The following is a 71,762-nucleotide window of genomic DNA, read 5'->3' on the forward strand; positions in this document are numbered from 1 at the left end:
AGGACTAGTCCTTTTCTATAAGGTTTCAAATAACTTCTGAGCCAACCAGAAATATTGCCACAGGCTGTTCAGCTTTTTTATAATGTTTTTCCTTGGGGGGGGGGGGGAGAGGCAGAACACCACTTGCACAGCCCACGTCCTCTTCCCTCGAGAATGCTCCTGTTCACATGTTCAGCCAGTCACGTCGAAGGGCTGCCTGCGACACACAAGGAGCAGGGGTCTTCTCGTGGTCCCCAGTCTTGTCACTCGACAGTCAGTCCGTTTCCATGAAAGGCCCACATGACAAGAATCTCGGACGGTCACTGAAGGGAGGAGTCATTCCCTGTTACAAAGATCATAGAGCGCCGTGTAGCTTTATGACCAGGTGAATGTAGGCATGGGACTTAACAGGGCAAGACTCTGCCGCTTCTCCAGCCTATTAGGCTCTGGCATGGCTGGCCTAGGGTAACCTGTTCTTGTTAGGTCTTGAAAGCTAAGCAGGGCCCGTCCTGGATAGCATTTGGATGGGAGACCACCAAGGAAGTGAGCAACGCCATAGCAGACTACCTCTTAAGATCTCTGGTCCTGACAACTCTGACAATGCTTTCCGCTACCCCCACAGGTCCATTGGAATAAAAGGGCTTAGACTGCGGTAACTGCATAGGAATAAATTCAAATGGGTAGCCGTGTTGGTCTGAAGTAGCACAATAAAATGAGAGTCCAGGAGCACCTTTAAGACCCACCAAGATTTATTTAAGGCGTGAGCTTTCGAGTGCAAGTCTGAGGAAGAGGGCTTGCTCTTGAAAGCTCACGCCTTGAATAAATCTTTGTTGGTCTTAAAGGTGCTCCAGGACTCTGATTTTATTCTGCATAGGAATGTACTCTTAAGTCTCCTCCAGACTCCCATTGTATTTGCTCAACATTCCCAAAAACTATTTGTCTTGTTGCAGACACCTATGTGTTCTGATGGGGTGCACATTTGCTCCACCAGTGGGCCAGATGGAGGCTCCTTTGGTAATTTTAAGGTAGAAAGTGCCATGGGATGGGGAGGTTTAAGTTATCCATGTTCCATGTGCCATGATCCAGTGTGATCTATGCTTGCCTGGGTTTTAGATTCCAATATGAAATGCCCAGACCATATATCATTTTTATCACTTAGGACTCTACACTCCAACAATTCTAACCAACTGGGGGTCCCTGACTCCGAGATGCATGCTTAACCTCAAACCAGGGCCAGAGCCTTTTTGGTCCTGGCCCCAGCCTGGTGGAATAAGCTCCCAGAAGATCCCCAGGCCCTTAGGAGCTTTCCCAATTCCAAAGGGAACCAGAGCTGCCAGCCACTTGGTTGGGTCCAATGATTCATGGAACAACATCAAACCGGCCTCCTCCCTTGAGAGTCCAAAAGAACCTTCTCCCTCGAATAAAATGAATAACAGGTATACAATGGAAGATCTGCAAGTATGGTTATACTTGCACTTTCAGAATCCTATGCACTTTTTAATTTCAGTGTCTTAACTGTTTAAACCAGGGGTAGTCAAACTGCGGCCCTCCAGATGTCTGTGGACTACAATTCCCAGGAGCCCCTGCCAGCATTCCCTGGCAGGGGCTCCTGGGAATTGTAGTCCACGGACATCTGGAGGGCCGCAGTTTGACTACCCCTGTTTTAAATTATTGATGTTTTCATGTAATTTATATGTTGGCAACTGCCCCAAGTCAGTATCCGGGAGGGGCGGCTATATAAACCCATGTATAAAGAGTTCACATGATGTCTTGCACTAGTCAACATAAACCAAGAGGTAGTACGCCTTTTGTGGCCATCCAGCGCGCTCTGCATCCACCACACTGGTATGGCCATTTTCAAGCGTTTCAGTCCACTCATTGACGACTCTATGAGAACTTTATCTTCATGCAGAGTTGGATTTGCACTCCCGACACACCTTCTGTCCACAAGTGTGTGAGAAAACATGGCTCCTCTTTGATGCAATTTATACGTTTTGCAGTCGCCTTCACCACAGCGTGACAACTCGTCTACCAAACTACAAGGCCCACTGACTGCATACTCATCACACAAAGCTGTCAGATATGACCAATTACTCCTCCTCCCACCCGCACCGGTTCCAACGGAAAATATAAAAGTGCAGAAACATTTTGAAGACCCCTTGTAGTTTATAGCCCCTTTCTTCAGACTTATGGTGTTTTTTTGTAGCTGTAACCCACTGTCAAGTCAGCAGAAGAAGGAAATTCCAAACATAATGACCGTATAAGATAAGGTAATCATGTTACATTTAAATAGTTTATTAAAAAACAATTATATTAAATACAGACTAACAGAATATTCATAATACAGTATATTTTACAGGAAAAAAATAGCTATGTAGAAACATGTTTCTTTTAAAAAGTTCTTTGAGCTTTTTGCAATAAAACATTTTTTTACCCGTGAAGATAAGTTTCCCGTCAGACCTGTATAAAAACAAAACAAAAGCTTAAAACTTTAAAACCTCGGCACAATCCGACTCAAGCAAACCATCTCCTCCGAAGGAAGTGGGAGAGGGACGAGTTCGTGCCGAACTCTCCTGCCAAAATCCACAGGCCGAAAAGAGCTTCGTTTGGGTTGGATTAACACCCAATGTGTTTAATACCTTTAACAAAGCTTAAGATCTATAAATTCTTTAAAATATATATATTTTTTTAAAAACAACACAGTTATCTTTCGGGATCAAATTGGTCACAGGCCATTATTTAAAATAAAAACGAAACAAACAAACAAAAAAAAACACAACACAAAAGTCAGTGGAGACTCCCTGAATCCATTCTGAAGTGCCTTTTTTTCCTCTTATTCTTTCTGGGGATCAATAGTGCAGATTTATTGGGGAATTCAGAGCTCCCTGGTGAATCTGTAGAAAGCTGGAAGTTTGACAGTGGCTGGGTGCAGCTGCAGCATCCACAGAGGTGGTGATTTCCCCGACAGAAGCAAGGGAGGCAGACTTGGAACGAACGCTCAAGTCCGACACACAGTCCACACTATATCCCAGTCACTCCGAGGCCGCCCGATGTCACTCGCAGATTCCTTGGAAGACGGCGCGCGCCCCTCATTTGCTTTCCAAATTGTAGCAGTGAACGTCTCCTTTCCCCTTTCCATCATAGGCAGGGAGAGGTTGCCCGTATTTATCCACGCACCAGCAGTAGCCTCTTTTCCGGCCTCTGGAGGGACGACACTGAGATGCAAGAGAGAAGGAACAGGGTTAGCATCTTGAGCGACTCTGAAAATCCGGGCACATGTTGCCCGCAATGCTTGCCTGAGAACATACACATGTATGCGCCTCTCTGCTGTCCAGTCACCTGTCTTAAGATATCTTATTTGTCTGGGCCCTAGCTCTTCCCACCGGGGGTGAGTCATTGTACCAATGAGTCACCAGCAGAAGCATACTTTTGAGAAAAAGAAACAGCCTTAAGGCAGCAATCCTATTCTATGCTGGTCAGAAAAGACCAGGCTGACAAAGAACAGGGGGACTAGCCACGATCAAGATGGACACTGGCCGGAACATTGTACAGCTGAGGGAGGGAGGATGGGTTGGGGCAGGGGTAGTCAAACTGCGGCCCTCCAGATGTCCATGGACTACAATTCCCAGGAGCCCTTGCCAGGATTCGCTGGCGAATGCTGGCAAGGGCTCCTGGGAATTGTAGTCCATGGACATCTGGAGGGCCGCAGTTTGACTACCCCTGGGCTGGGGGATCATGGCGACAGCTGTGACATGGGATCGCCAACAGCTGGACACGACTGAATGGCTGATAACAACAACTACTACTCAGAATTCCATTCAGGCATATGCAGCACGGCTTACCCCTAGGAAAATGTTCTCAGGACTGTGCTGTCATTTATTTATTGGATTGATGAAGAATTAATCCCTGCAGCCGATTTTGCTCATCTTAATTGGTAGGAAAAACAGAATGCGTATTGTAATTACAAGACTTTAACACCCTTCACATTGGTAGCGGCTGGAATGGCAACGGCATGGAATTAGGAAAATGCCCAAAATCTGACAATAGAAAATTGGTGGAAGCCACTGAAACAATTTATAATATAATATTAAAACTATTAGAGGGAATCGAAACAAGGAAGACTTTTACTTGACTTGGAAATCTGAACGATAAACTCTCCAAAAGCAATATATAGAAAAAGGTGATATAAATCTGCAATTGTATTAATGGATTCATGCTTGTATTTTTCCCCCTCTTCTCTTCTTTCTCTCCTCCCTGGTGCTGGGTTTAGTGCTCCTGTTGTTTGCAATGTGGTTTATGTGACGGTATTTGTCCTGTCTTAAAATAAGGAATAGAGCCTCTTGTGGCGCAGAGTGGTAAGGCAGCCGTCTGAAAGCTTTGCCCATGAGGCTGGGAGTTCAATCCCAGCAGCCGGCTCAAGGTTGACTCAGCCTTCCATCCTTCCGAGGTCGGTAAAATGAGTACCCAGCTTGCTGGGGGGTAAACGGTAATGACTGGGGAAGGCACTGGCAAACCACCCCGTATTGAGTCTGCCATGAAAACGCTGGAGGGCGTCACCCCAAGGGTCAGACATGACTCGGTGCTTGCACAGGGGATACCTTTACCTTTTAAAATAAGGAATAAAATAAAAAAAAAATTTAATTGGATTCATAAGCTGTCCCTCTCCTACAAGTCTCAGTCATGCACACCATCAGCAATTGTGTTTAAATCAAGGCAACTGAAATGTGCTTAACTTTGAGTTCCCTAATGGGTTTATTCTAGTCCAAGGGTCCTATGTCTTTATGCTGGATCCATACCAGGATAAACAGTACAAAAGCACTGAAGAGCAGCCTGCTGGACCCTGCATGCTCAAACCGAAAGTTTCTGGTCGCATCAGAACTCTTCCGTTCAATGTGCAAAACACTGAGGCTTGAACCTGTACATCTTTGTCTTATCAAAGGTGGGGGCAGTATTTTGCCATGTTGCCAGTTCTTGTGTGTTTTGTGTCCATTTTAAGGGTGTTTTTAAATGGGATTTTTATTGGACGTTTGTAACCCGCCACGGCCCGGTCGACGGGAGTGGGGGAATAACAACGACAATAAAAACTCTGCCAGGGTTGGGAGTAGGGCTGGGTGCTTTAGCGCCCGAAGCGGCTGGTCTCTCCTGGTGCAGCGAGTGCCACGCCACAGGCGGGGGGAGGCACAAGCGAGAGCGCACACCCAGGCGCACTGACGCCTGCGCCTCCCCTCCCCCGTCACAGCGCAGCGCTCGCTGTGCCGGGAGAGACCGCCCACTTTGGGCGCCAAAGCACCCAACCCTAGTTGGGAATGAGCAAATCCTGATGGGCCCCGATGAAGACCGTCAAGAGAGTTTACTTCCAGCGCCAAAGGGCTGTTAAGGTTCTACTGATGGCACCATAAAAGCTATTCTTAGAGAGCAACCCTATAAATCACTTTGGGTAACACTACACACTACAGCTGTCCGCCATCAGGAAGCTCCGCTGGGCTTTTACGGGGCCCGTGGTAATCTCACGGCAAGGGAATTGAAGCCTGGGCCCTTTATTTGGAGAAGAAAGGCAGTCAATTCTTGATAGGCCTCAAAGGCAGCATATGCCCGGCCAAGACACTTTTGGCAGAAGGAATAACTTCACTTACATCTGTTTGCCAGAGGAATTCTAGGCTTGTAGTTGACATTTATTAGCAGATACATAATCCGCTGCTACAGAGTTCTTCAACAACTGCTCAGGATATTAGTATATGGGGGGGAGAGAAGAGATCTACATGTCTCTTTCCGCATGCACAAGGTTGCTTAAATACACATCCTAGGTAATTCTGTGACAAGGCCATCAACTAGCATGGCCTTTCTCAACTTTTTTACTACTGAGAGATCCTTGAAACGTTCTTCAAGCTTTGAGAAACCCCAGAAATGGTGTGATCATGCAGAATATGGTTGGGAAGCATAGCAGTGGACATGCCCACCAGGGGTCCCTTCTTTTCCCATCCCTTCCAGGTCCATCATTAACCATTTTGTGAGGGAGGCAGGTCAACATGATGATATATGTCATATCACCAAATATGTCACACACACACTAGCAAGAAAGCCCATTACAACCAAGAATGCAATGGGTGCTAGGACCCAGGGGACACCGGCAGGCACAGATCTCTCTCTCTCTCTCTCAGCAGGAGCCATAGCAGGTAATCGGGGTCGTTTATGGTTTGGCAGGGCTCTGTGTGTCTCTCTCAGGCGCCTGAGAGCAAAGTGGCTAGCCTCCAGGGAAGGGGGGCGGGAGCTGTAGGGGCAGGGCCCATCAGGGTGCTTTGCTGATTGGCCCTATTCCATCTCGGACAGACAGGACACTCTCCATCCCCAGGGCTGTTTCACAAATATTAAGAGGAAAAATGGATAAGGATATGTGTCTGTGTGTGTATAAAAAATTCCCATTCAAGAAATCCTTCCATAACTGCCAAGAAACCGCAGGGTTTCCAGAAACCCTGATTGAGAAAGCCCTGGACTAGCATGATGACAATGGTCACTCTGAAAACATTTAATACAAATGTACATATTGAGAGAAGGGGGAAAGTTGCCCTTCATAACTGTTTCGCAAGCACTGCTGCATAGTCTGTAAGCCTGCACCTCCACAGTAAACAAAACAACAGCAGTGGTTATTTTCAGCCCATGCATGGTATTTATTTTCCTTAAATAATTTGCACCCCATTTTTTAAAAAAGCAATCCACAGTTTTTTTTCAATGGTCTATGGATGAACTAAAAACAAATACCCAATAACGTATTGTGTAGCACCAAAGCATATATGTTGAGCTGTCAAAGAGCAGGCATTCCCGACATCTTTGGTATGGTGTCCTACAAGTCCAAATTTACTTGGTATGGGGACCCATCCAGGGCTGGTCCAAGGTTTTTGGGTGTCCCAGGCAAACTGTGACCTTGGCACTCATCTTGTTCAATGTTTCATTTGCAACAATGGCTACCGAGATGTTTTTGAGAAATCAGCAAATGTCACATGCAGGGCACAGCTGTCCTTACTATGAACCCCAAGCAAGCACCATTCCGACATGTGCAGCCTTTGCATATGGTGGTTCCATTCCAGCCTCTGACCCCCCCCCCCCACTACACTCTCTGTGCCCCTACGATTCTAAGAAACTCAGTCTGGTAACCATCATGACACATTTCACATGATCAATACGTATCTGCACTGAGGGGGACAAAATGGCAACTAATATCTTGGTTTCCAAAATACAAAAGAGAGCAATGGAAAGGACAGAGTGACCCGCAGCCCACTGTTGGGTCCCCCTTTTGGGAAATACTGTTTCAGAGCATCTGCTTCATGGAGCTCTCTCTCTGCAACATTTTGTGGAATGTTGATTCGGCATTCCATGGTTAACCTCCTTCCCCCAGACTGTGGAACAAACCATCTGCATGTTAATTGCACTGATGACAGATTTTATGGGACAGGATTCAGGGAGCGCCCAACTACCTCCAGTAGGTTTTGTAGCACTCTGGCAAAGTCCATCTTCCTTCAAGAGCGGCGGGGTCATGTGGCTTCAATTTGACTGGTCCCGATCCAGCAGGGTGTGAGATTTTCGTGTTTTGTCGCTGGGGAAGGGAGATGATTTTGAGGTTGGGGAATTGCTTTATTATTTTATTGTGGGTTTTTTTTATTACTTGTAACTCACTAGGAATCAGCTTGCTGGGAGTGGTGAGCAAAAAGTCAAACAAAGAGACAAGGCCCTGCAGCATTAAGCCTTTCCTGGAAATGCTAACTGAAATGATGCCGAAAGCAAAACCTATAATATTAATCTATAAATATTTGGAATGGATGTATAAACATGACGCGCAGAGACAGATCAATGAAAATGGACCCTCTGTGTGACCCTACTACAGCTAAAAGTCCTTTAGCACAACAATGGAAAGGTAAGTATGCCCCTCCAGTGAATCAATGGATTGAGGACAGAAGTCTTATGAATATGAATGAATGGCACAAAAATAAACTGTGTATGGATTTATGTTTCGATATTCGGAAACCTTTTACAGAGACTTCTCCCCCAGCCCAATAAATCCAGTGATTGGTTGTTAGCTCCCTTCCCCCACTTGTTCTGCTTTTGTTTTGTTTTTTAAAGAGAGAGACAATTTTCAAAAAGAACAGTGCATCCAGGGAGGTTCCCACGATCAAAGGCCTAAACCAGGGGTAGTCAAACTGCGGCCCTCCAGATGTCCATGGACTACAATTCCCAGGAGCCCCTTGGCAGGGGCTTCTGGGAATTGTAGTCCATGGACATCTCGAGGGCCGTAGTTTGACTACCCATGGCCTAAACACATGGATCACACTGAGCACATTCATGTGATCCAGCAACCAGGGACATGAGTCAACATGGTGGCAACGTTATACTTGCTCTAGTGAAACTTGCTGAATCAAAAGCTTGCTTCTCAACCCTTCACACATCATGGCCTACTTTCAATATTAGACGGCATGTTGAGGGACGCATGCTGCTTTGAGAATGAGGGGCGTATCAAGTGTCATATATTTATAGGAGGTCATGTATTCCTATGCGAAAAAGGTCACTGTGCATGACTCAATCGTAGTGAGGGTGTCCATAGCTAAGAAGAACATGGATGCAGACATGTTTTCCCAAGGTATTTCACACCTATATCAATAAATCAATTTTCTGATGGAAGGGGCCATTCTCTGAAGAAATGAGAGCCAGTGTGGTGTGTAGTTATGGCTCTCGGAGACATAGGTTTGAATCCTGACTCTGCCATGGATGCTCACTGACTGACCTTGGGAAGGCCAGGTATAAATTAAGCAAACAAGTAAATAAATAGGAAGTTCAAGCGACATGTTGGTCTGAAGCAACAAGACGATGGTTGATCCTAAACTGGGAGGGGTAGCAAACACAACTGAAGACAGCAGCAGAATACAGGATGATCTTGATAGGCTCGAGAAGTGGGATAAACTGAATAAATGAAGTTCAATAGGGACAAATGTAAAGTTCTGCATTTAGGTAGGAAAAACCAAATACACCAATATAAGATGGGGGGAGACTTGTCTTGGCAGTAGCATGTGCAAAAAGGATCTGGGAGTCTTAGTAGACCGTACATTGAACATGAGTCAGCAGTGTGACTCAGTGGCTAAAAAGGCACTGGCCCCCAACTGGTGGAATGAGTTCCCGGAAGAGCTGCAGGCCGTGCGGGAGCTTTCGGAGTTCCGCAAGGCCTGTAAGATGGAGCTCTTCCGCCAGGTCTATGGTTGAGGCTGCTGTTTCTTTAGTTGGAAACGCCGTCCCCTCTGGCTACTGTCTACAGCCATGGAGCCAGTGTCACCCAAAGCCTGCCAGCCAGGGCTCGCGTTCCTCAAAAAGCTGGGTATTGTGCTAGGCACACTCCTGGCCCTCCAAAATGTTTGTTTTCTCCCTGTTTATATCATTACAGTATATGAATAAACGCTGCTTCCTCTAGCTGAAAAAGGAGGGCTCCCCTGCAGGCCCTCAAAGGCTGGACTCTTCTGCTCCACCCCACCCCCCCATGAAACAATCATTGAACACAGCAGTGTGAACACATGTTTAATAAGGGGCTTAGGGGCCAAAGAGTATTCCTGGCTGGACACAATTTGTTCATTAACTGCCCAGCTGAAACTTTCTGATTCATCGATTTTCAGTGCAATAATTTAAACGTGCTGAAAGCTTTCTAAATGGTACAGCCAAAGTAGAGACGGAGAATTTTTGTTCTTCTCTGATTTTACGCTAATGGTGGAGAAAAGTTCTGGCAAGTCGCAGAGAACTTGTTTATTACCATTACAGTACCAACCCAATATCATGTATTCCCACAACAAAGTGGATTTGCAGCTCCTAGCCAAACAGATTTCCCCCCCAAGATAGGAAGGTCAATGGAAAAAAACCTCAGGTAGTGAAACATAAGGCATGTTTTCCTGATGTTGCAAAAACTGGTTAGTGGAGTCACATGATATGGGTGACCCTTGTCGGCTGTGTGCCTTCTCTGTGAATGTTGAACAATTTCTTTAAAGTGGCACACGCTCTTTTCCCGCACTCTGGGGTTTGAAGTCAAGAGATGTTCATTGCATGCCTCTGGCTAGCGGCCCAATACTAATCAGAGCCGACCCTGCTTAGCTTCTGAGCATTGACAAGATTGGACCAGCAGCTGTTAGTCGATTTGATCACGATCCCACACTTAATAGGGCAATGCATGGTATACAAAGGAATAACGTTTCGCAACTTGCATGAAATTAGATTCTTTCTCTTGCCATAGGAGGCACTGAAGTTTTCCTTTTTCTGAATTAGTACCAATCTTACTAAGTAAAGGGGAGACAAGACCAGCTCCAGTTGGGATTATGTCCTTATGAAGGAAAGGATGAAGGCCTTGGCCTCTCTGCCCTGTTGTCCGTCCTCCAGAGGAATGTTTGGCCACTGTGTGAGACAGGATGCTGGGCTAGATGGACCCTCACTGGTCTGATCCAGCAGGCCTCTTATTTTTTATGTTTACCCACAAGCGCCGCTGCCTTGCCCCCCGATAATGCTTCAAAGCACCTTTCTTTTTTTGTGGGGGGGAAAGAGATTTGTTACACACATTTGCGTGTTGCATGCAATTGGGATCTTGGCAAAAAACGAGAGAAGACTGCGCATGGTGCAACATAGGCGATGACAAGGAGGGGGGGGGATAGCAGGCCTGTGTGAGAATGTGCTGCATCCTCACAGGAGAGCTCCCCAAGGGCACATTGGAAAGTGTCGACAATTCCAGGGGGCTGCCCGATGTCCCACTGCGAGCGCTCGGTCCTTCCTGAGTGCAGCTGCTGGGAACGCCAACGTGGAGACCGGCAGCAGCTGCTGCTGCATGGAGCCTCCGTCTGAAATTACTGCAAATGATAGCTGTGAGAATTGGCCAGTGCTGGTTTCAGGAGGCATTTCTTCCATCATTGTTCTCAGCTTTGCCCCGGACAGCGGTCCAAAGCGGCTGAAACCACCTCCGGGGTCCAGTCGTCTGATTTGAAACTGTTCTTAATTTACAGTGCCTTTGTGGATGCTGGCACTCTTCGTAAGAAATCTGTACTTAAGCAATGGAAAATGAAGAGGAGGGGGGGATCCAGCCGTGCTTTTGGGCAGAACTCCCCCCTTCCCCCGATTGATCCCAGCTTTCCCATGGTGCCTGAGAATAGGATCATCTGAAATCCAAACATTAATCCAGGCCATCGTTCCCACATCATTTCAAACATGGTGTCGGGAGAGAGTCTTACGGACACGGTGGCCTGGTGAAAAGACAATCAAGTGGGCTCTAGATTAGGCCAGGCTGAACTCTCCCGAGAACAGCCTTTCTCAACTGTGTTACCTTCGAGAAACCCCTGAGACATTCTTCAGGCTTTGGGGAACCCCAGAAGTGGTGCAATCGTGCAGAATAGGGTTGGGAAGCTGAGCTGCTTCCAGGCCCATCATCGGGGAGGGGAAGGGGGGTGGACATGACCATTTATATCTATGGGAAGGCTAGGTGCAAAATGCAAACCGAAATTACAAGGCTGGGTGCAAAATATGGACCAAGAGTCTGCATTTGATGGATCTGCCTTTAGCTCCCCTTCCCCTGCCGGCAAACTTCTTTCGATGTCACTCGGGGAGGAAGGCAATATAGTGAGCAATACACAGAGTGGCAGTTTTTTGAACAGGGAAGTTTGTGGACTCCTTGGGATCCACAGCAGGTTGGCTGGTCAGTCTCTGTTGACTTTCCTCATTTCCAACGCCCTTGCCACATCAAAGCGGAGCTAAAACACACAGAGAATGCTCTGCTAATAATATTTCCTAATGAAAGCCCTGCAGTCAGAGCGGCAGACCCCGAGCAAAATGGAAACTGGAAGCTGGGGGTGAGGCTGGAAGAACCATTCATGGGGAGACGGGGTGGGCCCCTGGCCAAGACTCTACTGGGGAAGACACGCAGACGGTGACGCGAAGGTGAGGGAGAAGGCCCAGCCCGAGGCATTTTGTTCAGTAACGGCAAAAAAGCTCAGCCTTGGGTGCTGCATTTCCCAAAGGCTGAGGTGCCACCGCTCCGGCCAGCACAGCATCAGGGATATGTGAATGAGAGAGACTCAGGGAAAGCCAGCATGGGGTTGTGGTTAAGAGTGGTAGTTTCTAATCCTCTGCATGCAGCCAGCTGGGGGAGCTTTGGGCTAATCAACATCTGCTTATTTATGTATTTCATTTTTTTATGTTGCCCTTCTGTGAGGGCTCAGGGTAGCTTAAAAGGTAAAGGCATCCCCTGTGCAAGCACCGGAGTGGATTCAGGAGTGGAGCCTGGAGAGGGTGAGCTTTGGGAAGTAAAGGTCACCCTGGAGATCCCTTCTAATTCTATAATTCTATGATTCTAAGAGGACAGAGATTTCTATAGCACATTCTGTCAGCGGGAAAAATTACAATGATCTAAGAGTTGGTAAAAGGTAAAGGTATCCCCTGTGCAAGCACCGAGTCATGTCTGACCCTTGGGGTGACGCCCTCCAGCGTTTTCATGGCAGACTCAATACGGGGTGGTTTGCCAGTGCCTTCCCCAGTCATTACCGTTTACCCCCCAGCAAGCTGGGTACTCATTTTACCGACCTCAGAAGGATGGAAGGCTGAGTCAGCCTTGAGCCGGCTGCTGGGATTGAACTCCCAGCCTCATGGGCAAAGCTGTCAGACGGCTGCCTTACCACTCTGCGCCACAAGAGGCTCTTCAGCTTTGCTTACCACACAGTGAATGAATCAAAGTAATCAAGAATACTATTTGTCAAAACCCTGTATTCACAAACTTTTGCCATGACCACTGTAACGCCATTATGTGTGTTAGCATTGGCTTAGGCTAGGCTTTCTCCACCAGGGCTTTGTGGAACCCTGGGTTATTTGATGGTTTCCCGAATGGGTGGCAGTTATGAATTGTTTACCTATTCTTTAAAATGTGTTAAACATTTATCGAGTGATATGACTGTGTATGGTCATGTTGACCTGCCACCTCCCCTCCCAAAAGGGCCAATGATGGGCCTGGAGAGGGTGGGAAGGGGGAGGGTCCCCAGGTGGGCGTGTCCACAGCTCTGCTTCCCTACCATATTTTGCACAATCGTGCCACATGTTGAGTTTCTTGAAGCCTGAAGAATATTTCAGGGGTTTCTCAAGGGTAAAAATATTGTGAGAGGCTGGCTTAGGCTGGGGGAGAATGAGTTTGCTGAGGGCTCAGGAGATGGGGACACAGGAATGGTGTCTGCTGTCCCTGCCATTCCATCAGTAGGCTCAGGGTGTAAATCTGGTGGGTGCTGGGTACATGTTATGCCCATAGCCTTGAAGCCCAGACTGAGCCCAGACCCATAGTTGAGATCAGAAGAAGCTGTGGAGGAGCTTGTTTAGAGGTCCCTTAGTCTTAGCAAGGAATTAAGAGATGTCCTGCTTCACTTTTTCCATAATAAAGCAGTTTTCTTCAATCACAGTAGCCACGCCACGAAGGATGCATGCTACGGCAGTTCAGCCTGCACACGTCCAAGGTTAGGTGATCTGCATTTGTCAAGGAAGGTCACAACCTCGCTGAGCTGACATTGATGGAAAACCCGGGGTGGCGGAAAGGCCATCTTACGAGGGAGTCAGTGCCGAACGTCCGTATCACTTTCACAACCATGTGACCTAGATTTTGAAAGCGATCCTCCGGAGCACATAAAGGACAGCTATATGGGGTTCCTCAGTTTGCTGTCTGTAACATGACCTGGCCCAGTCCTTCTAGGAACCCTCAGGCAACTATTTTGCAATTCAAAAGTGTTGATCCATTATGGTCATATGGTGGGTCGGCAACATGTTGCCCTCTCTCTCTCTCTCTCCCTCTCTCCCTTCAGAGAACTATTTCCTTTTTTAAACTGAAGGTCTCTAGGATTTGGGGGTCATTTCATCCGTGACTCCAGAATGAAGCTCCTAAGACCGAATCAGTTGTCAGGAACGACAGCAAATACCTGGTGTGCCATGTTGGAGCAAAGTCGTCAGGTGCCCCGAAACGGTTGCCAGATGAATATTCAATTAAAACGGCATGCAGTGGACACCAATTCCTCCTCCCCCACTAAAGGTTAAGGTGGAAACCACCTGCTTAATTCGGTAAAGACATGGAAATGCAACTCACTTGTTTTTTCTTGTAGAAGCCTTTCTTGTCGCAATTGGGAATGTGCAATCCCCGTGGGCTTAAGACGTTCAGGATCTTTAGATTGTTGAGTGTGTCTTCCATTTCTCGCCGGCAAGGGCCCTGTGTTAAAAATCAGCAATTAAATCATTATTTATTGGCTGGTTGGTTTTCTAGATGGCCCCTCCCGCACAAGACGGTTTGAGGCAATTTATAACATGCATCCCATACATAATACATTATAAAATCACAGTTAAAACTGTTACATCACGTTATTAAAACTTGAGAAACTCTAACCCAGGGGTAGTCAAACTGCGGCCCTCCAGATGTCCATGAACTACAATTCCCAGAAGCCCCTGCCAGCATTCGCTGGCAGGGGCTTCTGGGAATTGTAGTCCATGGACATCTGGAGGGCCGCAGTTTGACTACCCCTGCTCTAACCGGTAATACACTCAGTAACATAACATAAATTCAGAACAAAATAGAAGTCTAAGTTTCAACATTCTTTCTAAGATATCATGATTTTTTCCCCAGAATTTTTTACATGTCCACCACATATGATAAAAGGAACCAACCTTTTCCCTACATTTCCAGCATTTTATATCAAGGTTTCCAGAAATTAGTGTGCCTCGAAAAGCTGGTGATTTCTTAGTTCATGCAACAACGGCAGCACGACTGGTGGTAGCTAGGAGTTGGAAACAACACCACACACCTAAAGTTGCAGATTGGCTTGAGAAATTGGGAGGGTTGGCCAGGATGGCGAAGCTTACCAGTCTAATGAACAATCGCTCTGCAGATGAATTCCAGGAACTCTGGAGCTATTATATCAACTATTTAGGTAGTTAGATAAGGAATGTATTAGAAAGTGGCAAGACTTAATGGATTATATTCTGTTTTGTGTATTTTTTCTTATTTTCTATTCTCTCTGTTCTGTGTAAATGTCAATAAATGGTTTTACCAGCAACTTAAAAAAAAAAAACAACTCAATTTTTGTCCACTTCTTAGTTACGTCATTTCTTCCCATAATGTTCAACGAGGGAATGGCCTGAAAGTGAATGGAGGAAGGCCCCTAAATTTTATTGGCTGTGCTAGCTGGTGACTTGTTCTGGCCTCAATCAAATGCCTGGCGGAAGAAAGCTGCTTTGCAGGCCCTGCGGAACTTGGGTAGTTCCGCCAGGGCCCAGACCTTGTTTGCTCAATAGTATTTTACACTTTGGCCAAGGTGCTGGCATCAAAATGAAGGTGCAAATCTTACCAAAGGAACACCCAAACTAAAGAAAAGTGATTAACCAAAGGCCAATCTTTCAACTGAGATTTACTCCATGCACAAATAAGATACACACTGCGTAGCAAACTTCCCTTTCACCAGAAGGTCTGCTGAATTCTAGTTCTTGTATAGAGAACTTGATGATCTACATAACTTTTTAAAACTTGGGGTTGGAAATGGTTGGCTCCAAGCCAACTGCATTTGCCTCACACAGTCCTGACAAATAATCCACAATGGCCTCTAAACATATGTGCAGCAAGAAAAGAGAGGAATCCAACCACTATTTTCCCCAATAGATGATTGGCACAACGGCTGCTTGGTGGAGTGGTTCAGAGTGGCAGCTTCTAATATGGGGAGCCAGGTTTGATTCCCTGCTCCTCCTTATGCAGCTAGCTGGGTGACCTTGGGCTAGTCATAGTCATGTTAGAAGCTGTTCCCACAGAGCCGTCCTGTCAGAGCTGTCTTAGCCCTGCCTATCTCATAGGATGTCCATTGTGGGGGGAAGAAGGGAAGGAGATTGAAAGCTGTTTTGAGACTCCGTCGAGCAGTGAGAAGCACAGTATAAAACCCAACCCTTCTTGTATTTGACAAAGCTGGGCACGTGCAGCATAAGCTACTGGATCAGGAACTGCCCACATGGTGCTCCATTAGAATCACAGAGTTGGAAGGGACCTCATGGGTCATCCCAGGGGTAGTCAACCTGTGGCAAATGCTGGCAGGGGCTCATGGGAATTGTAGTCCATGGACATCTGGAGGACCACAGGTTGACTCCCCGTGCTCTATATGGCAGCCTTTTAACTAAATGTATAAGCCTTTTAAATGCATGTAGAAACCCACAACCTCCCTCCAGAAATTTGCATGGTTCCAGGGCTGTCTGAACTTCATTTGCCAATTTGCTTCCGGATCAGGTTCAAGGTTTTGCTCTTGACCTTTCAGGCTTTACGCGGTTTGGACCTTGCCTACCTACAGGACTGCCTGCCTCCTTATGTCCTCCGCAGAGCACTTTGCTCTGCAGGTACAAATCTGCTGAAGGTCCTGGGGCCTCGGGAGGCCTGCCTGGCCTCGACAAGGGCCAAGGCCTTTTTGGTCTTGGCCCCTGCTGTTGGAACGAGCTCCTAAGAGAGCTGCGGGCCTTTTCGGGACTCTCTGAGCTCCACAGGGCCTGCAAAACGGAGCTCTTTTGCCAGGCATTTGGTTGAGGCCGGATGGGAGCCCCGGGGTTTTGTGTCGGGTTCCCCTCCTCTTAAAGCCCTATTGAACGGCAGTGCTAGACAGTGGAGGGGCCTAATTTCATTCCATCTTATGTTTTTGCGTTAGCTAGTCTTTCATCTATATTGATCAGTGCCTGGAATAGGAGGGGAGGGGATAGCTATACTAGGTCGCAGCCATCTTCATCTTCATCATCATATGTGTAAATTGTTTTAATTGTTTTATGGGGGGTTTAATTGTATGGATGCTTTTATCATGTTAACTGCCATGAGCCAGTTATGGGAGCGGCGGTATAAAAATAAATAAATGAATGAATGAATGTATGAATGAATGAATGAATGAATGAATGAATGAATGAATGAATAATAGGCTTGTGGGCAAAGCACTGCATTGAGACCCTACATATACAATCACTCACAGGAATAAAACAGCAAATTCCCAATATAAATAAACTTGTATTTACCGGTACGCTCAACAAAACATTAACAACCATGCTGCTTAGCAAAGATTAAACAATGCAAACATTTGGACCAGGGGTAGTCAAACTGCGGCCCTCCAGATGTCCATGGACTACAATTCCCAGGAACCCCTGCCAGCGTTTGCTGGCAGGGGCTCCTGAGAATTGTAGTCCATGGACATCTGGAGGGCTGCAGTTTGACTACCCCTGGTTTGGACAATATGACAGTAGCCTTCAACTTGAAAAGGTAAAATGTCAATATATAAATGGTACTCAATTGGTAAATCATTTTCGCATCTTACAGAAACAGCTTGTCCATTCACCTATTGCAAACCATCAAGACATGTGGAGATTAGAATGGTACCCCTATGCTCCTGGGCAATTGCCCAGCATGCTCGGGGGTTACGGCAGGCTTACATGGGTTCTGCATCCAGGCCAGGAGTAGCCCAGTTTACAATCACAGCTGTATGACAGTGCACAAAGACTGCCTAGATTCAGGACTATATCTCTCTCCACGGTGATAGATGCTTCCTTTCCACTGGCATTCTAAGGATTATTACCAATTTGGCACTTGGTGCTTTTGTATTGTTAGATGCTGTTTTTATACTTGTTACGTATTGTTTGAAACATTTTGTACACGAGTGGTATGAAAACAAGGCAACAAAAATATGCTCGCAAGTTGCAGCACACTCCCCTGACAAGCCCTTCTAAGCTACACAGCCCTAAACATTTTTAACCGGTCCTCAGAAGGTAGCTACAATAGCCCCCTGCTCATTTGGGGTTTTTATTTTCTGCACCTTCACAAGCTCTATAGCCTCTTTCTCTGGTGCAGTGACCAGAACTCTACAAAATGTCCCAGACCGGGTCTCACTACAAGGGTAGTACGACATCAGCAGTTCTCTTCTCTGTTCCTGTGCAGGGAAGTTGCCTTATCAAGGAAGCCTCACTCCGGGGTCAATGTCTTCCTCAAGCTATTTACTCTCTCCCCAAGGTCTCTTTCTTGGCCTGTGGCTGCCAGCTCCGATCCCATCAGAGGATTTGAAAGGCTCAGATTATTTCCTGTTCTAGCCCTGACCAAAGGTAAATGGGCGTAGTGGTGAGACAGGTGTACTGCAGTGGTTAAGAGGGTGAGAGGTGAGCCAGAACGCCCCTTATTCAAATCTCAACTCCGCCTTGAACATGGGTGTAATGTGCACAGGAACAGCCAGTGCCACAGACTGATAGAGGGCTACCTCCTGAATGTTTCTCAAGGCTTTAACTTTTAAAACAAATGGATGTCTCTCTTTGTACAGACTTTGTAGCAGGCCAGAGGATTCTAGTAAGGACAACACTTCACATCATGGCAGTGTGGGATAGTGGTTATGGTGTCCAACTAAGCTCTGGGAGATCTGGATTCAGATTTCCAGTTTGCCACTGAAGTCGGTAGGGTGAAGAGAATGGTGTGAGCCACCTTGGGTTAAATGGAGTAAACAAAACAAATCATAAACCAGGGTGCACAGAGGGTCTCACTTGCCCCAGGGAGCCTGAACTTCCAACTACAGCCTCCTTGAACCCAGCTTTGGAATGCTAACTGCAGAACTACACTGACTGTCAGAAATATGGGGTTCCAAAAAAACACTCCGAATCCTATTTACTTATGCTTATATTTATATGCTTATATTTGCACTATGGCCTTACGTATGTAGAGATCACAACATGAACCCTATGAGCCAATGGCATCAATTTCATTAAGCATATGAATGTATAAATAGTGTAGGATTGTATACATAGCTATTATATTATAGCTATTAATATTAATAAAAGCAAAAAGAGAAGCCACACTGGATCAGGCCAGAGGCCCATCCAGTCCGGTACTCTGTATCCCAGAGTGGCCAAAGCACATGGCCATCAGGAGTTCCACCAGCAGGGCCAGAACTCCAGAAGCCCTCCCACCTTGCCCCAGTACCAAGGGTACAGAGCATCATTGCCCCACAGAAGAAGAAGAGTTGGTTCTTATGTGCCGCTTTTCTCTACTCGAAGGAGGCTCAAAGTGGCTTCCAGTCGCCTCCCCTTTCCTCTCCCCACAACAGACATCCTGTGAGGTGGGTGAGGCTGAGAGAGCCCCGATATCACTGCCCGATCAGAACAGCTTTCAGTGCCATGGCGAGCCCAAGGTCACCCAGCTGGCTGCATGTGGGGGAGTGCAGAATCAAACCTGGCATGCCAGATTAGAAGTCCGCACTCTTAACCAATACGCCAAACTGGCTCTACACCCTGTGGCTAATAGCCACTCAAGGACCTACGCTACATGTATTTATCACATCTCATCTTATCCATTTGGTGCCTCTTAATAACTGTGAAACAGCCTTGGGGGACGAACGGTCTGGCCTCTCCAGGGCCAATCAGGGTGCAGCCAGCAGCACTCTGATCAGCCCTGCCGCTACAGCTCCCGCCCTCCCTCACCAAGCCCTCACCCCTTGCCTCACAGACGTGCCTAGCTGTTAGAGCCAGGCACGTCTGTGACTCCACTGCTCCATGTCCAGGGCCCCAGGTGAGAGGCCACAGGGGGGAGCGGGGGCGTGTCCCAAAGGCCTGGGAAGCACACCCAGGGCCACACAAAGGCCCCGGGTGTGCTTGCCAGGCCCCCAGAAAGTCATCCAGCTACGGGGGTGGAGGAGAGGGAGTGCTTCCCGGGAGCCTGGAAAGCACACCCAGGGCCACGCAGAGGCACCAGGTCTGCTTGCCAGGCCCCCGGGAAGCGCTCCCTCTCCACCCCTCGCCCTGAGCACTTCCCGGCGGCCAGGAAAGCAACCGGGACGCTGCCGGGGAGGGCTCTGAAGCTAGTAAGAACATAGGAAAAGCAATACTGGATCAGGCCAACAGCCCACCCTGTCCAACACTCGGTGTCACACCATGACCCTATGCCAGGTGGCATCAGGAGGTCCACCAGCGGGGCCAGAACTCCAGAAGCCCTCCCACTGTGGCCCCCCAAGCTCCATAAATACAGCACATCCCTGCTCCAGACAGTGTTTTATACCTTGCGATTACTAGGCACTGATGAACCTCTACTCCATAGCATGTTTGTTCTTATGAAGCCCTGTTCACTGAAGCTTCACTGAAGCAGAAAGTCATCCAGCTACGGGGGTGGAGGAGAGGGAGTGCTTCCCGGGAGCCTGGAAAGCACACCCCGAAGCATAGAGACACATTTTTGTAAATGGATGTTTACAGCTTGAGATTCTAGTATGCAATCCTTCTCCAGACAGCTCTCATATTTTCACTCCCCACCCTGACTCACTGGCAGCCTCTTCAATAAACAAAGCAGTTCAGAAACAATGGCTGCAGGTTACAAGCCTTTACGTCTTTAAAAAGAGAAATAACTAAATTTAAGTACTGATAGAAGACTGGAAAGTTTCAGCGTTTTTGTTCTCTGCCGAAATCCCAGGGTAAATTCTAGACATGCCGTTGTTTTTCTCAGCTTCTTGTCTCAATGTTATTTTATCCCAAATGTTGAGAAGCAACGTTTGCTGAGATTAGCCGCCCTTAAAGGTAAAGGTATCCCCTGTGCAAGCACCAGGTCACGTCTGACCCTTCGGGTGACGCCCTCTAGCGTTTTCATGGCAGACTCAATACAGGGTGGTTTGCCAGTGCCTTCCCCAGTCATTACCGTTTACCCCCCAGCAGCAAGCTGGGTACTCATTTTACCGACCTCGGAAGGATGGAAGGCTGAGTCAACCTTGACCCGGCTGCTGGGATCGAACTCCCAGCCTCATGGGCAAAGCTTTCAGACTTTCAGCCTTACCACTCTGCGCCACGAGAGGCTCTTAGCCGCCCTTGGTGGGAACTTATTTTTATCACCACCACTGTCTCTTTGCAGCTTTCTTTTTCAAAGGACGATGCAACCGACCAAGTTGTGGCCGCACCACCTCAGGCTTCTCAAAGGCCCATGAGTTTCATTGGCAAAACTACGCCTCTAGCTATAGAGAAAAAAAAAAACAGCCCTAGAACTCGGTGAATGATTTATTTTGCAAGCTCAGGAAGATCAGGAGACTCGGGAGCAGAGGGGAGAGGCACCCCGGTCACCTCCACACTGGATTTAAGAGATCTGAAAATATTTATTTGCAGTTGGCTTCTATGCAGAGTTACTCAGAAATGGGTCCTACCAAATTCAGTGGGATTCTTTCCCCAGTAGGTACATACAAGAATGCTGGTAGTGTCATGTGCACAGCTGTGACATTTTTTTAAAAAAACATTTAAAAATCTACGAAAAGGAGCCATTTCGTCACCTTACCAATGCTGATCCTGACAGGCAGGCTTTTTCAATCATGAGCAGCATAATGCTAAGCAAAGGGAAGCCCAGTGAGTTTAATAGGCTTAGTAGGGTAGAACAAGGAATGGGCAGAAATTGCATTTTTGTGCTTGAGCCAAAAACCACTTCAGTTCGTGAATGTCTCTTTGTGAACCACAAACTACCCTGAATTTGTGACAAACCATCATTTCTGAGCTGGCTGGCGCATATCTGTAGGTCTAACTCAACTTCCGATTGTGCTGCCATTCCTTGGGCCCCTAGAGCTGGCTGCAGCCTCCCTTGCCAGAGGTCAATGCAGTGACCCCAGAGTTTTTCCTTCCCTGCCAGTACTTCACCATAAAAATAATAAACAAAAGTCTGCCTTCTTACACTTGTTGAGTTGCCAGCTCTGAGTTGAGAATTGCCAGGACTTTTTTTTTTTGGAGGGGGAAGGGTGACCTGCGGAGGGTGGGAGTTGAGGGGGCTGGACCTCAGAGGAGTGTGATGCCTTAAGAGTCCACTCTAGGGAAACTGGTCTCTGTAGTCTGGGAATCAACTGTAACAGAGGGAGATCTCCAGCTGTGTCCTGGAGGTTGGCATCCCCATGCACCTGGCAACCAGACAGATGAATAAAACAAAGTTACCTTGTACAGACTCTGATCCCCGTATTTGAGATTGGGAGTGGACCTGAGAGCAGCCTGCCTGCTTCCCTTTTGACACAGACCTCTGGTTTCCTCCTTGTGAAAGAGAAGCAAAAAGCCAGGCTCCCTTGGACTCCCGCTGGAACATCTCCCTGCCTTTCGCGACAGGCCAAGCAGTCAAGGACACATTGCACATTTATCAGACTTCCTCTGTGCACTTTCCACTTCTGGGGGGGGGGGAGAAGGGGTATGGTCGCTGTCTGCATTTCTTCCCACCCCCTTTTCCGACAACATAAGCGGGTGTCTGGGAACAGCAGGGTTTTTGACACCAGGCCAAGAAACAACCAGCAACATTTTGTGCTTTTGCTGGCACGGGGCATGGAGGCAAAGCTGCTCTCTTGCCAAGCGCTGTACATGAACAAGAGTATTCCTCACTCGTACTGCCTACAACCCGGCTGGGCCTGCGGACTTTGTGAGCCGCATGGAAGAGGATGAGGAACAGTGGCCATCTCATCTCCGCGTGTTAACTCTGCCCGGAGGCGTTTTCAGCATGGCAGAGAAGTTGCTAATGAAGGCCTGACTTGGCTGGATGCGCAGGGGGAGACTAGACAGCAGGCATGTGCAGCACTTGCTTGATAATTGGCCGCTCAGGGTACAGGCTCACTTTAGCTGCTCAAACCACACGGGCTCTGTGGGGGTGCAGAACCCCCTCGGAAAATTTACCTGTGTTTTGAAGCACCTGTTTCGCTCAAAATTCCTCAGGCATCTCCTGAGCAAACCACCCCCAACTTGCCTAGGAACTGCAGTTCAGTTGTAACTTGGTAGCGATTCTAATCCTGCAGCTGACTGATTTTTACATACTATATAATTTCCTTGCCAGTCCCACACTCCTATCCATGTACAGAGGCTGAGTAACGATGTTTATTTTGGCTCTGGGAACTCAAAGGCAGCTGACATCATTCTGCTCTCCTCTTTTCTATTCTCACAGCTATCTTGTGTGGTGTGTCAGGCTCAGGGTGTGTGACTGGGCCAAGCTCACTTGGCCAGCATCCATGGAGATTCGAACCTGGGTTACCCAGATCCTAATCCAATGCTTTAACACAGGGGTAGTCAAACTGCGGCCCTCCAGATGTCCATGGACTACAATTCCCAGAAGCCCCTGCCAGCATTTGCTGGCAGGGGCTTCTGGGAATTGTGGTCCATGGACATCTGGAGGGCCGCAGTTTGACTACCCCTGCTTTAACAACTACAAAGAGTCGGATTTTGTACTCCACTTTTCTCTACCCAAAAGTAGCTTATAATCTCAAAGTAGCTTATAATCTCCTACTCTTCCTCTCCCTACCACAGGCAACAGGTGAGGTAGTTAGGGCTCAGAGAACTCTGAGAAAACTATGACTGGGCTATGGTCACCCAGCAGGCCTCAGGCGTCTCAAAGCGATAACTATCGCCTTCCCTTCAGAGACACTCTTGAGACCGATTCTGAAGACGGCTGCCACGAGTTTGCGATGGGGCTGTTTGCCCCGTCATTTCCTGTGTCTCTATGGGGGACCATTTTTGGTGGCAGACCCCATCCGCCCCAGATTTTTACCTCCACATGAGGCGGCCAGGGGAGAAAGGTTCCGCCATGCAGGAGGGTGGGGGCTACAACGCAATCCCACCTTCATGAAAACACAAACATGCCCCATTCGGCTCTGTGGCATTTCGCAGCACCATGGAGCCAAAGGGGGCCTGTTTTGTATTTTCACAAAGGTGGGATCGCCGACTGAGGCATTTCTTGTCCCTTCTGGAATTCCTCACACGGGCCTGGCCCGACATGACCGTTGATGAGACCTGTTGCACGAAAAGGACCATGAAAGAATTGTTGTTCCCATGCTGCGGGAAAACCGGGGGTCAGATTTGGGCCAGCCCTCGGCCAGACATCAAGGGGACATGGGAATTAGTCCTGCTGCCAGACGAGCAGTAAGGTGGGGCTTATTCCCCATGCAGAATCGGTACGAGAGAATCAAACCACTTAACCATGCCACACTAGCTCTCCGGCAATAGTTGCAGCCCTGTTAATGTTTGAAGACCAGGCATATAAGGATGTTTTATTATGATTACATACATCACTGGGAGGGAAGGTGGAATGATACAGCCCAATTTCATCTGTTCTCAGAAGTTAAACAGGGTAGGTGGGGCTGAGAGAGTTTGGAGAGAACTGTGACTGGCCCAAGGTCACCCAGCAGGCTCCAAGTGAAGCATGAGTGGGGAATTGAACCCGGTTCTCGAGACTCCCACTCTTAACCGCTACAGCAGGCTGACTTTTTAGAATGTGCAGCCTCCTTGAAAAGCTGGCCTAATTAAAACTGCTTTAAATTCCCTGGCTGTTTCGCCTCAGCAGGAACATTCATCTCAACATTTCTCCTCAGGTGGTACTTCGGACACCTCAATTAAGTGAGATAATTTACTTGGACAATTCATTGGGGCTCCTTCCTACAGAAAGAGCATTCTTGGGACTGTAATCCGGCAACAAAATGCTTATTGTACACGGAGAGTCTGCACAACATACATTTCTTGAGGACAGCTATTTGCTGGGAATCTAGTCTTCTAATAATTCTGAGGGCTTCATAATGCAGGCAGTGGCTCATGGGAATTGTAGTCCATGGACGTGTGGAGAGTCACATGTGGAGAGTCACAGGAGTCATTATCCATTTACTGCAGAGTCCTCAAACTTTTGGGGCTTGTAAACATCATTACAATCTGACACAACAGGGTAGGCAGAGTCACTAAATGGCTACCACTGAAGGTGGAGATAGCCACAAAATGCCTGCCATATTTTCCTGTCATGCAGTGAAGGTCTTTGTGCTGCGGCAGCAAGCAACATTTTAAAAAATCTGCAAGCCAATTAAATCTTCAGTGGCTGATCAGAAGCCTTGCTGGAAAAAAGCTCTACCTGCCCCCACCCCCATTCTAAAGACACTTGGTGGCCACCAGGAAAGCTGCTTTCCGGTACCATTTGGGGGGCCTCTGATTTAAGGCAATCATTCATGGAGTATGTCGTCCCCCCCTCACCCAAGTTGAATGAAGGATCATACTTACATATTCTGTCTCCTGCTTGGATTCTGAAGAGAAATTCAGTGTGTCTGTGCTTTGTGAATCGTACTTGTAACGCTGGGTATTTTTGGTTTGCTCTTTCCTGATGATGTCTATTTTGGTGTAGTGAGCATGCGACTTGGAATCCGACAACCTGTGTGTGTTGGGGACAGACTGATTCTCTGTGCTGCTGAAGTTCTGGTCTTCTTCTGAATTGCTGGAATTGCCTTCAAAGGAAAACAAAGAGAGCAGTCAATAGAAGTCAGTTAGGCCAACAACTTGCTAAGAATAACTGACAACGGCCCACACACGTGCCCCCTCTGTTGCGGCTCCCACCTTTCAGAATGGCCTGCCCGAAATCACGAAGCTCCCCTTCTCTTGCCCTTCCGCAAACTACACAAAATTGAACTTCAAGCAAAGGTTGGATGCACACTTTTCTTGGATGCTTTAGGATGCTTAGGGCTGATCCTGCATTGAGCAGGGGGTTGGACTAGATGGCCTGTATGGCCCCTTCCAACTCTATGATTCTGTGATTCTATCAACTGTTTGAGAGGATCCTTTTCCGTTTCACAAACATGACTCGATAAAGCATTATAGGCTGTGGCCTGTTCGGGATGCACATGGCCCTAAAAGTTCCCGTTCGGTTCAGGAGTTATGGAAGCTCCAGAACTGAACCAAAAATGCCCAAACTGTGATTCAGGGCTCTAAAGGGGGGGGCAAGTTTGCACCAAATTTGGGCTTATGAACCAGTTTGTGCCTATCTCTAGGAATGATACTACTGATTATAAGTAGGATTCCATTTATGTAATTTCAGGACCGCTTAATGTGTCATGTGAATACTAATACTAGGCTCCAGTTCTTATGGGTGGTTCCATCTGTTAGGATTTTAAAAATCCTAACGCACTGGTTACAGAATATCCTATTTTGTTTGTACTGGCACACTACAGAAACGCTGCCTTGAGTCCTTGTGAGAAAGGCGAAATATAAAGCATGGAAATACATACAGATAAAATAAGCTTTTGCCTTTAAATAAAGATGACCGTAAAGCACACGTACACATACACACACTGATGGTACTCTACCAAGAAGAATTCCGACAGAGGGAAAGTATCAAGGGGAACAGGGCAGATGAAAAGGAATGAGAAAAGAAAGACGGAACGGCACAAACCTGGGCTAAATTCAGACCTATATATACCGTTCTTGGCTACCTTGGGCACAATGCCACTTATTCGGGAGTAGCCCACTGAAGCAAGCGTCGCTATTTTAGAAGAAGAGGTTTGCCAAAATCACCCTCAGTATCATATAGACAGCTGGATCTATTTCCTGAACAGAAAGCTTTTACTGTCTGCTCGGGTGAAGAGACCTAGTGACTTTTTCAACCTATCATTCCGCTGTTATTACTGGGTTCTGGGCGCTTGTGTATCTTGCGCTTATATTTAGACATTTGAAAACGCTCCTATAAGCTCTAAATTGATTTGTTTTCTCAGTCGTAATTTTTAAACCGCGGGCAGCTGGAGCGACTCGGCTTCCTTGGGATGGGAAGGCGCATTTCGGTTTCCCACCGGGAGAGGGCTCCGCGCACCCTCGTCGGGATGGCGTTTGAAAGTCCAAACCGAAATCAGTGGCCCAACTGGCAGTGCTGACAATGCAAACCCTACGCAGGAAACACAACCCGTTCGCTGTAAGCTGTTGCTGACTTTTATAATCGACTCCTTGCACAAGAAAAGGAACCGTTGTAGCGCTTGTATTTTAAAACGCATAATCAAAGAGGTGTTTTAAAATACGGGGCGAGCATGGTGACATGACTTTACCCTGCCTCCCTTTTCCAGCGTAACTGCGGCTGGCTGCCATGTTTTCCGAGATATTTGTACAAGTAGTATCTCTTTAGTCCAGGGGTAGTCAAACTGCGGCCCTCCAGATGTCCGTGGACTACAATTCCCATGAGCCCCTGCCAGCGAATGCTGGCAGGGGCTCATGGGAATTGTAGTCCATGGACATCTAGAGGGCCGCAGTTTGACCACCCCTGCTTTAGAGCATTTGAAAGCTTGCGTTTCAGCACTCTGGCTGAAGACCGTCTGTGGCATTAACCCGATAGATTTGCTGCTGTCCCCATAGGGATGGGCAGGAATTCACAACCTCAAATTCATCATGAATCTGGCTGGTCCCTGCTCCCCAGCTTCAGATGCAGCCCCCCTTGAACATTGCCAGGACCTTTTTCCAGGACGTTTAGTTTAGGGTTTGGACCATTTGAACCTTGCAGCTGAGCAGGGTGGTCTTCCCCTCGGCTGTTGGTTCTGACCGACTCTGAGATATTTCCAAGGGGGAGGAGCAAAACTAGCTGCTGAAATGGCTGCCAAGCCTGTCGTTTCAGGCTGACAGCAGATGGACGTCCACGCCCCACCGGAAGGCTGAAATTATTGCAAACTGTTTCAAGGATTGTGTTGGCTTCCACCAGCTTCCAGCTTGGTATAGTGGCTACGAGTGGGGGCCTCTTGTTTGGAAAGCTGGGTTTGATTCCCCACTCCTTCACATGCAGCCAGCTGGTGACTTTGGGCTAGTTTGGTGTAGTGGTTAGGAGTGCGGACTTCTAATCTGGCATGCCGGGTTCGATTCTGCGCTCCCCCACATGCATCCAGCTGGGTGACCTTGGGCTCGCCACGGCACTGATAAAATTGTTCTGACCGAGCAGTGATATCAGGGCTCTCTCAGCCTCACCCACCCCACAGGGTGTCTGTTGTGGGGAGAGGAATGTGAAGGCGACTGTAAGCCGCTTTGAGCCTCCTTCGGGTAGGGAAAAGCGGCATATAAGAACCAACTCTTCTTCTTCTTCTTCTTCTTCTTCTTATAGTCCTGTTTGAGCTGTTTTTGCGGAGCAGCGCTCTCAGAGCTCTCTCAACCCCTCCTACCTCACAGGGTGTCTGTTTTAGGAAGAGGAAGGGAAGGTGGTTGTAAGCCGCTTTGAGACTCCTTAGGGGTGGTGAAAACCAGGGTATAAAAATTGACTCTTCTTCTCCCAAGCTGGGGAAGGGGGGAAGGAAAATCAATGAGCAATCACTTTGGCCTTACAGAAGAGAGGTGTGTGGGCCCCACTGTCAGGCAGAACTGGCAGCAAGCCACTGGCAGGGGATGGAGGAGGGGGGATTGGGTTGCGAGATCCAGGTTGGGGAATTCCTGGAGATTTGGGAGCGTCATCTGAGGAGGACAGGGACCTCGGCTGGACAAAATGCCATTGAGTCCATCCTCCAGAGCAGGGTTAGTCAAACTGCGGCCCTCCAGATGTCCGTGGACTACAATTCCCATGAGCCCCTGCCAGCGAATGCTGGCAGGGGCTTCTGGGAATTGTAGTCCATGGACATCTGGAGGGCCGCAGTTTGACTACTCCTGCTCCAGAGCATCCATTTCCTGCAGGGAAACTGATCTTGGTAGTCCAGAGTTGAACTATAATTCTGCCACATCTCCAAGCCTTACTTGGGGGCTGGAACCCCTAATGCCAATGACCACTTACCTAACTTCAAATGTAAGTTGTTGTTTGAACGTGGGTAGGGCCAGCTTTCTAAGCCCCCCCCCCCCATACAAGGAGCTAGGGCTCAGTGTTAGACCATCTGCTGGGCATATAGAAGGTCCCGGGTTTAACCTCTGCCTGAAAACCCGGCTGAATGGCTGCCAGCCTGAGGGAATAGTAATGCTGATGAACCAAGGGTCCAATCCAGTATAGAGGAGTTTCACGTGAAGGGATGGAGAGCACCTTTTCTCAAGGTCACCGAGAAGAGGCCTTTCAATCCCTGTGATCGCTGTTTTTTTTGTTTTTGGGGAATCCAGAAACCATCCCCACTGTTTGGATCATCCAAGCTGATCCTGTGTTGAGCAGGGGGTTGGACTAGATGGCCTATATGGCCCCTTCCAACTCTATGATTCTATGATTCTATAAGCCCACTGGAAGAATGGCATCTCTATCATTCATGTAGGGTGCTGACCACATCTTTGGGCATTGCCATTATCCCATGAAGAGAGTGAGTACGAGGCTGAAGACACCAAATGTCCCTTCTGCCGCTGAACACTGAAGGGGGGAACTAAAAGAGGTGAGCAACCAGCCGTTCAAGGAACCTTTGTTTTTTCTGCAACTGAACTTCGAGGGAACCCTTTCCCAGAACACAACCAGAAACCCACATGTGCAACCCCCTGACCTGGTGGAACGAGCTGCCAATGGAGTTCCGCAGGGCCTGTAAAGTGGTGCTCTTCCGCCAGACCTACGGCTGAGGTCAGGGCACCCCAGAAATATTTGGGTCTCCTCTCCTCTATCCCCCCTGCTTTGGGTTCCTTCCTCTCTAGGATATTCCACTACTGTAACAACGTAAAATCCCCAACAGGACAGTGGCGGAATGGCAAAGCACTTATAGAGTTTTTACTGTGTTTTATCATGTTTTAATGTGCTGTGCTTTAAACTGTTTAATTTAGAGTTGTAAACTACGTCGAGCCTGCTTGTGGGGAGGGGCAGCCTAGACATCCTTATCCATGTTTCCTCTATATATTTGTGAAACAGCCTGGGGGGTGGAACATGTCCGGCTGTCCAAGTTGGAATAGGGTCAATCAGGGTGCAGCCAGCTTTGGCCCTGCCCCTGCAGCTCCCGCCCTCCCTCCCTGGACTTTACCCTTTTTGCTCTCAGATGTGCCTCAGCGCCTGGAGCCAGCAGCAGGTAAGGGGAGGGGGCCCTGGGCAAAGGGTTGTGGTGAAGGGCCTGCTAAAGAGGGCCTCCCGGCCTGCTAGACTGCGCCTGATAATGAGGGCCTCCCAGCCTGCTAGACAAGGCCTACTAAGGAGCTCTGTCCCGGGCCTGCTAACGAGCTGCCCAACCCCTGCCTACCCCACCTTAAGCTGCCTGGCCAAGGGCCAGGTGAGGGGACCCATTCAAGACCTATTCTTAGGAACGGGCTTTGAAGCTAGTTTAATTATAAATAATTAAACAAATGACCTCATCTAACCAGTGCTGGTTAGGACTTGGGTGGGAGACCACCAAGATGAGGGCTGCTCTGCGGAGGCAGGTGATAGCAACCCTCGCTCTGGCCAGCCTCGAAAACCCAGGGAAGGGGGCACTGTAAATTGGCAGTAACTTGGCGGCACTTCCTGTCACCGCTGTGATATGCAGCAAACCTGTGCTGGATCTCCTAATTTGCAAAAAACTAACAGGAATGGCTGAGGATTATCACCCCCCACCAGTGCTGCAGCCTCTGCTCCCTCAACGTAAGCTTTCCCACCCCACCTCAAACAGGCAGGAAAGGCTGAAGGAGCAGCTCCTGGTGGTTTGGATCATCTCACTCCCTTTGGCCCAAGCCCAACTTTTGCTTTCTCCTGGTACGCTCTATCGCCATCACCCCTCCGCTATGCCCCTGAGACCGATCTTGGTGCAGCTTCTCATCGAGCTTGAAGCCAGGGCTTAAGGTTCCCAACCAGTGCATTTGAAACTTGGCCTCAAAGAAAAACAAATACTTCCTTTCAAGTTGCTACAATGTAGGAGTCCTGCACTGGTAACAGGTAACATGTCAGGGAAGAAGAGGAGTGTGGCGGGATTGGTCCAGCACCTGGGAGAACTCGGGAACCTCACATTAGAAGAAGAAGAAGAAGAAGAAGAGTTGGTTCTTATATGCCGCTTTTCCCTACCCGAAGGAGGCTCAAAGCGGCTTACAGTCGCCTTCACATTCCTCTCCCCACAACAGACACCCTGTGGGGTGGGTGAGGCTGAGAGAGCCCTGATATCACTGCTCGGTCAGAACAATTTTATCAGTGCCGTGGCGAGCCCAAGGTCACCCAGCTGGCTGCACGTGGGGGAGTGCAGAATCGAACCCGGCTCGCCAGATTAGAAGTCCGCACTCCTAACCACTACACCAAACTGGCTCTTAGAGCAGCTCTTAGAGCAGTGTTCCCCAACCTTTTTATCATCAGGGACCGGTCAATGCTTGACAGTTTTACTGAGGCTCAGGGGGGTAGTCTTTTGCCCAGGGACATCGCCACCGACTCCTGAGCCCCTACTCTGTTTGCTTTCCTTCTGCTACTCCTGAGTTCCCACCTCCCACTGGGGAGCGCTGCCAGCAGGAGCTGCCCAGTGCCATGCCAAGGGGGAGCCCCAACCATGGCGGCTGCCAGAGAGCACCAAAGGTGAGCCGCAGCAGCTGGGGAGGAGGACGTAGATGAGCCGTAGCCCTGTACCGACTGATCTATGGACCGGTACCGGTCCCCAGACCGGGGGTTGGGGACCACTGCATTAGAGGATTCACTCTTACCCGGGACTTCTCCAACAGCTTGTCTTGCCCAAGGGGATTGGCGTTTAAGCTGAACAACCATGCCCCACTGAGAATCAAAGAATTGTAAAGGACCTCCAGGGTCATCGAATCCAAGGCCCTGCAGAATGCAGGACATTCTATAGTCGCAATTCTCAATTCCCTTTAAAGACAAGCTCAGTTTTAAAGCTGCTGCCACATCCGCTGGCGCATTTGCATGGAGCCAAGTATCACTCCCCCACACAGCAGAACAGCAATTCCACGGGCTCTCCCCTCCGTTTTGTGACATCCCTGCTTGCCTCCCACCACAGGACCCGGCCTCTATATAGTCCCACCCTGCTGTACTTTGGTCAGCCGTGTTCCAGAGCCCTCCAGCAGCCTTCTCCCGCCCTTTCCTCTCCCACTTTCTAGGAACTTCACAAACAAATCATCGTTTGGATATAATTTACGGAGCTGGCAAGGCCGTGTCTGCTGAGTCATTCATTCCTCGAGGAAAGCTCTGGACAACTGCAATATCCTCTCCTTGTCCCCATCTTTGGGGAAGAAAGGTTTTTTTTAATGAATCCTTCCATACCAGAGCTCTAAAAAGCTACATATTATCCAAAGTGTAAGTATGTGCATCCATAGCATTTCATAACAGATTACAAAGAGGCGTTTTTAACATAGGAGGAATTCATTCTTTTCTGATTCAACCCCAAGAGATGTCAAGCAAGCTTTTGCTAGAGCTATTTCACTTTCCCCACTCTAAACCAAGGGACATTTTACCCCCCAAATCTCTAACCCCCCTTTTTTATATTGGATTAAAGGAAAGCATTTTGGTAACATAAGCACACAACCTTCCCCCCTCCAAATCCCCCTCCCCCAAGTCTGGCCCAGGATGTTTTAGACATGAACTCAAACAAAACACCAGGCGAGATACTGCAGAGTAAACTTTACTACGCTCCGAACAGCAGGGGCTGGGATTGCACAGGAAGTCCCACGCACGCCTCCCTCATCAGCAAAGAGCGATGTATGCACGTGTGCAGGCACACAAACACATCACTGATAAGAACAAAGTCTTGAGTCCAGCGGCACTTTGAAGACCAACAAGTTTAAGGTTGAATCCAGAGGTCTTCAAGGTGCCGCTGGACTCAAGACTTTGTTCTGGTGATTCCGACTCACAGGGCGATCCATCTGATAAGAACAAGGTCAACTAACTCTGTTAAGGGCTGTTTTGCAGACCGGTGCATACATGCACCCACATGCGTGCCTCAAGAGCTGCTGCTGCCCAGGAATTACATGTACTCACATAAGGTTTAAAAGTGCACAGGGTATTACATGCCCAGGCCATGGTAAAGCTGAAACATTTTAGACTCATGCAAAGTTATTTTGACGCATCCTGCAACAAAATTTCTGCTAGGCATTTGGTTGAGGGTGACCAAACTAAAAGCCCCCCCCCCAGAGAACCCCTTCCCCCTGTACTGAATCCCAAACTGATCTAGCTATGGAACCACAGTTAGCAAGTTAATTGTCATGGAAATGCTCCAGGAAATGTTAGTGAAACTGTTATAATCTGTTATGGAAACTGTTATTGTTGTTTGCCCACAAGCAGCTGAGGTCTGCTTTCGCACATACCTACAGAGAGCACATGTCTGCCTGCCCCCCCCCCCTCACATGAACTCTGAGGCCTCATGCTTCAGAATGCACATGCACCCTGTGCACCCAAGATAAACTGAACACATGCCGCCACATATATATGTGGGATCTCGCTCACAAACGCATGCAATGTTTACACGCTTGGGCAATGCATGCATCCTGAAAGTGCATTAATGCTGCACAGGAGGTTCCTCACATACAGTGTGCAAAACACTTTCATCATACACATATGCCACACATCTTTGGACAGCTGCCCTCACATGCTGGCCAAGCACAGCGTCCTGGTCAACCTATCCGAGAGTCACAGATTTAACATTTATACCTTGCTTTCCTAGAGCCTCTTGTGGCGCAGAGTGGTAAGGCAGCCGCCTGAAAGCTTTGCCCATGAGGTTGGGAGTTCAATCCCAGCAGCCGGCTCAAGGTTGACTCAGCCTTCCATCCTTCTGAGGTCGGTAAAATGAGTACCCAGCTTGCTGGGGGGTAAACGGTAATGACTGGGGAAGGCACTGGCAAACCACCCCGTATTGAGTCTGCCATGAAAACGCTAGAGGGCGTCACCCCAAGGGTCAGACATGACTCGGTGCTTGCACAGGGGATACCTTTACCTTTACCTTTACCTTGCTTTCCTCTCCACTGAGCCCTTAAAGCAGTTCTCCCCTCCTCCTCCACTGTGACGGGCCCATGGTCACACGGCAGGCTTCCACTGCGCAGGGAGGATGCCCAAGTGGGGCTCCCAGAAGAGGTAGTCAAACTGCGGCCCTCCAGATGTCCATGGACTACAATTCCCAGGAGCCCCTGCCAGCATTCGCTGGCAGGGGTTCCTGGGGATTGTAGTCCATGGACATCTGGAGGGCCGCAGTTTGACTACCCCTGTACTACAGCACTGAACCAAGCACTGAACCAAGGTGACTGCGGACCACTCTCTCAGCCTCACCTACCTCGCAGGGTTGTTGTGGGGCCGCAAAGAGAGGCGGGGAGAAGGGCGAGCACGGTCCTAAGCGAATGAGGTGAGCAAGGACATATCCCCCCCTCCCCCGCGCCCTGTTGCAGTTTTGCTGGCCAGCGTCGGGTTGCCAGCCTCCACGTGGTGCCTGGAGACCCCCCCCCCCACATCACAACCGCTCTCCAGGGCCTATTCTGCACACAATAGATGTTGCACTTTCAATGCACCTTAGAAGTAGATTATCCTGTTCTGCACAGGGAAATCCAGCGGCCAAAGCACATTGAAAGTGCATTATCCTGTGTGTGCAGACTAGGCCCAGGTGACGGACATGGCCCGGCTAGAAACCGCACCTTCGGAGCTCCCTGCCGATTGGGACCCGCGCGACCAGGGCTGCGGGGGCCTCGTCCGCACCCGGCGGCGACGGAGCGGCGGGATGCCCGGTTCCCCGGAGCAGGCGGGAAGAGGGCGCGCGGGGAAAGGACAAAGCCCTCCCTCTCCTCGGGCGCCGCGAGCTTGGCCCCGATCCCCCCGCTGGAGAACATGGCTGCTCGGGAAGGCCTCCTCCTTCCGACCCCCCCGCCCAAGGCTCCGGGCTCCCGCTTACCTGTCCCGCGCAAGAGGAGGAGGTCGCGGAGCTTGCCGCCGCCCGCCGCCCCTCCTGCTCCGGCTCCTGCTCCCGCGGCGGCGGCGCTGACGTTGGTGCAGAGTCCCTTGCCGTCGAGGAGCGCCTGCAGGGGCTTGGGCTCGTGGCCGGGCGGGCGGCAGCTGAGTCCGGCGCCGCAGCGCTCGGTGTAGACGCCGCAGGGGCGGCCCTCGGCCAGGGCGCACGTCAGGCAGCAGCCGCAGCCGGGCTCCCGCACGGGCTCCGCGCACTCGGGCGCCAGCGGGCGGCACGCCTCCAGGGCGCGCGCGTCGCACGGCTCGCACCGCACCACCGGCCCCACCGCCAGCGCCAGCCGGCTCAGCAGCGCCGCCGCCGCCGCCGCCCACAGCGGCACGCACAGCAGCGCCCACGCCATCGCCCGCCCGCCCAGCGCCAGCGGCAGCGCACACCGCCGGGCCCGGGGCGCCGCGGGCGAGACTCGACGGGCAGCGAGCGGCGAGCGCGGAGAAGCGCGCAAAGGGGGCGCGCCGGCGGCGGCGGCGGCTGGGCAGGCGGGCGGGCGGACGGAGCCTCGCCTAGCGCCGCGGCGTCGCAGCCATAGCCCCGGCCGGCCGAGAGGGAGTCGCTGGGGAGAGCTGGCGACGCCGCCCGAGCGCCCTGGCCCCCTGCCCCGCCTCGCTTGGCCCTCGGAGGAGATTAAGGATGCATCTGGAGGCAGGCGGGAGAGGAGGAGAAAAGGCCTCCCAAAATACCCAGCGCTTGCAAAGTTGCGCAAAGTCTATTTTCTTTAAATAAATAATAAATAAAAAAAAGCCAATGCCGGTTTAGCAGAACTTCGAGAGGTTCGCTCCCCCACCGGGAAAAAAAAAAAAAAAGATGAGGCTTGCAGGAAAGAGGAGGGGGGGGGCTGCAGGAATGGCGCCAAAAGCAATTTCACCAAGATCAAAGCTCCCTTCGCTTGTGATTGTGAGTCTGAGAGTCTTATTATTTAAGGCGGCTCCTGGTCAGCTCCCTCGCCCGACCTTGCCTCCGTCTCGCCTCTCCTGCCGGCCGCACTTCTCGCCTATATAGGAGTCCGGCGCAGGACACGCCCCGGACCATGAATAATGAACCACTTTGGCGGTGGGGGGGGAGGGAGGGACGCCTGCCATCCAGGTTCCGGCGCGGGCCAGGCGGGGAAGGGGAGAGAGAAACAGCCCGGCGAGGTGCCGCCGAATGCACCTCCCCAGCTCGCGGCCAGGGGAGGGGGGGGGGGCGGAGGAGGAGGAGGAGGAGGAAAGGCCCCGACATGTGCTTTTGTTTCAAGGGGAAGGGCTCTTCTGATCCCCCCTCGGAAGACTCCGCCAAGACGAGTTGCCCGGCAGGCTGGAAGGAGGGGCCGGCGGGCCTCCTGCAGGACAGCTGGAAGCTCCTGGCGAAACTGCCGGGTCTGTGGGTGCGCGCGCGACCTCGGCCTCTCTTCGGAGTCTGGTTGCCGACCCCCCGGTGGGGGCTGGCGATCTCCCGGGATTTCTCGCCGATCTCCAGCCTGCATCGATCGAAAGCGCTTCTTCCACGTCTCTTGCGGGAAACGGCTGCTTTGGAAGGCTGCCCTGAGATGGGCCCCTAGACCCCATTCTCTTTGGCCCCGCCCTCCACGTGCCACCAACCTGAGAACCTTGGGCCCTATTAGAACTGTTCTCACAGAGCTGTTCTGTTAGAGCTCTCTCGGACCCCCCCCCCATCTCACGGGGTGTGGGTCGTGGGGAGAGGAAGAGAAGTGTGTTTGTAAGCTGCTTTGAGACTCCTGGTAGTGAAAAACGGGGCGGTTAAGGGGGGGGGGGTTAAGACCAACTCTTCTTCTTCAGGCCTCCAGGTATTTCCAAACCCAGAGTTCGCTCCCGTGGACACCGTTGTGTTCGTTCAGGGCAAACCAATCCAAAGGGCTTTCCATGAATCTTCCAGAGATTCTCGGGGTTTAAATACAGTAATTTAGATCAGGGACATCTTTTGTGCCTGCCATGGTGGCCGTAAGGCTGGTCAAACTATATTGAGCTACTGGTGTTAGCGCCAGACTCCTAAGACGTTCACGAGGGAGATGGGAAGACACACTCCTGCCAGATGAATGACAGTGAGGTGCCCCAGTTACAGCCCTGCGTCTTCCTCCAGCAAATCAGAAGGGGGGGGGCAGGATTCCCACGTTTAATTCATCCATATCTCAGCAGCTGCTAAATCCACAGGTCCCCCCCTCCCCACCAGCGCTACTGCCTGTAGTCTGTGTGCAAACATCTGCTCCTGAAAGCTAGCAAATTATAGGACCGCTTCTAGCAGGGGTAATCAAACTGCAGCCCTCCAGATGTCCATGGACTACAATTCCCATGAGCCCCTGCCAGCATTCACTGGCAGGGACTCATGGGAATTGTAGTCCATGGACATCTGGAGAGCCGCAGTTTGACTACCCCTGGCTTATAGGATCCAGTCGTCTCAGCTCAATATGCTGCAGTTCCGACCCTTCTAGATGTTGGATCCAGCAGGTTTTTTCATGGATTCTTGTCCCGGTTCCTGTTTCCAGACCCAGTTCCACCTTGCTTTTGGACATGGAGGTCAGCATGGCTGTTTTTTAGCGGTCTAAGGATATCCGGTGCCCAGTTAGACCGTCCAGATGGCTCTTAACATCCATTAAAAAAACGTCCTGGTTTCATTTGGTTGAAGGAGGTGTGGCTGTCAGGATTGGTGATTTAGAGGAAAGAAATGCCCTTCAAAATGGAGATGCACAATGAACTTCTCCCTGCTTTGGCCAGAAGGCAGGGTAGGCCAAGGGAGAAATGGCTTCTGTCTTCTCATCCCGCGAATTCACCGACAGAGGTCGCCACTTGCTCAGCATTGACTAGTGGGGGAATGAACAAACAAACTGAGTTGATTTACAAAAAGGATATTGATCACTTTGAATGAAGGACTATTGCAGGGAAGTGTTTTGTTTCGATGCAAAAAAATATTTAAGACAAACAAGTAAAGCAGAAAAAATCTCCTAGGCTTTGGAGTGTGAAAAGTTCTGTGTGTACGATGTCAGATACAGCATGTGCATGTGCATGAAAGCTTATATCTAAAATAAAACTTGGTTGGTCTTAAAGGAACCACTGCCCCCAAACCTTAGTCTTAGTGTATTTATCTGTGTGTGAGTGATGCATCGTTGGGGTTCCCGGTGGTGCCCCCACTGGCATCTTTCCCAGTGCCCATCAAATGTTTCAGATCAGGGGTAGTCAAACTGCGACCCTCCAGATGTCCATGGACTACCATTCCCAGAAGCCCCTGCCAGCATTTGCTGGCAGGGGCTTCTGGGAATGGTAGTCCATGGACATCTGGAGGGCCACAGTTTGACTACCCCTGTTTTAGATTGTAGGTGGGGCCAGATAAGACTTTTGCCCAGCAGGCCTTTTGATTGGCCATTGGAGATCTGACTGACTGTGCAGAACTTTCAACCCATTTCTTTGGCAGAAATCTCTGCTTTGGCACAGGGATTGTCACTGTGTGACAGACGGGAAGCCACGTCTTCGGGAAAAATATTTTAATTTGTTATTTTGTTTGAAAAGATATCTTTATAAGCAGAGCTTCTGCCTCAAATGTATGTTTGTTTGTTTGTTTCTTTATTAGACTTCTAGTCCACCTACCCCCTTAGACTTGAGCATTGCTTGAGTTACGTTGAAGTATTTCTATATAGAGTTCTATGTGATCATAACTCCCTGCCATTTTAGAACTGTTTTTTTTGCAACGAAAGATCATTTGACTTTTTTAAGACAAGGGAGAAAGAAGAAAAAAGGGGAGCGGGAGGGACACAGGCTCAGAAGGTCGAAATAAAAGGGATTTTTATTTTTAAAGATGAAGTTTCCACTTTTCTTTGTGACAAATACATGCAAAATTTCCAACTTATCATTTATTACGAAGGAAAGGCTCTTGTTTTTCCCTATTATCTCATAATTTGTTCTCCCTTAATCACCAAATCCGCAAATCCTCAATTCATTTCCTTCCCATCTCTTTTTCAGCAAAAAGTCTATAAGAGGTTTCCAGTCAGCAGTAAATGTTGTTATTGTCATTTCTTTCATCAAAGAATTAAGGATAACAATCTCTGCCCAGTTCTATCATCTTCGCCAACCATTCTTCTACAGTGGGTACTCTCAAACCTTCCAGTTTTGAGCCTTTCTGGAGACAGGATCCAAGAGGTGTCCCTAAAGCAACATTAAAATTAAATTATAAATAGCATGGCAATTATCATGTGGCAGAATTTATTGATGATGATGAGTAGTAGTGTTGTTGTTGTTGTTGTTAAGTGCGAAGTCGTGTCCGACCCATCGCGACCCCATGGACAATGATCCTCCAGGCCTTCCTGTCCTCTACCATTCCCCGGAGTCCATTTAAGTTTGCACCGACTGCTTCCGTGACTCCATCCAGCCACCTCATTCTCTGTCATCCCCTTCTTCTTTTGCCCTCGATCGCTCCCAGCATTAGGCTGTTCTCCAGGGAGTCCTTCCTTCTCATGAGGTGGCCAAAGTATTTGAGTTTCACCTTCAGGATCTGGACTTCTAAGGAGCAGTCCGGGCTGATCTCCTCTAGCATTGACCAGTTTGTTCGCCTTGCAGTCCAAGGGACTCGCAAGAGTCTTCTCCAGCACCAGAGTTCAAAAGCCTCAAATCTTTGATGCTCGGCCTTTCTTATGGTCCAACTTTCGCAGCCATACATTGCAACTGGGAATACCATAGCCTTGACTAAATGCACTTTTGTTGGCAGGGTGATGTTTCTGATTTTTAGGATGCTGTCTAGATTTGCCATAGCTTTCCTCCCCATGATCAAGCGTCTTTTAATTTCTTTGCTGCAGTCCCCATCTGCAGTGATCTTGGAGCCCAGGAAAATAAAATCTGTCACTTTCTCCATTTCTTCCCCATCTATTTGCCAGGAATTCAGAGGACCGGATGCCATGATTTTTGTTTTCTTGATGTTGAGTTTCAAGCCAACGTTTGCACTCTCCTCCTTCACCCGCATCAACAGGCTCTTTAGTTTCTCTTCACTTTCTGCCATTAGAGTGGTATCATCCGCATATCTGAGGTTGTTGATATTTCTCCCTGCAATCTTGATCCCAATTTGTGACTCCTCTAATCCTGCCTTTTTCATGATGTGCTCCGCATACAAGTTAAATAGGCAAGGCCTATTTATACAGCCTTGCCGAACTCCTTTCTCAATTTTGAACCAATCAGTGATTCCATGTTCGGTTGTTGATATTTCTCTCTTGATCCCAATTTGAGGAAGTTCAACAACAAGAAGTTCAGCTGAGGAAGTTCAATAACAAGAGCTGCTTGTACCTAGTCTTGGTTGTGTTTGAGGATTACAGTTAACAATATTGAAAATAACAATATTGCTTGGCTTAATGCTAACCTCCAGTTGACTGCTGAAGTGAATTCGTTGGAAACTTACAGGATTTCTTGAACCGCACTTTTCTTGTTTGCATGAGCCTTCAGGTGAAGCCTCGAGAACTCCTGTTCTATTCCACACACAGAGGATAATGCACTTTCAATCCACTTTGGAAGTAGATTTTCCTGTTCCGCACAGGAAAATCCAGCTGCCAAAGCACATTGAAAATGCATTATCCTATATGTGTCGAATGGGCCCTGATCGCCAGATGACAGAGATCACTTCCTTTGGAGAAAAGGACAGCCTCAGAAGGCACCCTCTACAGTGGGCTTTCTCAAACTAAACTTGTGATAATTAAGTAGGAGGGGAAAGGCTGCCCCCCCCCCAGAGCTCCCCCAGACCAACAGGTGTCCACAGACCCTGATTGGGAATCCCTGCCCTGAATGCACTGCCTCTGTGTACAGTCTTCTCTTGAAGCTTTTTTGCCAATTTGCAGAGCTCTCCTTGAGCTGAACAGCATGACAAAGAGCTCAAGGGTGTGGGAGAGGACTTCTTAAAGCATCTCAGCAGGATCTCAGATGATTCCTCCTTGGCTCAACTTCATCCGCACACTCCCTTCCGTTCCCGGCAACCGATAATCTGGCTATCGTGTAAGTGCTCGAGAAGCTATGGGAAATATCTGTCTTATAGCTGTGGTGGAGGATGCGCAAAAGTTCTTCAAGCTAGGGTTTGGGGTTGTAGACCAACATTGCCTCGAGTACAATGATGGAGAGTGTCTGCTTAACCAGCGCGATTCGAGCAGGAATCCCAGCAAAAGGCAGCTGGATTTGGCGGGGCTTAGACACAGCCCAGTCACAGACTCACTGCCCGGAAGGTTCTGTCTTCTTGCCATTTACGATCTGGGAGCCAGAGAAGGGAGTGACCTGCTGTGCAAAAAGCTGCCAGGGTGACAAGTGAGGAAAGCAAGGGGGGCTATCTGGGATAGTTAAGTTTTCTACACTTGTATCAGAACACTCCCAATGGCACCTTAATGAATTTTCTTAGCTGATAGAAAAAGAAGAGCAAAGGTTGGATACACACTTTTCTTGGATGCTTTAGGATGCTTTGGGCTGATCCTGCGTTGAGCAGGGGGTTGGACTAGATGGCCTGTATGGCCCCTTCCAACTCTATGATTCTATGATTCTATGATTCTAGATGGCCTGTATGGCCCCTTCCAACTCTATGATTCTATGATTCTAAGAGCTGTTTTTGTGCCCTGCTTTTCACTACCTGATGGAGTCTCAAAGCAGCTTGAGCAGCTCAAAGCAGATGGAGTCTCAAACCTACCCTTCCTCTGCCCACAACAGACCCTGTGAGGCAGGTGGGACTGAGAGAGCTCTGAGAGAACTGGGACTGAGCCAAAGACACACAGCAGGCCTCATGTGTCTCAAAGCATTCCATAATCACCTATCCTTCTCCCCACAACAGACACCCTGTGAGGTAGCTGAGGCTGAGAGAACTCTGACAGAGCCTGGGGGAGTATGGGTTTGAGACATAGCTCCCACACTTGCAGCATTGCTGTAGGAGCTTCTCCTCAAAAGATCCCCCAAGTTTCAAAAAGATTGGACCAGGGATTCCAATTCTAGTGGAACCCAAAGAGTGGAACCCATCCAATTACCATTGTTACTATGCTGACAAAATAGGACAAAAATAATCTATCATCTATCTATCTATCTATCTATCTATCTATCTATCTATCTATCTATCTATCTATCTATCTATCTATCTATCTATCTATCTATCTATCTATCTATCCATCTATCTATCCATCTATCCATCTATCCATCTATCCATCTATCCATCCATCCATCCATCCATCCATCCATCCACGTAGATATATAGATATATAGAAATAGCCAGCATGGTGCAGTGGTTAGGACGATGGACTCTAATCTGGAGAACTGGGCTTGATTCCCCACTCCTCTGCATGTAACCAGCTGAGTAACCTTGAGCCAGTCACAGTTGTCTGTGAGCTATTCTCGCAGAGTAGTTCCCTTTGAGCTCCCTCAGCCCCGCCTAGCCCTACCTATCTCGTAAGGTATCTGTTGCAGGGAAAGGAAGGGTAAGGTGTTTGGAAGCCATTTTGGGACACCTTCAGGTAGTGAAAAGCAGAGTATACAAAATCTTATCCTGCTCTCCCCATCCTCAAAGTAGCAGTTTGAACATCTGGAAAGGATTAAACACACATAACTGCTCTGAGATGATAAAAAACACCGAAAACAATAAAAAGAACCATTTGAACCCAGCCGTTTTCTGTGCTGTGTCTTGGGATCAGCACTCTGTGGCAAAAAAAAACAGAAGATTGTGCAAACACAGCATTCCTAGAAGAAATCTGGCATTTGGAATTAATTAGTTTAAATTATGAATTTGGCCTATGCTTAGACAATTAACTGATGCCCTCCAAAAGCACTAAAATCAGGGCCACAGTGGAGAGAGCAGCAGGCCCATGTGCTCTTCACGCCCTTTGTGACATTATAATGCCATACATGCTTGGTCTGAAACGAACACGTGAAACCGCCTTACATTGAGGTCCATTCCGCACAACTTAAATGTAGCCGAAGTCTTACCTTTTGTAAACGCTATTAATTTAACATTCTGCATGACGTAAACAAACCGCAAAGCTCACGCCAAACTCCAGCAACAATTGGAATTCCCCCTGAAACTCCTGCAACAGAAAAGTGGATTCCCCCCGAAAAAAACACTACACTTCTGAGCACAAGCTGCAACACATCAGCAAAAGACATGTGTGTTTTCAAAATAGCGGTAGAAAGAATGTCCCTCCCCAGCTCTTGCTCCCGAGCTTCTGGAAACGCGATCGCCATTTTCCCCCCATTAAACCGGCGAAAGCAACAAATAAGCGAGGATTCTTCGGCTGAAGTCCCTCCACAGAACTGCTTAACAGTAAAACAAAGCTCCCTTCTGCAATAGTCTTTAAAGTTTCCAAGCACAATACAGCCCCTTGTTCGACGCTGCCTGTAATTTCAGCCAGAAATTGCACCCATGGGAGGGGTATATATATATTTTTACTTTAAGAGCATGTGAACGGTTAAGCACCAGCTCCTAGACCAGTGAAAAAGGTCTTTCTGAGATTGAATGAACAAATATTCGTTGCTACTAGTGTTTTGGGTTTTTTTTTTAAATAACAGTTTTTAAAGGGAAAGGGGCTTTTCAGGTACACAAACACAACAGTTAATTGGCTGTTCTGTTTGATTGACGGCCAGGGGCAGGAAGAGGTGCAGAAAAATATTGCCTCCTTTGTTGCAATTCTGGCGAGACCGGAAACCTGTGGGAAATGACTACACCGCTACTGGGACTTCAGTATTTCACTAGAATTGAAGGTGAGCGGAATGATGAAATTCCAACATTAAATATAGCATTTCTGCATACTGCAAACATTTAGCAACACTGGTCGTTGTGCGGAATGGCCCTGAATCAGACCCTTGGTCCCTTGGAGTAAGTATTGTCTACTCAGCCTGGCAGCAGTTCTCCAGAGTCCGCCCAAGGGAGGAAAAGACTCTCCAAGCTCTGACTAACCCCTCCGTAAGAGTCTATTTTTTTAACATTTTAAAATGTTTTAATGATCAGATTGTATGATTGTTTTAAAGCTTGTTGGTGCCTGCCTGGAACCTACCAAGAAGAGCAGGATACAAGAATTATTATGATTACTAGAAATTACGCCCGCTGTAAAAAAAATACAGCGGCCACTAGTGGGCAGTGGGTGGGTGCAGGAGAGCCCCCCCTGGGAGGGAGGGAGGGAAGAGGAATGGATGGTTGGGAGGGAGAAAGGACATTAAGGGGTGGGTGGTTGGATAGAAGAAAGAAAGGAAGTTAGAAAGAAAGCCAGAAAGAGAAAGAGCAAGTGAGAGAGAGAGAGCAAGAGGCAGAGAGAGAGGCAAAAAGGAGATAGAGTAATGGAGGAAAGAAGGAAGGAAGGAAGGAAGGAAGGAAGGAAGGAAGGAAGGAAGGAAGGAAGGAAGGAAGGAAGGAAGGTGCCATGAAAGGGGATGGGGCAGAGGAGGAAGGAGGGGGGAAGGAGGGGGAAGGGTCCGCAGTGAGGGTGTGCGGTGGGGGGAGTTGCAAGGGCTTCACCCCCCGGGCCCCAGCGTTTTCAGATCGATATCTGAAAATCCAGATTGCAGTCCTTCAATTTATCCATCAGAACATCATGGGGAACCTTATCAAAAGCTTTACTAAAATCCAAGTAAACGATATCAACTGAATTTCCACGATCCAGCAAACCTGTCACTTGGTCAAAAAAGGAAACCAGGTTGGCCTGACAGGACCTGTTGGAGACAAATCCATGCTGACTTCCTTGGATCACCAAATTGTCCTGCAGATGTTTGCAGATCGCTCCCTTTAATATCTGCTCCTTTATCTTACCCACAACAGAGGTCAGACTCACTGGTCTGTAGTTTCCAGGGTCAGCCTTCCTCCCTTTTTTGAAGATCGGAATAACGTTTGCTCTCTTCCAGTCCTCTGGGACATCTCCAGTCCTTAAAGAGGTCCTGAAGATGATGGACAAGAGTTGTGCAAGTTCACTGGAAAGTTCTTTGAGCACTCTTGGGTGCATTTCATCCGGCCCAGGGGATTTGAACTCATCCAGTGCAGCTCAATGCCTCTCAACAACCTCTCTGTCCATGTCAACCTGCTACCCAGACACTATCTCTTGGCTACTGCCATCTCTCGATGTGCCTAAACCCTTTGATCTGTGGGAAAAAACAGATGTAAAATAGGCGCTGAGCCTTTCTGCTTTCTCTGCATCCTCTGTTAGAGTTTGTCTATCCGCATCCAACAGTGGGCCTATTGCCTCCTTTACTTTACGTTTGCTCCTCACATAACTGAAAAATCTTTTCTTGTTACACTGGGCTTCCCTGGCCAATCTTAGCTCACTCTCAGCTTTGGCCTTTCTAATGATTGGTCTACAGTGCCTAGTAACCTGTAAGTACTCTTCTTTAGAGCTCTGTCCTTCCCTCCATTTCCTGAACATTTCCCTTTTCTTTATTAGTTCCTCTTGAAGTTCTCTGTTCATCCAAATAGGCTTCTTAGAGCTCCTGCAGTGTTTTCGTCTTTCTGGGATAGTCATTGATTGAGCATGCAATAGCTCTTGTTTGAGTAGCGCCCACCCTTCACATGCTCCCTTCCCTTCCAGCATTCTCGTCCATGGTATGACACTCATCGTGTCTCTGAGTTTATTAAAGTTTGCCCTACGAAAATCCATCCGCATCTGGCTACAAGCTTCCTTGCCTTCGCATCTCAATAGGAAGTCTATGAGGACATGGTCACTTCCCCCTAGGGTGCCCACCTTCTTCACCTCATCCACCAACTCTTGCCTGTTGGTCAGTATTAAGTCCAGTATGGCTGAGCCTCTTGTGGGTTTATCTACCATTTGATAAATGAAATTGTCAGCCAGGCAGGTCAGAAAGTTGCATGACTGAGGAAGCTTTGCCGAGTTTGTTTCCCAGCACACGTCTGGAAAATTGAAGTCACCCATGATGACAAGGTCCTGCTGCTTGGATATTTTCTCAAGCTGGTCACAAAGTGCAGCATCCATATCCTCTCGTTGGTCAGGCGGTTGGTAGCAGACACCAGTCACCACACTGTTTGTTTTCTCCTCGCTTATTTTCACCCAAATGCTTTCCACTGTAGATATACTCTCCTTCACTAGGGTAAGCCCTTTCCTCACATACAGTGCCACTCCTCCACCTCTTCAATCTGTTCTGTTTTTTTCTGAACAGTTCATATCCATCCACTATTACATTCCAGTCATGAGAATCATTCCACCAAGTTTCTGTGATGCCTACTAGATCATACCTTTCCATCAGCATGAGAAGTTCCAGCTCTTCCTTCTTATTGCCCATGCTTTGGGCGTTAGTATAAAGGCATCTAAATCCTTTTACATTTGGTTCCCTATGAGCTGGCCTTCCTGGTTGGGCTGCCCCCGATCGGTCTCCTTCCTTACACTCCCTATGTTGAACGTCTCCTTCCCCTAGTGGCTTCAGCTTAAAGCTCTCCTGATGAATCTCCCCAGGTTCCTGCCAAACACATTCTTCCCCAGCTTCGATAAGTGTAGTCCATCAGGTGCTAGTAGGCCTTCCTCAAGAAAGCCTATCCCGTGGTCCCAGAAACCAAATCTCTCCTGCCGTCACCAACTACGCAGCCACTGATTCACCTCCATCATCTTCCTCTCCCAACGCATTCCTCTTCCTTTGACAGGCAAGATTGAGGAGAATACCACTTGTGCCCCCATTTGCTTGAGCTTCCTCCCTAGATCTTGATAGTCTGTTTTAATAGGAGTGATGCTATTCATGGACATGTCATTCGTTCCCACATGGACCATCACAAATGGACCATCACAAATCCCGCACATTGTTGGCTCCTGAGTGCAATTATGAGCAGATCGACAAGTAGGCCCTGGCCATCATGAAAAAATTCCATGATTTTTTGTTTGGCAGGCCGTTCCTTGTCTTTACAGACCATAAGCCGCACCTAGGGCTCTTCACCCCAGACAAGCAGACACCTCAAATCCTGTGGCCTAGGATGCTGAGGTGGTCTATCTTCTTGAATGGATACCAGTTCATTCTGCAGCACCGTCCATGGGCCATGCGGATGCCCTCAGTTGCCTGCCACTCCCAGAGATCGGTGTTGACCCCTCACCTGCGCATTGCATCCTACTGCTGGAGGAGCTACCTGATCCTCCCCTTCATGCCTCTGACATTGCTGCTGCATCGGTCCAGGACAAGATTGTCAGCCGTGTCTTGAACGGCTGGGCATGGAGGGGGTGGCCGAAGGACACGCCTTCGGCTGTTTTTGTCATATTTACCTCAAGGCAGCACAAACTGTCTGCCCACAAGGGCTGCCTACTGTGGGGGAATTGTGTAGTGGTGCCCCCTAAGCTGCAATCTTGGGTGCTGGCAGCTTTGCACGTCAGCCACCCTGGAATTGTCCACATGAAGGCTCTGGCATACAGCTATGTGTGGTGGCTGGGCATAGACAATAAAACTGGGTCAAGCGCTACTGCGCATGCCAGGGAAATTGCCCAGAGATTCTGCCATCTCCCATACAGGCATGGGAATGGAGTAGAACCCCATGGTCATGGGTTCACCTGGATTTTGCTGGCCCTTTCCAGGGTCAAACGTTACTGTTGGTCGTGGACTCATATTCAAAGTGGCTTGAAGTGGCACCAGTGCCACTTCGATGACTTCCAAGACTGTCATCAACGTCCTGAGGTCACTTTTTGCTAAACAGAGACTGCTGGACATACTGGTATTGGACAATAGGACACCGTTTTTCTCTGAGGAATTCTGTGCCTTCACCGCGAGCCTGCTCATCCAGCACGTTACTTCCTCTCCATTCCATCCATCCACCAATGGACAGACTGAACGGATGGTGCGATCAACCAAAGAAGCGCTCAAAAGGATAGTGCATGGAAGCTGGCATCAGAGGCTAGTGGAGTAGCTGTTCCACCAGCATAGCATCCCATTGTCGGCCACCAGCCAAAGCCCAGCAGAACTCTTAATGGGACGTCGTCTTACTTCTATCCTTGACCATTTGAACCTGGACCTCACCACGAACCGGCCTCCCGGGTGACAGGTCCATCAGACCCCACACTCCTTTGCAAGTGGAGCTGAGGTCTACGTCCACAACTACATGGGGGGGGGGTGTCCCTGCTGGATTCTGGCTACGATTTGATGGAAAACCGGACTGGTGTCATATGAACTACAGACCGAGGGTGGAAACCTGCTACATCGCCACATCGACCAGCTGCAGGACTGCCTTCCTGCCCTCAGCATGGCCTCATCTCAACTCACCAACGCTCTGGCCAAGCCTGATGACAGTGAGCTAGATGACAGCCCCATGGGGAGCAACCCAGAACCAGCACCAGAGGTGCAGACATCCCAGGAGATGCCAGAGACACCAGCCACGCCACCTCCAACATCACCACAAAAAGAGGCAGATCCGATGCCTTCCTCAGCTGCTCCTGAATTGAGGTGCTTCACCAGGCAAAGTACTACACCCAAATACCTGGGGGACTTTGTCTGTAACTTGGTGGATTCCTATCTTAGGGTAGAGGGGTGTTATATCTGTGGGCATTTGGCCACTGATGCAAATGAGGGCTTCTGCCAGCCAAGGAACTAACCAATCAAAAGAACCTTATCGCTCTGCTTAGGCCCAATCGGATTGCTCTGCTTAGAGCTAATCAGAGGCAGCAGCTGGCTTCCTGAAAGGTATAAAAGTGCTTGAGTTTACCTGTTTTTCCCTGTTCAGTAGTTGTCTGTTCCTGGAGTTGCTAAATAAAAAGAGTTTTTCTGAAGACTTTGAGACTGTGATCACTGAACCGCAGACTTAATAATTATTATGAAGTTGCTTTAAACCAGGAGCTCCCCAGATGCCCATGGACTACAGTTCCCATGAGTCCCTGGCACTCTCCATCTGGAAAGCCACAGCTTGGCCACCCCTGCCTTATGCTATGACAGCCCATTGGTCTGCCAAGGTCACTATTGTCTCTTCAGACTGGAACTGCAGGGCTCTCCAGGGTGTCAGGCAGAGATCTTTCACATCACCAACAGCCGGGTCCTTCTAACAGGAGTTCCTGGGACTGAACCTGGGACCTCCTGCGTGCCCAGCGGATCCTCTTCCACAAAGCCACGGCCCTTCCCCCAAACTGAGGCATTGGATTCCCCCTTAGAATCCTCCTTCCATGTAAGAGCCCCCTTTGGAAATTCAACTTCGGACCATGAATGCCCAGGCGATTTTCAGAGTGTGGGAGAACAACATAGTCCTGTTGGTGAAGGCAATGTGATGGCTCCCTCTTGCTCACTTTAATTCGCTAAAGAAGCAGCAGAGAGATTTGCACAAAGAAAAGACACAATTTTCTTTTTAATTGAGTGCAACCAGACCTTAAAAGAGCGATATATTATAAGTGCTACCTGCCCTCCCTTCCAGGAGCTTAGAGTAATGTACATGGTGTTCCAGTACAGGTACAGGCCTAGCCCTGCTAAGCTTTCAACATGGGAATGTATCAGGTCCACAGATAATCTGTAAATCTGGCTTTGCCTGAGGCCTGGAAGGGCACAAGCGGTGAGCCAATATCTATCGGGGCCTATCTTAAAGCAGCCGTTCTCAAATGTTATAGTCCTTGGAAGCATTTGGCTTCTTTTGTGGGATCACGACATTTTCATACATGGCTATTGAGGCATGAAAAGCTTCTCCTGAAGAAAATGGGACTTGCTTCTGAGCTCTGATGCTGGTGTGCAGAGGGAAATAGGGTTTCCATGTCTCCTTTGGCCAATGGTGAGGGATGGGGGGTAGGGATGCCACATTTGGGCTGAGAAAAACTTGGAGATTTAGGGATGGTGCCTGGGGACATCTGTGGAGGACAACACCATGAAGTCCACCCTCCAGGGAACAACATATTCCAGGATGGAAGGGAGTTTGAATCCAGTGGCACTTTTTATAGCAATGCAATTTTATTCAAGCTATTGCTGGGTAGGGGAGAGACACACCTGTTGCATGAAATATATATAAACACACTTGTAACTGGTAAAGGCCACAGCTTTTATTACACACACTAGCAAGAAAGCCCATTGCAACCAGGAATGCCATGTGCGCTAGGACCCAGGGGACACTGGCAGGCTCAGATCTCTCTCACAGCAAGAGCTATAGGAGGTAATCAGGGCTTGTTCTAGCAGGGAATCAAGGCTTGTTTGCAGTTTGGGGCTCGTTTGCAGTTTCTCTCTGTCTCTCTCTATGTCTCTGTCTCTGTCTCTCTCTTCCTCACAGCAGGAGCCATAGCAGGTAATCAGGGGTCATTTTCAGTTTGGCAGGGCTCTCTGTGTCTCTCTATGTCTCTCTCAGGCATCTGAGAACAAAGTGGCTAGCATCCAGGGAAGGAGGGCAGGAGCTGTAAAGGGCAGAGCTGTGGACACGCCCACCTGGGGCCCGGGGCCCGGGGCCCCTCCTTCCTACCTCTCCAGGCCCATCATTGGCCATTGCAGGGTCAACATGACCATATATGGTCATAAAAAGGGAAAGGGAAAGGTATCCCCTGTGCAAGCACCAAGTCATGTCTGACCCTTGGGGTGACGCCCTCCAGTGGACTCAATACGGGGTGGTTTGCCAGTGCCTTCCCCAGTCATTACCGTTTACCCCCCAGCAAGCTGGGTACTCATTTTACCGACCTTGGAAGGATGGAAGGCTGAGTCAAGCTTGAGCCGGCTGCTGGGATTGAACTCTCAGCCTCATGGACAGACAGCTTCAGCTAGCATTTCTGCTGCCTTACCACTCTGCGCCACAAGAGGCTCTAATATGGTCATATCACCCTACAAATGTCTGACAAATTAAAAACAAATATTAAAAAATTAATTAATTAACCCCCACTCATGCAGGAAACCACTCTGGGGCCATCAAGAAACCCCAGGTGAGAAAGCCTGGCACAGAAGGCCAATGGGCTTCGGAAGGTGTTCCACTGCTTTGATTTGCACTGTTAAGTCTTTGAATGGTTGTGTGGATTCATATTGACTGCAATGTGCATGCAAGTAAACACACACACACACGAAGATGCTGTGTGGTCCACAGTTCCAGTTTCACAGGCTGGCGAGACTCGTTTTTAATTATTAATAACAGATCTTGCGACAATTAAGTTTCTCTTGCAAGTTCAAACCACAAACACCATCCTGGTTTTTGAAACAGTGCAAGGAACTCTACGGCAGGGAGAAGGAATAATGAGCACAGCAGATGGAGTAGAGCCAGGATTCTTGATGGGCAGGGTGGCTGCTGGACCTTCCCCTGGGGCAATATAACCATCGTACAGGGCATTCAGAAGTTTGGGGGCAAAGTCAAGATTTCCCACAGCCCCTTCAATCCCCTTGCAGCCAAGACAGCTGTTTTATACGGTTTACCCTGTCCTGAAGAGCCTCTTGTGGTGCAGAGTGGTAAGGCAGCCGTCTGAAAGCTTTGCCCATGAGGCTGGGAGTTCAATCCCAGCAGCCGGCTCAAGGTCGACTCAGCCTTCCATCCTTCCAAGGTCGGTAAAATGAGTGTCCAGCTTGCTGGGGGGTAAACGGTAATGACTGGGGAAGGCACTGGCCAACCACTCCGTATTGAGTCTGCCATGAAAACATTGGAGGGCATCACCCCAAGGGTCAGACATGACTCGGTGCTTGCACAGGGGATACCTTTACCTTTACCTTACCCTGTCCTGAGAAGAGAATCCCTCATTTCCCTCCTTGAAAAACAATGGCACACAAGGGGAACGACTGGGAGCAATCTGATGACCATACAAAACATTTACGATAATCTCTTGCCAAGTATTATTTTTCCCCTTTATGCTGCAGGTACGTAACCTTGGAAATGGCCAGCTGTTCTTCGGAAGGAAAAGAAAATGTGACGGCCATTTGAACAGCTGTAACATCTTGCTGTGACTTGGGAGGAGCCAACCTATGAACCCAGTGTCATTCCACGACAGAGGTGGCAAGATGGGACTCTCTCCATGCCAAAATGTGGAGAATGTGAAGAGTTGTTGGGCATTTTATTTACTTCTCTCTCTCTTTCTGTGCGTGCAGTGCATCACATTCCTGTCTTATGGAGAACTAGGAGGTGCTTTTCCTGTGTCTGGGTGGAGTTCATTAGCAAGTCTATTAGGAAGTATTTTTTCCTGCGTCAGGGTGGAATTCATTAGAAAGTCCATTAGTCAAGGTCTTGCCCATCTTATCTGATGAACCCTTGTGAGCTGTTTTTAAAGACTTGTGGTTCCATGTCCTACCTCTGAAGCTACCAGCCATAGTTACTGGCAAAAATGTCAGGGACTAAAACTACCACAACATGGCCACACAGCGCAGGAAACCCACAACAACCTGTTGACTCCAGCTGTGAAGGCATTTGAGAATTTATAATTGGTTTGCTTATATATATAGAGAGAGGACAAGTTACACATTCAAAGAAATAAATAATTTTACAGTGCTTTCACACCCTCTAAATAATGCACGTTCAATCCGCTTTCCGTGCCCTTTGCAACTGTATTTTACTGTGCGGAATGGCAGCATTCACTTACAAACATTGGCCCCAAGTAACTGAATCGGAAATAAAAAAACGTATTTATCATTAACAGTAGGAAAATTTCCAGTGGAGGACATGATTCCCCCAGACTTGTATAAATCCTTTCCTGACTCGTGGGTTCCAGTATTAGATTCAGGCATTGTTCCAGCCAATTGCAAAATAAGCATTGTAGTTCCTATGCCCAAGAAGGGGGACAAAACAGACCCAAAGTACTATCGCCCTATAAGCTTGCTGAATATAATTGCTAAACTCTATAGTAAACATCTGTTACATAAATTAAAGGAGTGGGAATTGTCTAATTGTGCCATTTACCCCAATCAGGCAGGTTTTAGAAAAGGACAAAGAGCCAGTTTGGTGTCGTGGTTAGGAGTGCGGACTTCTAATCTGGCATGCCGGGTTTGAATCTCTACTCTCCCACATGCAGCCAGCCGGGTGACCTTGGGCTCACCACGACACTAGTAGAAAGATTTATTACGGTTTACACCAGGTATATAACAAGGGAATTTATACAATGCATCCCAGATAAAACATAATGTTAAAATACAAATATATATCTATTATTAAAATATCTTTTCTATTATTAAAAGCTACTTTAAAACTTGGTAGTAAAATGTATAGCGATTTTTAAAAACTAGAGCAGAAATAGCTTTGAGCCTGAAACAAAATCCTCATATTTCATTTTTCATAGCAGACCCTACCAGCTCTATGAACTCTACATACTATTGTACAAAATTTAGCAACAGGCTTGGTGATTTTAGGGGATTCGTCAGACAATAATCTTTTTTTTTTTTTTTTTTTTTATAGAAAGTTTTTATTTTATTTTCCAGAATTGAAGAGTTGAAGACAGTAAGATACATGCAATCTACATTGTTAATACAGAAAAGGAGAGCTATACTCTTCATTTGATACACTTGGTTCCCCATTTTTAATCCCTTTTGTAAATAGTTCAGGTAAGGGCCCCATTGTTCTTGAAAGACCTCTTAGTGTCAGTTTGACTATCTTGGTAAGATCAGCTAGTTTATTCACCCAGTCTTCTGTCGAGGGTAGTTCTTACGTTTTCCATTTCTTGGCCAATTCTAGTTTTTCTGCCGTCGTCGCATAGAAGAAGAAGCTCTGTATGTGGGTTAGGAAGCACTGTGGAAAAACATTTTGGTTCCCTGTTTCAATCTTAAAAACCCTCTTCTCTCCATTTAAGATTATAAACTGGCTACAATATTATGGACTTTTACCCAAAGCTTATAGACTTTTTATAGACTTTTTCACGTTTGCACCACATTTAAAAAGAGAAGTCTACCTTGTTACCATCATTTCAACATTTGTTTGCATAGTTTCTGATAGTTTTAACAATCATAAACAGTTTATACTTAACGTAGTCCTAGAGCCCTCCACATTTTCACTAGAAAAAGGGAAAAAGGAAAAAAAAGAATAAGCCTGCTTAATTGTAGAAACAAATATGTATAAGTATACATTGTTAATACCAGAAATAATAAAATGGAGTCTTCATTAATTAATAGAATAGATTTTTCGTTAGTTATATTTACACCTCCTCAGTTAAAAACCTTCTTTTAGTTATGCATTAAATTTAGGCTGAAAGTCACTACAGAGATATGCTAGATAATTCAAATTCAGCTATCATAGGAAATCTAAAACCCCACACTATAGGCAGTGCGAAATTAGGTTTAATAATACAGATTCAGCTTACTTAAAAGATCTTAGACCCCAGATTAACTTCTTAACTAGTTATATTGCCTATATGGCTACATACAGGAGGTAAAAGAGGAAAGGAATTTCGACCACTGTGTTGCATTTCCATTCCCCAAGCTTCTTAAGGAGGTCTCATTTCGAGGCTTATTACGTCTTGTAGCTCCCGTTGACTAATGTTCTGTCCTATTGGTCTTTGGCTGGGAAAGTACAGTTGTAGTCTTTCCCTCGAAGTATACATCGATAAATCTTGAAGCAGTTGTACCTCCTGGACTCCAATATCAGTACAGATGTTTTTCCATGAAGCTCCTTTCAATCGATTGCTTTCACCGCAGATCCATATGTCTTTCTTGTGTATTGTTGCTTTGGAGTGGCTATATATCTTCTCAGGTAGGGTGTCCTTATCTGAGCTGCAAGACTCTGACATCCCCTTTTCCATCTCCATAATTCCAGATTCCTCTTCTGCTGGTAATTTTCCATCTTGTTTAAAGCTATCATCAGCCACTACCATTGGTTCATCATTCCTGTTAGAGACTTCTTCCTTAATGCCTTTAAACTCCATGAGCATATTTTTAAGTGAACCATTTAGAGATTCTTTCAGGTCTTGTGTTTGTTTATCTAGAAGATATGCAAATTTTTTAAACGAAAACATGTTCCAGGTTTGGAATTTTGTTAATCAATTATGCATATGTTGTTTCCAAAATATATTTGCAATTTTGCAGATAGCCAGTAGAGGTCCTACAGAGTCCTAACGAAAGCAACAGTCTGTTTTGAATTAAAGGAATGTTTCTAGAGCTTAGTTCTCGCGAGATTCCACGGCTCTAATCTCTCTTATCTTCGAAGACCAAAAACAAATATAATACTTATTAGTTTGAGTTGATTTAAGTCCTTCTTCGCTTAGAAAAGAAAATTAGCCTGCCTCATGATGAGGTGGCATCAAGCAGAGCCAGAAACGGGGGGGAAAGTATAGACGGAGAAGCGGAAAAGCACTTGCATCTCTGCGTTGATTAATGACTCAATATCTTGGAATTTGGCTGCTTCACCCCCTCAGTGGTAATAAATCCTGTCACTCTGGCTTGTTTGGATTAGCGAGAGCAACTCTCCACGCCGAGAGTTCATTCCAGGGAAGAAGGTGCCGAGGGAAACCCCACTCACTGTTTGTAGGCTCGATCTGATGTCTGCCAGATGTTTTCGCTCCGGAGTTGTAGTGAGTTGAAGGTCTTGCTGGGAGGTGTCCAATTATCTTGGAAGATTAAAATAAGCTTTGTAGATTGCAGAGTTGAAAAAAGAAGAAAAGGAAAAAAGATTTTAAGATGGCGGACGGCGCTTGCTGGACCCTGTGCACACTGAGCTTACGTTCCAGTGGGAGATTAATTTCCCTGCGGAACAGAGAGGCCCCAGAGATTCACAAGGAATTCCTGAGAAGATTTATGGTTGGGTTAGCGTACCCAAAACCCGATTCTGTCAATCACAGCAGTGATTGACCCTCAGTGGAACAGGAGCTCGAAGTAATCGAGCTATCCAAGTGCCATGGCTCCGCCTCCCTCGTCAGACAATAATCTTAAACCGCTCCGCGAGAGCGGTATAAATAAAAAAGTAAGGGTCCTGGAGGAGGGCCCTGTCTGGGATGAGGAAGGGTAGCCATTGGCCCCTTCCCCCCGGAATGGCAAGTGGGTGGCTTGCCATTCCAGCCCCAAGGGGTAAATCAGCCCCTTGGCACTGAGCTTTGCGCCTCCCAACCCGCCCCCCCAAACCGCTGCCTTCCACACACGCCACCATTACCACGCTGACCGCTACTCCAGCCAGCCGCCCACCATGGGCAGCCTGCTGGAGGCGGCAGCAGGTGGAGGCAGCAACGGGAGAATTTTCACAGACTTAAAGGTATTTTGCGTAGAGTCCCCTGGTCAGAAAGACTTAAAGAGATGGGAGTCCAAGAGGGCTGGGAGTTCCTTAAAAGTGAAATACTGAAGGCTCAAACACAAATAATTCCCTTGAGAAGAAAAGGAGCCTAAGGAAGCCAAGTTGGCTCCATAAGCAGTTGTCAAAAGATTTGAGGAATAAAAAAGAGTCATTTAGGAAATGGAAGGAAGGCCTTATTACCAAGGATGAATATAAACAAATAGCCAATAATTGTAGGGGGAGTGTTAGAAAAGCTAAAGCTCAATATGAGCTTAGGCTAGCAAGAAATGCTAAACATTAAAAAAAAGGCTTCTTTAGTTATATTTCAAGCAAGAAAAAGAATAGGGACACCATAGGACCACTGCGAGGACAAGAAAGTGAAATTATAACAGATGATCAAGAGAGGGCTGAACTGCTTAACTCCTCAGTCTTCTCTTGTGTGGGAAATAGTGATCAATGTGGCAAAATGTAACACAACACGGGGGATGGGAATGGTGGCCTAGGATCACTGTTGGAGCAGTCCACAAACACCTAGTTTCTTTAAATGAAACAAAATTTTCTGGGCCAGATGAACTGCATCCAAGGGTACTAAAAGATCTTGGAGATGTCATCTCTAAACCTTTGTCCATTATTTTTGACACTTTTTGGAGAACGGGTGAAGTGCCAGACAATTGGAGGCTGGCAAATGTTGCCCCCATCTTCAAGAAAGGGAAAAAGGAGGATCCAGGTGATGATTGACCCGTCAGCTTAATATCTGTAGTGGCAAAATTTAGGAACAAATAATCAAACACTCAGTCCTTGAGCAGCTGGAACTGAGAGCTGTGATTTCTAAGACTCACCATGGTTTTTGCAAGAACAAGTCATGTCAGACCAACCTTATCTCTTTTTTTGAGAAAGTGACTACCTTGCTGGATCAGGGGAATGCCGTGGATATAGTTTATCTGGATTTCAGTTAAGCTTTTGATAAGGTTCCACGTGATATTCTTGTTCATAAATTGGTAAAATGCGGTATGGATCCTAATTCTGCCAGGTGGATCAATAACTGGTTGACAAATCGTACCCAGAGGGTACGTGTTAATGGTTCAGCATCTTCTTGGAAAAGAGTGACAAGTGGAGTACCCCAAGGATCTGTCCTGGGGCCTGTGTTGTTCAACATATTTATAATATTGCCCGAATTCCCTAAGCTTATCTAAACTGGACACATTTATTCCCCCAGAAAAATGGGTAGCTTTTTTCAGAAATATGTACAAAGACAACACATGGACCACTATGCCCCCCTACACTATAGAGCTTGACAAAGTGCCAAGCTGGCCCCCAGCCTCTCACACATCAGGCTACCCTGAACCATTCAATTCAGCACACAAACACAAAAGAAGCAAAGATCCAAATAAATAAATATTTTTTTTTTCTCTCTGGGCCTGTCTACCCCACAATCTATCCATGAGGCCAGCCTTCCTCAACTTTTTTACCATTGAGAAACCCCTGAAACATCCTTCAGGCTCCAAGAAATCACAAAAGTGAATCATAGAATCATAGAGTTGGAAGGGGCCACACAGGCCATCTAGTTCAACCCCCTGCTCAACGCAGGATCAGCCCAAAGCATCCTAAAGCATCCAAGAAAAGTGGCATGATTGTGCAAAATATGATTGGGAAGCAGAGCTGTGGAGGTGCCCACCCTGGGCCCCTCACTTTCCCACCCCATCATTGGCCATTTTGCGGGTCAATATGACCATATTTAGCCACATACCCAGATAAATATTTAACATTTTTTAAGTATATATATTTAATTAATTGTTGTTGTTAAGTGCGAAGTCGTGTCCGACCCATTGCGACCCCATGGACAATAATCCTCCAGGCCTTCCTGTCCTCTACCATGCCTCGGAGTACATTTAAGTTTGCACCTACTGCTTCAGTGACTCCATCCAGCCACCACATTCTCTGTTGTCCCCTTCTTCTTTTGCCCTTGATCGCTCCCAGCATTAGGCTGTTCTCCAGGGAGTCCTTCCTTCTCATGAGGTGGCCAAAGTATTTGAGTTTCATCTTCAGGATCTGGCCTTCTAAGGAGCAGACAGGGCTGATCTCCTCTAGGACTGACCAGTTTGTTTGCCTTGCAGTCCAAGGGACTCGCAAGAGTCTTCTCCAGCACCAGAGTTCAAAAGCCTCAAATCTTTGATGCTCGGCCTTCCTTATGGTCCAATTTTCACAGCCATACATTGCAACTGGGAATACCATAGCCTTGACTAAACGCACTTTTGTTGGCAGGGTGATGTTTCTGATTTTTAGGATGCTGTCTAGATTTGCCATAGCTTTCCTCCCCAGGAGCAAGCATCTTTTAATTTCTTTGTTGCAGTCCCCATCTGCAGTGATCTTGGAGCCCAGGAAAATAAAATCTGTCACTTTCTCCATTTCTTCCCCATCTATTTGCCAGGAATTGAGAGGGCCGGATGCCATGATCTTTGTTTTCTTGATGTTGAGTTTCAAGCCAACTTTTGCACTCTCCTCCTTCATCCGCATCAACAGGCTCTTTAGTTTCTCTTCACTTTCTGCCATTAGAGTGGTATCATCTGCATATCTGAGGTTGTTGATATTTCTCCCTGCAATCTTGATCCCAATTTGTGACTCCTCTAATCCTGCCTTTTTCATGATGTGCTCCGCATACAAGTTAAATAGGCAAGGCCTATTTATAAAGCCTTGCCGAACTCCTTTCTCAATTTTGAACCAATCAGTGATTCCATGTTCGGTTCTCACTGTTGCTTCTTGACCTGCATATAAGTTTCTCAAGAGACAAATAAGATGCTCTGGTATTCCCATCTCTTTAAGAACTTGCCACAATTTGTTGTGCTCCACACAATCAAAGCTTTAGCATAGTCAATGAAGCAGAAGTAGACATTCTTCTGGTACTCCCTAGCTTTCTCCATGATCCAGTGTATGTTGGCAATTTGATCTCTAGTTCTTCTGCCTCTTCGAAATCCTGCCTGTACTTCTGGACGTTCTCGGTCCACATATTGCTGAAGCCTAGCTTGTAGGATTTTGAGCATAACTTTACTATCATGAGAAATGCGTGCAATGGTGCGGTAGTTTGAACATTCTTTGGCATTGCCCTTCTTTGGGATTGGAATGTAAACTGACCTTTTCCAAATTGCTGGCATATTGAGTGTAGCACTTTTACTGCATCGTCTTTTAAGATTTGAATAGTTCAACTGATATCTGTCACCACCAGTAGCTTTATTGTTTCTCAGACTTCCTAAGGCCCATTTGACTTCACATTCCAGGATGTCTGGCTCCAGGTCAGTAACTACCCCATTGTGGTTATCAGGGATGTTAAGCTTGGTCTTGTATAGTTCTTCTGTATAATTTTGCCACCTTAATTTAATTAATTAACTCCCACCCATTCAGAAAACTGTTCCATGACCATCCAAAAACTGCAGGGTTTCATGAAAGCCTGCAATAGACAGAGGATCTCCGATCCCATAACCATCATCCATAGGGAGAGAGCAGCCTGCCCATTACCTTCTCTGTCATATTTTATCTTAATACCCACTAAATCCGGAAATTACAGCTGGTACAAAATGCGGCTGCGATGGTCCTGACCGGGACATCTTGGAGGGCCCATATCCAGCCGGTGCTTCGTCAACTGCACTGGTTACCTGTCTGTTTCCGGGTCAGGTTCAAGGTATTGGTATTAACCTTTAAGGCCATACGTGGTCTGGGTCCTGCCTACCTTCGGGACTGCTTGCTTGCTTATGCCCCCACACAGGCCCTTCGCTCTGCGGGTATGAATTTACTGGTTGTCCCGGGTCCCCGGGATGTACTCCTGGACTCGACCAGGGCCAGGGCCTTTTCGGTCCTGGCCCCAACCTGGTGGAATGAGCTCCCGGAAGAGCTAAGGGCCCTGCTGGAGTTACCAGCTTTCCGCAGGGCCTGCAAGACAGAGCTCTTCCGCCAGGCATACGGTTGAGGCTGAGGCAGAGTCCCGGGGAGGGGTTTTCCAACTGGTTCCCAAATTCATCTCATTACATTAGATTAGATCTAGTGCTTCATCCTGAACAAGGAGGGATTACTAGAGATTATGGCCACCATTGAGATTGTTATTTTAATGGGGATTTTATTGGGGTTTTATTGTTTTAGAATTCTTTGTGTAAACTGCCAGGAGGCTACCGCAAGTAGCGGTATAGAAATCGAATAACAAATACAATAAATAAATAAAGACTCTGCAAGATTTTTTAAATATTAAGACATGATTTTGTAGCTCAGCTCTCCAGAGATCTCTTGCCATGTTTCTCCTGGCGCTGTGAAGAATAGCATTATTCGGGGTGTGTCATCTGACAACTTCACCCAGAGCCAGAAAGACCTGCTAATGGGTGAGGAGAGGCAGAGTGAAGTAATAGCTCTCGAGCCCCTCCCTCTTTCACCTCTTATTTCTGTCCTGCAGTGCAAACAGCAAAACCCAGATCAGCAGGCTGGTAATTCTGGACCAGGACAACTGAAGTGGGCATATTTTTTTTCCTGCCTTGTCTGTGCAGCACTCAAAGATGGAACTTCCAAAATCTGTCTGACACAGCAAAGGGAGCTGTAGACTGGGGAGGGGGACATGTTTAGCCTCCTTCATTTGTTTGCAGTGTAAAATCTGATCCCAAATTAGCTTCTGATTTTTTTGTTATTTTAGCAGCCTGAAACATCCATAGTTCTGCCTCTCGAATTTGGCACTGGTTCATTCAGAAGAAGAGCTGTGGGGGGGGGGGGGGGGTTGTATCTCACTTTGAACTGTCCAAAGGAGTCTCAAAGCAGATTACAATTGTCTTCCCTCCCTCACCCCACAACAGACACCCTGTGAGGGAGGTGAGGCTAAGAGAACTGTGACTGGCCCAAGTGTCCAAGTGCCTCATGTGTCTCAAAGTGGCTCACAAGCACCTTCCCTTCCTCTCTCCACAACACTCAGCCACTGGGCATTCTGCATATCCACAAAAACTCATACCTTGACTAAAACTTTATTATTATTGTTGTTGTTGTTGTTATTGATAATAATGATAATAATGACAATAATGACGATAATAATGATAATAATGACAACAACAACAACAACAACAATAATAATAATGACTTCCAAGGAAGTCAGCATGGATTTTTCTCCAGCAAGGATTTGTCAGATCAACCTGGTTTCCTTTTTTGACCAAGTAACGGGTTTGCTGGATCGTGGAAATTCAGTTGATGTCGTTTACTTGGATTTTAGTAAAGCTTTTGACAAGGTTCCCCATGATGTTCTGATGGATAAGTTGAAGGACTGCAATCTGGATTTTCAGATAGTTAGGTGGATAGGGAATCGGTTAGAGAATCGCACTCAAAGAGTTGTTGTCAATGCTGTTTCATCAGACTGGAGGGAGGTGAGTAGGATGATTCTATGACTCTGATTCTATGATTCTAGTATTAAGGCTAATTCACATTTCTCTAATATCTTATAAATACAGTCCAGGGCTACTTAGGAAAGAAATTATCTATTTAAAAATGTATTAGCACTTAATTTTTTCCTAAAACTATTTATTGTACTGCCTATTTAAAGGGTCAGTCCTAATTGGGCACCCCAAAAAGAACGCCACAATCCCCCCAGGAAAAAAATCTCTAGAAAACCACCAAGCTGCCAGCTACCCAGGGCACTACCCCAAAGGTGGCACCTGGGCAAAACTAGCCATGCAAGACCTTACTAACAAATGCAAACAACTAACTAACTAGTACCAAAAATCAACCAGGACCCCCCCCCCCCCAAAACAGTAGCAACAGGAAACAAAGAACCACCACCCAGGGCACTATCCCAAAGGTGGCACCTGGGCAAAACTAGCCCTACCAGCAAAGGCAAACAACTAACTAGAACAAAGACCCCACCAAAACTCAGCCTACCCCCCCTCCCAAATACAAGCAACAGCAAACAAAGAAGCACCACCCAGGGCAATTCCCCAAAGGTGGCCAAAACAGGCTAAAAGAAAATAAAAACAATGAAATAACCCCCCCCCCCAAAAAAAAGACATCAGCAAACACCCCAAAACAGAACAACAGAACATGAACTTTTAAAAACAGTAACTTTTAAAACTATAACTTTTAAAACAAAACAACTACAACAAAACAGAACAACTACAAGAAAATATTTCCCCAACCCCCCCATACAAAGGTCCCCCACCCACAGAAACCCCAAGGCACCCAACTGTTTTTAAAAGAGGAAGGACACAGTTAGAAGAGGGAGAAGAGTGGGGGTGGCAAATAAGAGAAAAATAGAAAAGAGGACAGGAAAAAAAAACCCTAAATCAAACTCTTGATGTCTTCTCCAGCGATGATCCTCAGCCAGAAGTGCAGCAGGGCAGAAGGCAGGCAGCAAGGGTGGGAGGCAGGCAGCAGACCTATGGGTCACTGCAGCACTCTACCACAGCAGCCAGCCAGAGCTCAGCAGAGTGAGCTCCAGCAAGCAGAGACCCTGGCGTAAGTAGCCTCATGGGCAGAGGCTACACAAAGCCAGGGATTTAAAAATAAAAAAAGCTGCTGTGAGTGGCCAAGTGCCTGAGCTGAAAAGCTACAGGCATTCTGATTGGCCACTCACTCCTCCCACCTCGGGCACCATTTTAGGCACCAAAAATAAATAAACAAAAAAAGAAAAACCTAGAAGCAGCCAGGAGGCTGTAGCAGCCAGGAGGCTGCAGCAGCCAGGAGGCTGCTAATGGCTGCCAAATTCAGCTAAATCGATTTGATTCGGCCAAATCACGTCGATTTGGCCATTTAAAAATGGCGGACGGTCCGTTTCAGACCGTTTTTTTAAAAATATAATTTTATTTATTTCATTTTAAAGGGTAGGGGTGAAGGGTTTGATGTACAGTATACAGTGCAGGAAAGGACGGAGAGGGAAATAGGTCAATTTTCAAATAGTCTCATCTTAACATTATCTACTAGTTTGCTAATTACATTGATCCTGTGTTTTTATGGATAGTTATGTCTCTTGCTAATCCAGAAAGCATTTCCAATGGTTTTGAAATTTTTCTGGAGGTTCTTTGCGTCCCATGCTAGTCAGTCTTGCCATTGATATAAAGTGCCCCATCTTGTCCTGCCATTTTTCAACTTCTGGAACTGTTTGCTTCCACTTCACTGCTACTAGTAACCTAGCTGCAGCTGTTGCATAGAAGAAGAACTCTTTTAGTTGCTTTGGTAAGTTAGTTGGGAGGAAACACAACAACATATGTTTAGCATACATAGGATACACTTCATAATTTCCTGCATGAGCCTGTGTATTTTACACCAAATCTTTTGGATCTTTTCACACGTCCTCCACATATGGTAGAAGGAAGCTATTGCCTTTTTACATCTCCAGCACCTGTTATCCCCATTAGGTGACATCTTACCTAGAACTTTGGGGCAACATACCACCCGAAAAACATTTTGAACCATGCTTCTCTCAAGAATTGACATTTTGTCAGTTTGATGTTTTTTTCTCCAAAGTTCCTCCCATTAATCTAACATAATTTTTCACCCAAACTTTTGCATCCATGTAATCATTTCAGACCGTTTTTGGCTCGGAAACGATCCAGTCGTTTCCGAGCCCAAAATACACCTCCCTAGTCCAGTCTGCACATCCCGAAATGCACATGCCTTCCCCAGTAGCGCCTGCTTGGCTTGCCTTTAGGGGGGGCAGCCTCCAGGCGGGGATCGCCCAGCATCCCAACTCCCCTGGAGAAAAGGGCTGCTCTGGAGGGTGGCCTCCGGGCCTTGTGCCCCGCTGAATGCCTGGCCTTGCCGGGCTCCACCCCAATTACACAAATATCTGTTGGAAGACCAACTCTGCTAAAAATGCAAACTCCGTTAAATTCTTAACTTGTCTTGCCGAGAGCTTCATTTTCCAGAAACTAGAGAGGGGAACCAGGGGCTCTGCTATTTTCGACTTGATTCTCATCAATAGGGAAGAACTGGTGAATGAGGTGGAAGTAGTGGGCACACTTGGTAGCAGTGACCATGTGCTTTTGGAATTTTCAATCATGAGAAAGAGAAAACCTTTACGTGGTCGTACATGTAGACTGGACTCAGGAAAGCTCCCCGCCCCCAGAAGCTACCCTGAACCATTCAATTCAGCAGACACACACACAAAAAGAAGCAAAGATCCAATGCCTCTTTTTAAACAAAGCAACTCATCTTTCAGGACAAAAGGAGATGGATCAAATAGAATTTCCGACACATTTTCATCCCATCAAAAACAACCACGTTAATGTAAAATTGTTAGACATAAAAATTGGTATGGCCAGGCATAAAAAGGCAGTGTGATGTGCTTTCTTTGTACGGCATTCACAACAGAGGAACAGCGGGAGTCTGGCCTTATTTGCCAGGACATTCCTGTTGCACAGAGAAGCCACGCAAAGGTCTCAGAGCTCCAGAATGATGCAAACCCAGTGGCGTCATGTTGTTAGCAAGTGCTCATGATAAACCACAGAGCAAGAGGCGAAGGAAGAGAAAGTGTACCTCTTCCCCCCCCCACCCCCACCCCCTGCCCACCCTGCTGTGAAGCAACTGAAGATTTAAAGCTTAATACTGGGAATCGGGTGGAGATGTTCTTTGACATCCTCCAACAAATACACCGTTGACCTTTTTCCCCATGCGTTGTGTTTAGAAATGGTCCTTCTCCCTCCCACTCCCCTTATATGCCTTAGTGTTTGGTGTGGCTACTTGATTACAAGGAAAACAAAAGCCCTGGCAATGTTTCCCTTACTCTGCAGTTGTCCGGGGAGGAGTGGGGGTGGTAGTAACAAGGCACTCTTTCTAGCACATCCTTGGATTCTACCAAGGGACCAAGCCCTGTGAAGACAGGTTGAGGGACTTGGGAATGTTCAGCCTGGAGAAAAGGAGGTTGAGAGGGGACATGATAGCCCTCTTTAAGTATTTGAAAGGTTGTCACCTGGAGGAGGGCAGGATGCTGTTTCTGCTGGCTGCAGAGGAGAGGACATGCAGTAATGGGTTTAAACTTCAAGTACAACGATATAGGCTAGATATCAGGAAAAACATTTTCACAGTCAGAGTAGTTCAGCAGTGGAATAGGCTGCCTAAGGAGGTGGTGAGCTCCCCCTCACTGGAAGTCTTCAAGCAAACGTTGGATACACACTTTTCTTGGATGCTTTAGGATGCTTAGGGCTGATTCTGCACTGAGCAGGGGGTTGGACTAGATGGCCTGTATAGCCCCTTCCAACTCTATGATTCTATGATTCTAAAATATGCCTTTGTGGCCTATCTCCTCCTGTGAGTCGCCAATCAGCTGCCGCTCTCTGATTCCACTCCTCTGAGCAAATCCTTCTGAAGGGACAACCCTGCAAATGGGTAAGTTTGGAGGCTGCCTCTGGTGGTTCTAACTTTGTGGAACAGCCTGTCTGAAGACTTCAGGAACAGAAGAGAATCCATGTTGGATCAGGGTAGTGGCCCATCCAGTTTAACTCTCTGTGGTATACCATAGCCAAAACCCTAGTGCCACCAGGAGGTCCACCAGCAAGGCCAGAAACCTTGAAGCCCTCCCACTGGTTTCCCTCAAGCACCGGCAATACAGAGCATCACTGTACCAGACATAAGAGAAGCCATGTTGTATCAGGCCCATGGCCCATCCAGTCCAGCACTCTGTGTCACACAGTGGCCAAAACCCAGGTGCCATTAGGAGGTCCACCAGCAGGGCTAAAACCCAGAAACTTCTCACTGGTGCCTCCCAATCACCTAGAATACAGAGCATCACTGCCCCATCCTTAATAATTAAGAAGAAGAGCTTGTTCTTATATGCCGCTTTTCCTTACCAGGAGTCTCAAAGTGGATTACAATCACCTTTCCTTTCCTCTCTCCACAATGGACACCCTGTGAGGTGGGTGAGACTGAGAGAGCCCTGATAACATTGCTCAGTCAGAACAGCTTCATCAGTGTTGTGGTGAGGCCAAGGTCACCCAGCTGGTTGCATGTGGGGGAGTGCAGAATTGAACCCGGCTCACCAGATTAGAAGTCTGCACTCCTAACCACTACAACAAGCTGGCTCTCAGTGGTCCATCCAGTCTGACAGTTTGTGTAACACAGTGGCCAATAGCAAGTGCCCTCACCAGCAGGGCTAGAACTCCAGAAGCCTTCCCACTGTTGAAGCCCAAGCTCCCAGAATACAGAGTAGCACTGCCCCAGACATAAGAACACAAGAGAAGCCTGCTGGATCAGACCAATGGCCCATCCAGTCCAGCACTCTGTGTCACACCATGGCCAAACCCCAGATGTCATCAGAAGGTCCACCAGCAGGGCCAGACCTCCAGAAGCCCTTCCACTGGTGTCCCCCAAGCAACAAGAGCACAGAGCATTACGGCCTCAGACAGAATGTTCCCCTTATACAATAAGGCTATTAGCCATTGATAGACCTCTGTCCTCTCTCATTCCACAAAATGTTCAAATCCATGATGTTCAGCAGGGTGTTTTTTCCAAAATGATGTCAGATCTGTGGTAGAAAGGGAAGAGCCCAGGAAGGCACCTTTGTAACATAAGAGGATTGTAGTTCACAGCAGTGATTTTGGTGAGAATCACCTTTTTTTACTGCATTGTCACCCACTTTCTGTATGACTGAGATTATTTATTTATTACTTGGATTTATATGCTGCCATTCCCGTTCAGGCTCACAATGGTTTACACAATAAAAGAGTAAACATACAATAAAACCCCTAAAATACCCCTAAAATATTGTGCCTTACTCTGTTGTTTCACCATTCTCAAATTCTATAATTCTAATTCTCTTATACCATCCACGATTGTCTTGTGCTGTTTGATTGCAATGTTCACATCCTGTACAGTAGCGATCCCCAACCTGTGGGCTGCGGACCTCATGTGGTCCTTCGACTAATTGGAGGTGGGCCGCGAAGGACGCCTTCTCCCCCCCCCCCCGGCCCTTTACTTCATCCCCTCCCGGCCCTTTACAACACACTTCGGGTGTCATTGTCTCCCATCACTCCCAGATGGGACTATCTTGTTGCAGAGAAACAAGCTCAGGGTTCCCATTGATTTGTCATTGTCACGAGTTAAAATTTCCATGAAAATAAAATGTTCCTTATGTTCATTGTTGTGGCGTGTCTGTATCTTCTTTTGAAGGGATGTTTAAACATTACCATAGTGATCAGAGAGCGTTAGGGCAGTGGTTGAGAGTAGAGGAGCAAACTACCCCCCCCACCGGGCCTCAGTAAAATTGTCAAGCGTTGAGTGGTCCCCGGCGATAAAAAGGTTGGGGACCACTGCTGTACAGAATTCCCAGGGCCTCTCTAGCTACTGGTGGGGAATGGGGGGGGGGCTGTAGAGTTGCCACATCCAGGTTGGGAAACCTCTGGAGATTTGGGGATGGAGCCTGGGGAGAGCAGGGAACTCAGGGAGGGAAAAGCAGGGGTGCCCAAACTGTGGGTCTCCAGATGTCCATGGACTAATTCCCATGAGCCCCTGCTCATGGGAACTGAAGTCCATGGATATCTGGAGAGCTATAGTTTGTCCACAGCTGCCACTGATCTACCTTTCCTGTAGCCATTTCCTCCAGGGGGACCAATCTGTGTAGTCTGAAGATAAACTGTGATTCCAAGGCAGGGGTTGTCAAACTGCAGCCCTCCAGATGTCCATGGACTACAATTCCCATGAGCCCCTGCCAGCGTTCGCTGGCAGTGGCTCATGGGAATTGTAGTCCATGGGCATCTGGAGGGCCGCAGTTTGACTACCCTGTTCCAAGGGATCCCCAGCCCCGCCTGGGGTCTGGCATCATCAGCTCTGCACTGCACACTGAGTCTTAACAAGAATGTGCAGTATCAATCAACAGAGTAAATAAAATAATATCAGGCTGGCGGGAACAAAAGTGTTTCATACAGACTTAAGCCAAGGAAATGTGTCAATGGGTCAATACGTTCCCAGACATTTTCCTGAGATCTGTGGCTACGAGTCACCTCCAGGCAGACTTTCTCAAAGCTCGCTCTGGTTCTTTGTGTTCCTTAATGGTGTCTCAGGAAGGAAGTGCCTGATTGATGAACGTTCCGTCCCCCCCCCTCCTGCCGCCTTTATTTCACCCTTTTGTTGTTCAGAGTGGCCTTTATGGACAGCTTTACAAGCTGGGATATCACTTCCTCTATATCTACGTGCCTCGCGTCAGCAACACCAAACCGGGCTGTCAGTCTTCTCCTCCCACTGGAGTCAAAAGCAAGGGCAGCATTCTGCTCAGGGAAACTGGGGAGGTGCTCTCTGGCAAGGCTGTCCAATTTGACTAATACATCCTGTCAAGGGGAGGGATTGGAAATCAGATGCTGGTAACACACTGTTGCCAAATCTTTCTTTCTTTCTTTCTTTCTTTCTTTCTTTCTTTCTTTCTTTCTTTCTTTCTTTCTTTCTTTCTTTCTTTCTTTCTTTCTTCTTCTTCCTTCCTTCCTTCCTTCCTTCCTTCCTTCCTTCCTTCCTTCCTTCCTTCCTTCCTTCCTTCCTTTCTTTCTCTCTCTCTCTCTGTCTCTCTCTCTCTCTCTCCCATCTCCCATCTCCCTCCCTCCTTCTTCATTGCGTTGGCAAATCAGCCGTAGCATCAGCAATGATTCTATCAAAATAAAACCAAGATATTTCCAGGTGTTTTCACAGGGAAAAAAATACAGTGAACATTTAAAAATCTCAAACAACAACAAAAAACCCTTACAGTCCAAACTGGTTGCTGTCCCAGAGTGGAACAGCTAGTGTGTGCAGGTCAGCCATGCTGACTTCAGCATGCCACATTGTCATCTTTATTTTTATGATGGCCACAACAGACATTAGAATCCGGAGAGTAATAGATGTATCCCTATCTACCAGTAGTAATACTAAATCATCCTGATCTGACATTTCTGTGCTGCCTTTGGATTCTAATAGGGTTCCCAGTTGGGTAATCAGACCCCTGATGGAGGTGGAAGTCCTTCTGTCAATCAGTTGTCCCGCCACTGGTCAGCTGCCTGGTGAGGGGGACTTGCCCAGAGAAAGAACAAGGTCCCAGTTGATGCTGCAGTAATGAGTCTTCATCACTTTTGATGTGACCCGGAAGTGATGTCATCACGTCAGGAGCAGCACTCTGGCATTTGAGCAAAAAACTCTATGGGAGAAGCCAAATTGACCATAGAAGATTTGCCCCAATGTCACTGCATGTTGATGTCACTTCTGGATCATGGCTGGGCCTCCCTCTTGTTCCACGTTGCCTCTCCTATCCCCTGGGAACTCTAGTGCCTAGGTAGATGATAAAAGCTCACTCAAAAGTATAAATAAGTATGAATAAAGATTGCCAACACACCTGTCCCTTTAACAGAAACTGACAGGAAGTTATTTACCCATTGATGTTATTCACCTCCCAGCCACTAAAAGCTTTGGTTGCCCATTTCTACCCATTAAGCCTCTATTAAAGGGACAGGACCTTTTTAAAGGCCTTTGGATAACCCTACGGGCAGGGAGGAGGTGTCCACTTAAGCATGTGACTAAGCTGGTACACAACCTCTGAAGAAATCAGGGAGGAAGCTGAGAACGTAATTAAAATGTGCAGCCTAGTTGAGAGGATGAAGGCAGGAGGGGAAATGAACTTGCCGTTGGCAATGGTTCAATGGACATTGTCCAATAGGTCCTTGCAACTTCAGTGAGACAGTTACGCTTGCTGGAGCAACATTTTTGTTGTTGTTGTTCCTCTAGACAAGAGGATGTTGTTAATGACAGCTGTTTCACTGTGTTTCCTGTTTCTAATGGTGATACTTGTATATGAGGACTATACCTTGAAGAGCCTCTTGTGGCGCAGCATGGTAAGGCAGCAGACATGCAGTCTGAAGCTCTGCCCATGAGGCTGGGAGTTCAATCCCAGCAGCCGGCTCAAGGTTGACTCAGCCTTCCATCCTTCCGAGGTCGGTAAAATGAGTCCCCAGCTTGCTGGGGGGTAAAGGGTAATGACTGGGGAAGGCACTGGCAAACCACCCTGTATTGAGTCTGCCATGAAAACGCTAGAGGGCGTCACCCCAAGGGTCAGACATGACTCGGTGCTTGCACAGGGGATACCTTTACCTTATTATACCTTGAGTCGATAACAAATTGAAACATTTTAAAGGAACTTTTATTCCTCAAAAAATCCAGCAGCAATCTGATTGACGGTTATTACAAAGTGGCCCAGATGAACCCATGCAAACACCCCCATAAGGAAAGTGTGGGCTTGATTTGGGGAGATGGCAAATAGCCATGCAACTTCCCTAAGGAAAGGGGCATGTTTGAAAAGGCTCAGAAAAAAAAATGCACAGAGATGCCAAAGTCATCTTCACCCCAGTATTTTAAAAACATGTCATGGTGGTCAGGTGCTGCTCTTCTCTCCCCTGCTGCACTCTCATCCCTGGGAATGCCGTATCCATGAGGGCCATTCCGCATGACTTAAATGTAGCAGAAGTCTTACCTTTGGTAAACGCTACTAATTCAACATTCCGCATGACATTGTACACAATCTGCAACATTCCTATGCCAGCAAAAAAGGTCTTTCTGAGACAATGAATGAACACATATTCGTTGCTACGAATGAACACATATTTGTTGCTACTGGTGTTTTCGGCTTTTTAAAAAACAGTTCGTAAAGGGAAAGGGGCTTTTTGGGAGCACGAACACAACAGTTCATTGGCTGTTCTGTTTGATGTTCTTGCATACACACTGCTGACCTGTAGCCCCACAGTGAAGAAGAAGAAGAGCTGGTTTTTATACCCTGCTTTTCACTAAGCAAAGGAGTCTCAAAGCAGCTTACAGACACCTTTCCCTTTCTTCTCCACAACAGAAACCCTAGGACAGTGGTCCGTGGGGGGGAGGGCGATCCAGGTACTGCACATGTGCAGCAGTCCACGCGCAAATGCGCATGAGTGGTAGACCATGCACAAATGCAAACATGCAAAATTGCCGGGCATGCGCGTTTGCGCCATGTGCGGCTGCAAACGCACATGCGCTGCAATTTTGCACATGCGTGCATGCGCAAAACTGCCACGCATGCACATTTGTGCTCCTGGTGGGGCCGCAAAAGATGCATGCACGAAACTGCCACACATGTGGGTTTGCGGCTGCACATGGCACAAACGCGCATGCACGGCAATTTTGCACGTTTGCATTCGCCACGGCCCGGTGCCAGGGCTTTCGTCCCGGCCTGGTGCTGAGGCCTTCGCCGCGGCCACGTGGTTGGGGACCACTGCCCTAGGAGATAGGTGAGTCTGAGAGAATTCTGACAGAACCTCTCTGTGAGAACTGCTGTGACTGGCCCAAGGTCACCCAGCTGGCTGCATACGGAAGTGTGGGAAATCAAACCTGGCTCCCCAGATTAGCGGCTGTTGCTCTTAACCACTATATCAGGCTGGCTCTCTGCACCAAGATCCGTGTGCTGAAAGCAGCTTTTTGAATGGAGAGCTTAGTTTTTTTCAGCCTGGAGAGGAGACGACTGAGAGAGGATCTGATAACCATCTTCAAGTATTTAAAAGGCTGCCAAGTAGAGGATGGAGCAGAGTTGTTCTCTCTTGCCCCAGAGGGACAGACCAGAACCAATGGGATGAAATTAGATTCAAATGGATAGCCGTGTTGGTCTGAAGTAGCACAATAAAATCAGAGTCCTGTAGCACCTTTAAGACCAACAAAGATTTATTCAGGGTGTAGGGCAAGCAACATATGGTGCCTTTGATCACTGAAACGTTGCCCTTTTGTTTCTCTTTATGTTTTTGTAAACTACAACTGAATTCCAGGGGATCTATTGGCTGTTTTGACAAAGAATTATCATTGGCTGCATTTGGTCGTGTGACACAGTCTACTAATGTAACAGAATTAATTTTTGCTATTTCCCTGTCATGTAAGGAGTTCATAGTATGACGAAGAAACCTCAAGGCTTGGGGTACCTCAGGGCTCGGTGCTCAGCCCGGTATTTTTCAACGTATTTATTAATGATCTAGATGAGGGGGTGGAGGGACTACTCATCAAGTTTGCAGATGACACCAAATTGGGAGGACTGGCAAATACTCCGGAAGATAGAGACAGAGTTCAACGAGATCTGAACAAAATGAAAAAATGAGCGAATGAGAACAAGATGCAATTTAATAAAGATAAGTGTAAAGTTCTGCATCTGGGTCAGAAAAATGAAAAGCATGCCTACTGGATGGGGGATATGCTTCTAGGTAACACTGTGTGTGAACGAGACCTTGGGGTACTTGTGGATTGTAAACTAAACATGAGCAGCCAGTG

General features: G+C 47.7%; 1 protein-coding gene across 1 annotated transcript; it reads right to left on the reverse strand.

Annotated features, from left to right (window-relative positions):
- Positions 1–2,253: 2,253 nt before the first annotated feature.
- On the reverse strand, positions 2,254–35,511 carry IGFBP3 (insulin like growth factor binding protein 3). Its single transcript, XM_077302790.1, has 4 exons — positions 34,458–35,511; positions 25,009–25,229; positions 14,096–14,215; positions 2,254–3,194 (listed from the first exon to the last, which is right to left on the reverse strand). The coding sequence occupies exons 1-4, from the start codon at positions 34,870–34,872 to the stop codon at positions 3,069–3,071; spliced, it is 882 nt and encodes a 293-aa protein (XP_077158905.1). The 5' UTR covers positions 34,873–35,511; the 3' UTR covers positions 2,254–3,068.
- Between the last annotated feature and the right edge of the window lie 36,251 nt (positions 35,512–71,762).

Source organism: Paroedura picta, chromosome 11 (assembly GCF_049243985.1).
Source record: "Paroedura picta isolate Pp20150507F chromosome 11, Ppicta_v3.0, whole genome shotgun sequence".
Lineage (NCBI taxonomy): Eukaryota > Metazoa > Chordata > Lepidosauria > Squamata > Gekkonidae > Paroedura > Paroedura picta.

Excerpts from the sequence above, each read along its gene's own strand:
- IGFBP3 (XM_077302790.1), bottom strand. The coding sequence starts at position 34,872 with ATGGCGTGGGCGCTGCTGTGCGTGCCGCTGTGGGCGGCGGCGGCGGCG. Across the intron at positions 14,216-25,008 it reads CCAAGCAGGAGACAGAATAT|GGCCCTTGCCGGCGAGAAAT; the intron begins GTAAGTATGATC and ends TTTTTAACACAG. Across the intron at positions 3,195-14,095 it reads GCTTCTACAAGAAAAAACAA|TGTCGTCCCTCCAGAGGCCG; the intron begins GTGAGTTGCATT and ends CTTGCATCTCAG.